The sequence below is a fragment of the Salmo salar genome, chromosome ssa17 (assembly GCF_905237065.1).
Source record: "Salmo salar chromosome ssa17, Ssal_v3.1, whole genome shotgun sequence".
Lineage (NCBI taxonomy): Eukaryota > Metazoa > Chordata > Actinopteri > Salmoniformes > Salmonidae > Salmo > Salmo salar.
The window spans coordinates 23026055-23094847 of NC_059458.1; the positions used below are offsets into that span (position 1 = coordinate 23026055).

At 43.4% G+C, this 68793-nt stretch overlaps 2 protein-coding genes across 2 annotated transcripts; both read right to left on the reverse strand.

Annotated features, from left to right (window-relative positions):
* Positions 1 to 8681: 8681 nt before the first annotated feature.
* LOC100380633 (sodium/potassium-transporting ATPase subunit alpha-1) lies at positions 8682 to 23073 on the reverse strand. The gene is made up of 22 exons (XM_014152158.2): positions 22835 to 23073; positions 17153 to 17269; positions 16891 to 16950; positions 15773 to 15976; positions 15508 to 15621; positions 15279 to 15413; positions 15065 to 15182; positions 14501 to 14769; positions 14073 to 14381; positions 13497 to 13631; positions 13148 to 13340; positions 12823 to 12998; positions 12593 to 12729; positions 12242 to 12392; positions 11907 to 12075; positions 11662 to 11816; positions 11449 to 11572; positions 10590 to 10735; positions 10343 to 10473; positions 10145 to 10246; positions 9846 to 9937; positions 8682 to 8938 (listed from the first exon to the last, which is right to left on the reverse strand). The coding sequence occupies exons 1-22, from the start codon at positions 22844 to 22846 to the stop codon at positions 8910 to 8912; spliced, it is 3078 nt and encodes a 1025-aa protein (XP_014007633.1). The 5' UTR covers positions 22847 to 23073; the 3' UTR covers positions 8682 to 8909.
* A 9460-nt stretch (positions 23074 to 32533) lies between these two features.
* LOC106575572 (sodium/potassium-transporting ATPase subunit alpha-1) lies at positions 32534 to 43173 on the reverse strand. Its single transcript, XM_014152156.2, has 21 exons — positions 42888 to 43173; positions 42504 to 42629; positions 41390 to 41449; positions 40242 to 40445; positions 39990 to 40103; positions 39766 to 39900; positions 39057 to 39174; positions 38681 to 38949; positions 38141 to 38584; positions 37694 to 37886; positions 36785 to 36960; positions 36558 to 36694; positions 36252 to 36402; positions 35978 to 36146; positions 35723 to 35877; positions 35441 to 35564; positions 35143 to 35288; positions 34382 to 34512; positions 33358 to 33459; positions 32962 to 33053; positions 32534 to 32752 (listed from the first exon to the last, which is right to left on the reverse strand). Exons 1-21 carry the CDS (start codon positions 42897 to 42899, stop codon positions 32724 to 32726), a joined length of 3087 nt encoding a protein of 1028 aa, XP_014007631.1. The 5' UTR covers positions 42900 to 43173; the 3' UTR covers positions 32534 to 32723.
* Between the last annotated feature and the right edge of the window lie 25620 nt (positions 43174 to 68793).

A 68793-nucleotide genomic window follows, 5' to 3' on the forward strand; every position in this document is an offset into this window, starting at 1 on the left:
CTACCAAAATGGAATGGATTTGTGGAAATGGCAGTTGGTTGCGAAAGTAGAGCGTTTTATTTTAGAGTAGCCTACTCGCGAGTGCGACGTGCTACCGCCATTCTCCCATCAGCGGCTGTGAGTGAGACTATTAAGTGTAGCCCAGAACTGCCAAATCAGCGTACGCGCAATTATATACATTTTTTTCTTTCTTTTAAATGTAACCTTTATTTAGCTAGGCAAGTCAGTTAAGAACAAATTCACAATTACGGCCTACCGGGGAACTGTCACAAGTCAGTTGTGTGGAGGTGAGGATGGAGTCGGGCGCAGGACACAGAACGGAGTAAAAAAAAGTTATTTACTCTGAAGAATGAATATATCAAAAATCCACGCAGGGAATAACACCACTAACACAACCGACTAACACAAAACATGAAACAATCACGCACAAGACCTAATGAGAACCAGAGGGTTAAATAGGGAAATAATCATAACATAATGGGAACCAGGTGTGAACAATCAAGACAAAACAAATGGAAAAAGAAACGTGGATTGGTGGCAGCTAGAAAGCCGGTGACGACGAACGCCGAACGCCGCCTGAACAAGGAGAGGCACCAACTTCGGCGGAAGTCGTGACAGGAACAGTGGGTTAACTGCCTTGTTCAGAACGACAGATTTTACCTTGTCGACTCGGGGATTCGATCCAGCAATCTATTGGTTACTGGCCCAACGCTCTAACCACGAGGATACCTGCCGCCCCCAACGTACCATCAATAACAACCCGGCACGTGAACCCACCAAAACTCATACATTTTCACCTCTGCTCTGTTAAATGTTAGTGTCTGACTTCGAAGGTGTCTGACTTTTTGAGCTTCTGACTTCATGATGGATGAGTCAAGAAAATAATGCCCCGGCATGACATGAATTATGTGAAGTGAGTCCGTTGTACATTAAACGTGACTATATTCATATTTTAACATAAGATAGAGGACTATAAAGGAGATGTCGGCAACTAGTTAGATAGCAGTATGCTAGCAACAGTGGTAGCTAGCTGACTAAACTATCAACTAGCTAACATTAGCTAGCTAGATACTTTCCCAGAATAGCTAGGTGGCTAGACAGAGCTAATGAATTTAATTTGACACCCTCGTTTTATAAATGGTCAAAACAATAGTTAAACAACAATTTCTCAACTTTTCCTAATAATACTAGTAAGCCGGCATGTCTAATTCCATTTGATAACTTATCCAAATTGTTCTGCTTATCAAAATGTTAGAAATGTGGGTTTTGTATTCATAGACTTTAGAAGTCTGCCCAAAAAATAATGGCAGTATCTCACACAGAATACACCCCTTTTCTTTGAAACCCATTTCTATCAAATCAGTTGCTACCTTTCAGATGGGTCCCTTGCCAATAGATCTGTTATCCCCTGGCAAAATCCAGAAATCTAATTTCATCTCCCCTCATACAATCTAATGAAGGTTACTACCAGGAACCACAGTGATAGTTCCAAGAAACTCAGGAAGCAAAAGATGATAATGTGAACAGAAGACCCACTTTCAAAACCGTCTAATCCTTTGATAGGTTTGTGCTGCTAACAATCACAAGCCTTGTCAAATCAGTTATAATGGCTGTAATAACATATTGCATGTCTATTACCATATCAATTACATGAAATACGTCAGACATGTTTGTTAATAGCCACTCAGGGTGAATACATTGTCCGTGATGATCCACAATGGTGCACAATCTGCTGAGCAACTACAGAAGATTGCCTTGTTGTTTGCTCAGCTCATTGCTAGTCACAGAGAGAAGCCCCGCTCACATGCAAGGCCTCTTGGTGGGAGAACGAGACCAGCACTGCAATAATGAACAGCTCCAGAAAGACAAACGCTTCCAGTCCGGGAGAAGTGAACCCTGTTCCCCCTACTGCCACTGGTCAGAACTCCACAAGAGCTCCATTGTTTTGGTGCAGCTCCCCTTTGCCATGGTTCCGCTGCCATTGCCAGCCGGCTAAAGCTACGTTTAGCCAGGAAACAACCAACAGAATCTCGCCTTCCACCTTTGGAAGCAGAGCTGTGCTGTGGCTCAGTTTTTTTTTGATGAAAGGCCTGCTTGACCAAGAGCTTTGGCGAGCATATTGGAAAATGTTTGGGCCAGCAGGGATGACGTCTGTGTAGTTAAGATGAACAACTCGTACCGAGATCCTATTCATCGCTCCCACCAGTGTCTCTCCAGATAGACGCTACACGCTACTAGAGGATCTTTAAGATACAGCTGATGTTTTTTCTCCATGGAGGTAACCATGGAGAACAAAGTCTAAAAGCTTGTTTATTCTGCCTGTGTTACGATTTCCAATCCATTTCAAATGTGACGCTCATTATAGGAAATTAGAAATTCAAATGGACTGTGCAGGCCAGGTAATTAGCGGCAGCGGGGAAAAAACCAAGCTAGCGTTAATTTAATCATTTCTCCAAACCTCTCAGCTGCAGGAAATGTAAGACCCTCCAGCTTTTGGGGCTGGCATCCTCCTCTCCTTTCCATCTCCCCTTCTCTCTTCTGGGCCTATTTCTTTCCTTCCTGACATTTTTCACATCCTATTGAATACGGTCTGGAGGACCGCGATCATCTACTTCTTAGTTCCTGTGCGGACTGGTTCTGTCCCTCTAGGGAGGAACGCCTGCTATGTTGCAATGGGATGGATGTGGATTAATTCTGTCTCTCTGTCTTACAGTCTGATCCAGGGAGATAGCTAAAACCCTGCTCTGATAGAGGCTATGTCCGAGGCAGGACAGTCCAGAGCCTGACAGGGATTGTGTTGATTCAGTGAGGCATACTATAGCAAGAAATCTGGTCGCTCCAGTTTACATATTGTAAACATGTCCCATTGGAATAGGCCTACTTTAAAATTCATCCTTCCTTCCCCTTTCTTTGAATTAATGATTGATCTTACATGACTGGAAGGATGAAAGCTATGTAGTGGAACGCTTGCTTTCACCTGTTCAGTTAGTCATTGCTTTCACCTATCCAATTAGCTATAACTTCAAGGAAGGAAGTTGGGAACGAAGGATGAGTTTTTAAAGTATTCAAACAGGGCCCTTGAACACTTTCTATGTTGGAGCTTATTTGGGGCACAATAACATTTACCATCCATTTCCCTTTGTACTGTGTACTTAAAACACCGTTAGAGAGATTGTCTATGGTGCTCGTTTGGCACAGAAACGGTCAGTTTCTCTTTAAGGTTTTAGCGCAATTTTTTTTCCCGAGTGTAGAGATGAGAGCAGTAAGCCCTATCTCCTCCCTGAAGACGCACTACAGCCCATTAGCACCACTGTCTCCACAGTAAAGAGAGCTCTGAAGAATGGAGGGAGAAAGAGAGAGAAACACATCCACAAACACACTGCCTGTAAGATTGAGATCTCTTTATTGGTCAATTGCACACATGGTCTAATCGAAATTTGGCTTCCGCTTTTATCTCAATCCCGCCGAAAGACACATGTACACATACAGGTTTTGGAGATAGCCCCTGGGTAACCACAGAACAGGGACCAGTGCTCATCAGTGCTCCCTCATCATTTTCTGCCTCATTTGAGCCTTTTAGAAAAAACAGTGGACACTCAGTCTGTAGGTCGACTGCAATAGGAGACAGTGTTATTAGCTACAGCCACTTCTTGTCTCACTACACTTTCATCTATAGTTACCTTATGGCTCAGAGCTGTTACACCTAAAAACCTGAGCGCTGGCTTCTTGCACTTGTCAAATAAAAAGCTTTGTACGTTACAGGAGGCTGCTGAGGGGAGAACGGCTCATAATAATGGCCAGAACAGAGCAAATGGAATGGCGTCAAACACCTGGAAACCTGGAAATGTGTTTGATGTATTTGATACCATTCCACTGATTCTGGTCCATTTATTACCACGAGCCGGTCCTCCCCAATGAATGTGCCACCAGACTCCTGTGTTGTACATTGTATGTAGCCACGTAGTATCTGTTTGAAGACCACTTACAGCTGTAACAATAACAAACAGCGCAGCACGGTCACCGCAAAACCGTAAAGAAAAGCTACTAGCGTGCCTCAGGAAACAAATGGGTGTTGAACTTCAGATTGTTGACTCATGGCTGCATTAGCCCATTGAGTTAAAGCTTAGGCATTAGCTTTGGGAGCTATAACTAATCTTAATTTTCCAAGCAAGGCGACTCATCACACAAACTGAACCTGCTCCACTATACATGGAATAAGGGTGGCTGTCTGTGCAGCATGGCAGCAGGCTATATAAGGACAGTAGACAGTTTATCTTATCCACAGCGAGGCCCAGCACCAGACAGAGCTCTTTAACAGAGCCAGCTGAGGGGTCTGGATGAACATAATCAGATGGGCCAGGCTACAGAGGGACAGCCAGACCATGCAGTTTTTGGATTGGGTTCTTACAGATTTCAGTAACACTTTTAGTCTGGATTGACTTCATATCAAATCAAATGTATTTATACAGCCCTTCTTACATCAGCTGATATCTCAAAGTGCTGTACAGAAACCCAGCCTAAAACCCCAAACAGCAAGCAATGCAGGTGTAGAAGCACGGTGGCTAGGAAAAACTCCCTGGAAAGGCCAAAACCTAGGAAGAAACCTAGAGAGGAACCAGGCTATGAGGGGTGGCCAGTCCTCTTCTGGCTGTGCTGGGTGGAGATTATAACAGAACATGGCCAAGATGTTCAAATGTTCATAAATGACCAGCATGGTCAAATAATAATAATCACAGTAGTTGTCGAGGGTGTAACAAGTCAGCACCTCAAGAGTAAATGTCAGTTGGCTTTTCATAGCCGATCATTGAAAGTATCTCTACCGCTCCTGCGGTCTCAAGAGAGTTGAAAATAGCAGGTCTGGGACAGGTAGCACGTCCGGTGAACAGGTCAGGGTTCCATAGCCGCAATCATATCATAGTCCAAATCATCTCATAGTCATAATCATATCATAGTCATATCATATCATAGTCAATCATGTCATAATCATATCATAGTCATAATCATATCACAATCATGTCATAGTCAAAATCATGTCATAGTCATAATCATATCATAGTCAATCATGTCATAATCATATCATAGTCACAATCATATCATAGTCATAATCATATCATAGTCATAATCATATCTTAATCATGCCATAATCATATCATAGTCATTTCATATCATAGTCAATCATGTCATAATCATATCATAGTCACAATCATGTCATAATCGTATAATAGTATAATCATATCATAGTCATAATAGTATCATAATCTTATCATAGTCATGGTGGTATTAGACAGGCAGACTAGAGATAGAGGCATGTAAAGGATATTTATATCAGAAGAGGTTTATTTGAATCCTCTTTCTGCTGCCCAGAAGTCAAACAGTGATTAGAGAGGCTAAAGCCGCCTTTCTCCTCCAGTAGCCAAGTATTGATTATCACCTGTTGCCTCGACATGCAAACTCCAGGATACGGCTGCATATTTCAACAGGGGCATCGACGGAATCTCTGACTGGGGGGTTCTGGAGAACCGGATCCCCTGTAGATGATGGAAGAGCAGGCAGGCAGGGCTGTGATTTAGAATGTGATGCAGAAGGGTCAGAAAGAGATTAGGCCCAGTACTCATGGGAAGCCAACTGTTCCAGCTGTACCAATGTGCAATTCCATTGACTGACTGAGTTCCATTTGGCTGCTCAGTCTAAGGAGAAATGTAGGCCTAGCACAGAGGAGGAAGTAGCAGTCCCTCTCCAGACTGTCTATTGCTTTTTTTAAAGCCTAAATGAGGCAGAAAATACTGAGGGAGCTCTGATGAGCACTGGTCCCTTTTCTGTGGTTGCTCAGAGAGCTACATCATGTTTGTGAATGTGTTTCACTCTTTCGCCCGCCACTCTCCAGAGGTCTTTACTGTGGAGCCAGCGTCGTTAATGGGCTGTAGGGAGGAGATATGGCCCACTGCTCCGATCTGCACTCATTAAAATGAAGCTGAAACGTTAAAGAGAACCAGACAGACACCATTTTTTAACAGCACACACCTTAGTGCAGTAAACTAAGCACACCGCATAGTGAGATGTTGGTGCTTGGATCAAAGCGATGCCAAAAGAGATACCATATGATTGCTTATGACCTCATGACCTGACCTGACTTGTCTAGCGATATGTACGTTTTTGCTTGAATGTAAAAGGCGCTCCTATCTGGCCTTTCCTGACCTTAAAAGTTTTCAAACACAAGATGTCATCAAGCAGCATACGCTCTGTTCCCGATAGAGGTGAAGTTATAGAATCTGAATCCCTTGAGTGTTATGGAACGCTGAGTGCCTTAAAATGTACACATGAAGTTCCAATGAAAATCAGGAAGCGATAGGAACTACCAACGACATGCTATTGATGACAGAAAAGTTTCAGAAAATTCCAACTATGACCTTCAGTGACTATGTAACCACTAGACTACACTATTTAACAATGTCTTTTTTAAACTATTGTACACATTCTAATATTTTTCATGATGACATTTGCAGATTAAGATATGAATGAAACTACATTCCTTCTCTCACAGTGTTGTTTAAACATTCTACCCTTCGATAGGCCTACACCATGAATGGAAATCATCTTGAATGGGGCTGTATTCAGCCAAATCACTATAGAAACCTCAAATTCCACACAGTGCAGGAAGTCGGTTTGTTTCCATGCCTACTGTACATACGATCCTTAACTACCATAGAACTGAAATGGGGCTGATCTAGAATGGTCATTCTCATTCATTGAATGCAGAGTTCCGTATGGAAGTTTAGAATTCAGTATGTTTTTCAGTGCAAAAATGTAGTTGGCTGACATTTTGGTAGGTCTGTGTTAAATCAAGTGGAACTTCTAGCCATGTCTGTTTTACCTATTTCTAGCCTCACTCTTCTCACCCCTCTCCTTTTTGGCCTCTTTCCAGACCTGCTAAAGACCTGCCAGAAGCACCCCTGGGAGATAGAACTTCTTTCTGTAAGTATAACGTGTTTTCACTTTACATTAAAGGATAGTTCACCTCAGTGGTGCCAATCATTCCTATTCATTTGAATCCTGAGACATTTACACAACAGATTCTGTGGGATATGGAGCTCAACTATAGGCCACATTTGAGGCATGACAAACTTTGGCTTTGGAGAATGAACTATCCCTTTAACTGGAAGCCACATAGGCCGTGCTATGAGAGTAAGGGAGGTGTGGAGATTACGCAGCTCTGTCAACCCACACGCTGTCACGCAGCCTGACCAGAGACGGAAGAGAGACATCCCACTCCCAAATTGTTTCTAGTTCATAAACAGTCAATAAACTAAGTAGACCCAGCTGCTACCATATTGTTGTCTATCGGAGAGTTACCCCTTAAGACTGGACTGTGACGAACAAAAAAATATCCATCTTTTCCCAGACATGAAGTCCGGTAGGGACTGACAAAACTGGACTGGACTGTGCACTGACACCCCAAGCTTGGGGATTGTGAGCTTGTGACAGGTTTCTTTCCTTGTGGACAGGATGTTGTGTGTGCACTGTCGTCTCAAGCATCTTCCACTCCACAGACAGACGGGATGTGAAATGCCTACTTTAGCAAGCTAGGTTCAATTGTAGTGTGCTCAGTCTGAGTGGGGAGTTATCAATGAAATGTTTTGTGAACAGTAGGTAGTTTATCTTCTTTCAATAAGTCTGGTTGCAGCTGTCGACAAACAGCCCTGTAGATAATGTAGCCTGCAGTAGATCTACATGTTCTTAGTTGACAATGCTGCAGAAGTGGTTGTTCCTTCCACCATTTCTATGGCAGGAACTTGAACTAATGGTTAATTCTTATTTATTTAACTAGGCAAGTCAGTTAAGAACAAATTCTTATTTACAATGACGGCCTAGGAACAGTGGGTTAACTGCCTTGTTCAGGGGCAGAAGGACAGATTTTTACCTTGTCAGCTTGGGGATTCAATCTTGCAACCTTTCGGTTACTAGTCCAACGCTCTAACCACTAGGCTACCTGCAGCCTGCAGTGTTTACGTAGGATGGATGTTCACAGAGAAATCTGGAGGTTTCTCCTTATATTGGCCATGCCGTTAAATGGGACTAGGGGTTCACCACTAGTGGGTGGATTAAAAAAAATGTTTAGCTTCATTCCCAAACCTCAAGCGTAGGATATTGGATTAGGCATTCCATAGCAACTTTAAAAACTTTTATTTTTATTTTTTTATAACACCCACCCACAGGAGAGCATTGCTACTGTAAGCGTTATACAGTGGGTTTGAATGAAATATACATATTAAGCCACAATGTTATCAGCAGGGTTTTATACTCAAGTGCTGCCAGTTGATAAGTCTTGCCTTGTGCTTCTGATAGAAGGTTGCTCTGACACAGGCTTGCTAGTGTGTGTAGATAGTGTTTAATGTCGGGCAGTAGATGGATTACAAAGTGTGATGTGAATGGGTCAAAAGGTGACATGAAATACAGTCTACATTCTGTACTACAATGACAGTGAACAACTAGCTGGTGTTAGTTGACTGCACACTGAAAGCAGTGCTCATGGTTAAAATGGAGTGAGAGAGTAGAGAGAATCTCCAGGAAAGATAGGAAAATAATGACCTGAAGATCTGTTGATGCTGTGTTTATTCTGGAAAGTCTCCAAGTTGCAATGAGGAAACGTACAAGCACACATGCACAAACCATAGACACCAAAGTGGGAGCTGACTGAAAGTTTATTTATATTACTGTTAAAAACATGTATAAAATTGGTCCTGGTCCAGAAACAAGGCACACAATGTCAATGTCTTGGTTCATCATCTCGATCTCAGTGTTTTAGTATCAAGCATTCCCTATATAAAAACACATCCACATTTTACAGAACTTAAAATTCCGAGCAGCAAGACAACCATGCAAGAACTTGAGCGATGCAAACTGGATGCTTTCTAGTAGTACGTCTCCCTCTCCACCCAACCTAAAACAGAGAAGATAGAAAACAGGATTTAGAGATCAATTACCTCTGGTAAACAGGTGGACTCAGGAAGGCTGTAGCATACATAAACAATGATCATGTTAACTATCAGTGTGTAGTTCAGACGATCACTGAGGAAGACAGACAAGTGACCGACATCTTTAACATCAACTTAGTCTCTGATAGCATACCGGTTTACTCACATCAAAAGCATTTTATAAAGCCATTTTTACATAAGCAGTTGTCGATGGAGTGGACTAAATCAAATTTCAAATCAAATGTATTTATATAGCCCTTCTTACATCAGCTGATATCTCAAAGTGCTGTAAAGAAACCCAGCCTAAAACCCCAAACAGCAAGCAATGTAGGTGTAGAAGCACAGTGGCTAGGAAAAACTCCCTAGAAAGGCCAAAACCTAGGAAGAAACCTAGAGAGGAACCAGGCTATGAGGGGTGGCCAGTCCTTTTTTGGCTGTGCCGGGTGGAGATTATAACAGAACATGGCCAAGATGTTCAAATGTTCATAAATGACCAGCATGGTCAAATAATAATAATCACAGTTGTCGAGGGTGTAACAAGTCAGCACCTCAAGAGTAAATGTCAGTTGGCTTTTCATAGCCGATCATTGAGTGCATCTCTACCGCTCCTGCTGTCTCAAGAGAGTTGACTAGACTCCCAAACTTGTCTGTGTCCACTGTCTTGCACTGACTAGTGCATCTGAAAGATTTGCTGCTGCTTAAAGATTTACAGACTTCGCTTGTTTGCCAGATAGTAAGGCTACCTAAATATGCAGACTTACTATCTTCCTGAGAACGAGGGATAATCTTGTGGTTTTGAGAGCCAAACTGAGGACTTGTATGAACAAGTACGGCAGATAGTCACAGTAATAACTAAAAGGGATTTAGCCTCACCTCCTGGGCTGCGTCGGATGATCAGTTTTCGGATTTCATCATAAATAAAGATGAGGAGAGAGTATGGGAAGGCGCAGAACCACCAGCTGGGTCTAAGGAGAAAAGAAAAACAAAACAAAAATAACAGATCTGAAATGACTCCAGACCAGAATACACCAAGAACAGATCTTAACACTTTAAGCAACACATAGCTAAGACTAATACAAGTCCTCCTAGAGTTAAGTATTTTTGGTACTACATTTAAAAATACAAATACATTTAAGAGATGAAGTGTACCTAACTGAAGGGTCTTTACTTACTTGAGTGGGTACATTCTGAGGGCGATGCCCATTCCAGGACAGTAGGACAGGAAGGCGGCCAGGGCGGTCTCCTCAAACAGGCCGAAGATGAGAATCTTGTTCCTGAGGAGGACAGAAGCCGCATTTAAAATCATGTCATTTCTTTCACAACAAAAACTAACAACAGCCGATGCTCTTCAAAATGGCCACTGAACTCACCTCATTCCTTGTTGGAAGACTGAGTTCCTCCTGGTCTTACAGATAATCAAATCAGCCCACTGTACAACCACGATACTGGCGAAGAATGCTGTGTGGCAGGTGAACTCCACAATCTTTCTCTGTTCATAAGTCTGAGGGAAACAGTCAGCAACAGAGGGAGAAACAGTCAAAACACAGTCAGCTAATCATCTAGAATCAGACCAATCAACAAGGCTTGTGAAAACCACATTGGTGTCTGCATACTCACCCACTGCTGGCCATAGCTATCCTCCAGGTCGTTGCAAAATTTGTTGTCCCAGTCCACACGAATACCTAGCAGTCTGGAGGGTAAGAACCCGTTCTCAGCAAGGATCACAAAGTATGTGAAGAACCCAGCCAAAGCCTGGATCATACCTGTGGAGAGATGGAGAGACAGGATCAGATGGGTGCATTTGTATCAGATTCTATCCATGTCATTCTGTCTGTTGGTTTTTCTATGTTGCATCAATCTCCATAAAAAAAATGAAGTTCGATTGTCACATCACCGGATAGGTGCAGGAGAATGTGTTGTTTTACAGGGTCAGCCATAGTAGTAGGGTGCTCCTGGAGCTTATTAAGGATAACTGCCTTGCTCAAGGGTACGGCGCAAGATTTTTCACCCTGTCGGCTCAGGTATTCGAACCAGCGACCTTTCAGTTACTGGGCCAACACTAACCGCTAGGCTACCTGCCGCCCTACAGTGATTCCCAAGGAGTACCACGTTGGTGGGAGAGGTTCGCGACCCATGATATGATGCAATCGCAGTATGTGAATGCTGTCTATATCAGTGTTTCCGCTTAAGGAAAGTCCCGCTCACGTGGAAACCTCTGGTTTAAACCTATTTTTGGCTCCATCACCAAAGGGTGAAACTCTTGAGCCAGAGACATCCCATAATCACTCAGAGACCCCTTCTCTTATCACCAGGGAGGCTATTTCTGGCACATACCCCACTTCCAGCTGATCCCAAAACCACCCAGTCAACTTAAGAGTCTAGAATCCAGTTTGAGGTGTATGAGATGTTAATCTTTCATCTAAGAATGAAAATACTTTGTTTTGCGCAAGTCAGGCTTTGTGAAAAGGGGTCTTACCGATTTGACCGTAGGCTATGCTGATAAGTCTTTCGTTCACTAGTTTGTCTGTTTTGGAGTTTCTGGGCTGTCTCTTCATGATGTCACTCTCGGCAGCTTCGTAGGCCAGTGAGATGGCGGGGACCTGGAAAGTTGAGGACGATTTGAACAATTAGAATAAAACTGAACAGTAAACAAAGATTTCGAAAATAAAAATCTTAAATATACAAATACCATATCAGTTCCCAAGTCGATACAGAGGATGGTGACAGTTCCTAGGGGCAGTGGAATGTTGGCGATGATGAAGAAGAGGAAGGGTGTGATTTCTGGAATGTTACTGGTCAGGGTGTAGGCGATGGACTTCTTCAAGTTGTCAAAGATCAGACGGCCTAGGAAAGGTACATACATAACGTTAGTGAAAATAATGCAAAATAGACGGAACTCCAAAAATTCAAAATCCACTGAAATGCTGCTTCTACCTTCTTCGACACCAGTCACGATGGAGGCAAAGTTGTCATCCAGGAGGATCATGTCTGCAGCCTGCTTGGAGACGTCAGATCCTGAGATACCCATAGCAACACCGATGTCAGCCTTCTTCAGAGCAGGAGAATCGTTCACACCATCACCTGTCACAGCTACAATAGCACCCTGTGGATAAGGAGGAGAGGTGTTTGAGTCTATGGAGAGACAGAAGTCTAGAGAGAGAAAACTGGTAAACACATTTTTAATTTGAAAGGAATTTATCTACACTACGTTCACTCTGTTTACATCTCGTGAGATAGGCCTAGTGTCTTTAAGTTGAGCTGAATATTACCTGGCGCTGGCAGCCCTCCACGATAATAAGCTTCTGCTGAGGAGAGGTTCTGGCAAACACAATCTCTGTGTGATATTTCAGGATGTCGTCCAACTGTTCAGCGCTCAGGTCCTTGAGGTCACCGCCATGGACCACACAGGCCTTGGCATCCCTGGGAAAAATGTACCCTTTATTTATGGGAAATCCCATTGATATGAAGACATTTCTATAATGTCTATAAGCGCTCATGAGAAGGACCTGACATTCAAGCTTGAATGAAATCTTAGGAAAAAGGCCTTCAAAAATGAAAAAAAATGTATGAGTTTAACTGTTGTTTCCAACAACAGAACTTAAATATTTTTTTTGTATTACCTAGGGTCAACTTCATTGACTGGAATGTTCAGACGAGCAGCAATGTCCTCAACAGTCTCGTTTCCTTCAGAAATGATGCCCACACCCTTGGCAATGGCTTTGGCAGTGATGGGATGATCACCAGTGACCATGATAACCTAAGGGAAGGAAGGGAAGAGGAGTGGTCTGGTCACAGTGGCTGCGATGTGGATTGAATGAAGAGTCTTGTGTTTAGAATGATATTGCCATACCTTGATTCCAGCACTCCTGCACTTGCCCACAGCGTCAGGCACAGCAGCACGGGGAGGGTCAATCATGGACATTAGGCCAACGAAGCACAGATTCTCAGTTGGGAAGTTCACCTCTTCACAGTCAAACTGGAAGCCCTCAGCGAACTGGTCATCAGGGAGCTGGAAATGACAGAACCCTAGACGGATACAAAATGGTGAAAATGTGAATTGAAAAAAGGAGCAAAAGCACAATTTTACACCTCACATTGGATCATTTGACAACACAGATGGAATAACAAAAATACAGTAGTATTGGCTAGTGATGACTGAAATAAATTACTATTACCCAGCACTCGCTCTCCCAGACCACCCAGTTCCATGTAGGCGTTCTGGAAAGAGTCCTTCATCTCGTCATCTAGAGGCTGTTCTTTGCCCTGGATCAAAATGGTGGAGCAGCGGTCCAGGATCCTCTCAGGGGCTCCCTTCATCACCAGCAGATGCTTGGACTCACCCTCATTCTTGTTTAGGTGAACGGAGAGCTAAGGGATAAAATTATAGGAGCAGCCATTTTGAAAACAGATTACCAGAATAGGAATAACCATGTTGATCTCTGTGCCAAAGGGAAGGGTTTTCAAAGACAGTGAAACATATGCCCTTATTTCGTGTGGCAGGGTGCTACCGTGCCATTGACCTACCTGGTATTTGTTGGTGGAGTTGAATGGGATTTCAGCGACCTTGGTGTACTGGTCTCTCATGCCTTGCACAGATCCACAGCACAGCTCAATACACTTCAGCAGGGCAGACTCTGAGGCATCACCAGCCACATCCCTCTGTGAGACGGAAACGAGTAGGCAGATGAAGTGGACGTGGTATGCCGCTGGCGCACACTCTCTTTCACACACTAGCACTTCCAAGTGGCCCAAGACATTAAAATGCCCTCCATCAATTTAAACTGAATGAAAAGGAAATCTTTGTAGATTGAGCCTGGTAGAAGACAAAGACCGTGACAAAGAGAAACTGAAAATAAGGGGTGAAATTAAGTGTGGTAATCACAGCTAGTCCAAGGTAAGATGATTAACGGAGTGAGAGGTTATATTCCAGGGGATTGCAAGGGCTAAGGCAATATGAGGCATTCAGGCGACAGGGGAGGAATTACATAAGGTGAAAGACAACCCTGTTGAGCCTTTTCACCAGCTTTACATGCTGAACTCCTGTCGATAGCTCCATGTGTATACTGTTGTCAATTCACTCTGGGGAAATGAGACACTTACTTTAAGGATAGGAATACCGCTCTGTTCTGCCAGGAAGACGGCACGGTTACACAGGCCAGCGACTCTAGCCAGGGCAGCCCAGGTGGCAGAGCTCCTGTCAAAGGAGGTACCACTCTGGTTCTCTGTGGTGTCAGCCTCATGGATCTGGTTGTCGAACCACATGTGAGCCACGGTCATTCTGTTCTGAGTCAGGGTTCCGGTCTTGTCAGAGCAAATGGTGGAAGTGGAACCCAAGGTCTCAACAGCTTCGAGATTCTTCACCAGGCAGTTCTTCTTGGCCATACGCTTGGCAGTCAGAGTTAAACACACCTACGGAGAAAGCCGAAAGTCACTCAACATGTCTGTCGAATAAAATTGCCAATGTACTGGTTTTTGGAGCCATATGTGAAGTGTTTGAAAAAAAAGCACTCCCGAAAGACAGTACTCACAGTTACAGTGGCCAGGAGACCCTCAGGCACATTAGCGACAATGATTCCGATGAGGAAGATGACAGCCTCCAGCCAAGAGTATCCGAGGATGAGGGACAGGACAAAGAAAGACATGCCCAGGAAGACAGCCACACCGGTGATGATGTGAATGAAGTGCTCAATTTCAATGGAGATGGGGGTACGTCCGACTTCCAGGCCAGAGGCGAGGGTAGCAATACGACCCATAACAGTGCGGTCACCAGTGTTGATGACAATACCTCTGGCAGTTCCTGCAGGAAATAACGTGCAGATTTAATGTAACAATCATGCCATCATATTGACTACTGTTTAACAGCACAGTTGACAGTGATTCAACCTCAGAAATGGTGGACATACTTTATACAGCAACAGGACTTCATCAAAGCTAGCCCAGTCATGGTTTGTTTTCTTTTATTTATTTGCCAGGGACCATGTACAACATGCCCTTGCACCAGATTTAGCTAGATTGCTAATTTGCATCTGTGGTCCCTGGGCATCATTTATTGGTTTGTTTCTCATCTGAGCAACTCTGCTCTGTTAAAGTACCTTCAACACAGTTGGTAGAGAAGAAGGCAATGTTCCTTGTCTCCAGGGGGTTGTCATTGGAGTAGTCCGGAGTACGTGTCTGGGGCTCAGATTCACCAGTGAGGGAGGAGTTGTCCACCTGAGTGGGGAGGGAATTAGATTAATACAATAATGAATGGCACGGACATGGGCGGAACGTGACATATTTGGAGCAAGGGGATTTTAAAGTACCCACTTTGCAACCGCTGGCAGAGATGATTCGCAAATCGGCAGGAATCCTGTCTCCACCTTTTACCTCCACCAGATCTCCAACCACCACTTGTTGAGCATTGATGTTCATCTTCTCACCGTCACGGACAACCAGGGCTTGCTACAAGGCAGAGGACAACAAGATTAAACTTTAAATGTAACAATATAGGGGGAAAAAACACCTTAAAAATAATTCATTTCTAAACAGCCAGTACCTGTGGGACCAGGTTCTTGAAGGAGTCCATGATCTTTGAGCTCTTGGCCTCTTGGTAGTAGGAGAAACAGCCAGTAACAATGACAACAGCAGAGAGTACAACACCCAGGTACAACTGTGAGGGACAAAGATGCAAAACGTGTTAGAATTAAGTTAACTCCCCCACACAAACACCAATACAAAAGAACTACAAAACCCAAGCATCATCTGCTTTCAATTCCATCACAATGTCAATAAAATCAACATTCTTCATCTTGTAATCTTACGTTATCATTGGCCGGCTCATCCTCCATGGCTGCCTGGATTCCGTAGGCCAGGAAGCAGAGAAGAGCGCCAGTCCACAGCAGCATGGAGAACCCGCCAAACATCTGCTTGCAGAACTTTACCCACTCAGGGGTAGTGGGAGGAGGGGTCAGGGAATTGGGGCCATCACGGGCAAGGTTCTCGGCAGCCTTAGCACTGGATAACCCCTAAGGAAATACAAAATTGGTTGTGTTACTTTACATGTCGAGACCTCAAATTAAGATGCAGTAGGATACTTCAATTTAAAAGAATGGGTGCTTCCCTCCCACCCAATCTTTTAAGGGTATACCTTTATTGACCCTTGCTTTTTAAAATCAAGTATATTGCTATATTCGGGCATATCTAGGTACCCCACCCTTCCCCCCCGTTCTTGAGATTCTCTCTCACAGCACGTGATAAGGAGGAAGCAAATTGTCAACACAATAATATCTCTCTGCGAGGTCTGTCATTGGCAGACAGAGACACTGCAGGGCCAAGTCATAACTCTAATTTCACATGAGGCAGAGAACAGAGAAACAAGTCAATGGGGCTCTGGAGAGAGTCGAGGTGCTGACAGTTGCCAGGCAACTCGCTGCAAACAATGAAAACAGGGCCATCTCCTCTGCTGGGATTGAGCGCATCCTAAATCTGGGCTGAGGTGCTATGAGCCTGCTGCTTGTGAATTATTCAAAAGGACCACTCGGCTGCGCTGCTAGGTTTGGAGGCGGTAATCTACTATTCCCCTTGATCTCCCAATCATGATCAAGAATCCATTTGCATGGATGTAAAAGAGGGATAAAGCATCTCTCGTATTGCCTTGGATATTTGTCACATCCAAGTCTATGATGACCCCCTTCTTCGACGGTTTAATAATTGGAAGAGATCCCAAGAGTCCGAAACCCATAACTTGAGCCGAACTTTGAAGTCCATCACTTGACTTAATTTTTCTATTAAATAATTGAAACTATTCGAATTGAGGAGAACCGAGCTGAATTGCCCTCCAGCTGTGGTCGATAAGCAACTAATTTGTTAACAGAAAACAGTGCAGGGGAGATGAATGAATCGCCAACTGAAATGAAAATGAGCGAAGCTCCAAACTTACCCTACTAAGGTCGGTGCCGTATTTGCGGTTGAGCTCATCCAGGGTCAGTTTATGGTCATCCTATGGGACAGAGATTAGGAACATGTCACTGACAAGCATACTGCATTGCACTTCTGCACCAACAAGATAAACATACAGTGCATTACATGCAGCGCCAAGCTTGACACCAAGTCAGTGACACCAACACACGAGTGACCAAGACTTGTGATTTAAAGATGAACGTGAGATTGAAAGTGAATGAAAGTGAGAGAAGCCAACTCACCAGATCAACTTCCTTTTTCAACTCATCCATGTCCCTCTCCTTCTTCATGGCCTTGGCATTCTTCTTCTTGCCTCCCTGCTCAGAGGTCGCCGCCAGCTCATACTGTTCCCGTCCTTCCTACAGAGGGCAAGAAGAGATTGTTAGGAGAGATAAGAAAAAAATAAAAATATACAAACACATAATAAAATAGGTAGAAAGAGGCCCTTTAGAGCTCTGCCCGAGAAAATATAATCTTCACCCAACTCAAGCCAAAGCCCCTGATGCAGAATCTGCTTATAGTATAGTTTCCCATAGTGTTTCCAAGGCATGAATAAAACCCAAGTCTGGGGGCCCAACTCTTGAAAGGTAATTCGTTGAGTCAATTAGAGACTCACTCATTTGAACAAAGGATAAAAATGCTACTTTTCAGTTACAAATGACTTACCAGAAGTCACCCAACAACTTGTGGGTTATTGATGTAGCATTGTTCTACTGAACATAAGCCCAGTTATCATTTATAAAACAAACGTGACCTATACAGGTATGGTGCAACAAGTACAAAGATAGTTGTGGCCGTCCCTTTTGGACCATCACCCGGTAGGCTTTCACCTTTTAGCGTCTACGACCTGTTCTAGATAGCCCAATTACTTTCACTACTCAGCAGAAGAAACTCAGATGTTTGAAAATGGCATCTGTCTGAAGTTCATGAGGAATGCTTAATGAAGAATCATGTCACAGACCGTCACTTTGCACAACTGCGTCAATAAGGAGAGCTGTGGGGCTGAGGGTCATTGCAACATACTCCACTGCAATCCAGGAATGTCAGACTATTAGGCCCTATGTCACAATACTTTGTCCAGAATAGGGGCAAAATGAACTCTCCAGAGGGGAAAAGATGCACACCATTGGCTTGGTTCTCGAGTACACACAGAACTTTCTTCCTCTCATTGTGAAAGTCCAAAATAACCCTGGCACCTCACCTTCTGCAAACACATTGTTCATTCACTCTTCCCTTTCTCCATTATCAATCAGTCACTTTTGGGAAGAGGACAAAGACCTGTTGAAGAATGCGCATCAGCTAGACGGCTGAAAAGGGGAGGGTGTTGGGACACTGCGGCAACAGGATAATGGACAGTACCAGATAAACATCGGTAAGGCAGTTAGCGATCAGAAATTATTCAGGTTCTACTGGTGTTCAGAAGTGTTTTGGCTGTGGGGGAGAGAGCTCTACATGCTTCTCTGATTTGACCCTATGGGGTTACACAAAAGCTGCTTGACTCTAAGCAAGACAGTTCCTGGTTCAGAATGTGATCCCCAAGTCACAGACGCGTGACTGATAATTAAGCTTTTTGTTTGGTTACAACTGAATCCAACATAAGGTGTCCTACCAGTTTTGTTTTTGCTGTTGGAACAGTAAAGGGTAGAGGTGGAACGACAAGTCCTGCTGGAGTCTTCCGGGCCCCCTCAAGGAATCTGTTGTCGCAGTCCCCTGTGGTCTTTTTATTAGTTGACAGGCACACCCGACTTGCCCTTCTTGGAAATGCACCCTCCCCCCCCACTAATACTATTTAGAAATATCCCTTTTACTTTCCCAATTGTGTACACATCCGTTATTACCACAATGAAGCAAGGAAGGGAGGATGCTGTTTTGGAAGTATTACTCAGCTGTCTCTCAAAGGTAACAGAAAGCTACTGCACTGAAAACAGGAAAAAAAAAGTGTGGATGTCAGCAATTGTGTGGAATCTCTCACAAGACCAATCACGCAAAAACAACAGTTGTCCCACTGCAAGCCTGAGAACAATGAGGCTTTGTACCTCTATAGAGAACCACGTAAAAACAAGAATGAAAAATGGGGCAGAGAAATATATCTTTAGAGTGACTTTATTTTGGACAAACTGTACAGTCACGGAATTTATCCAGACCCTCTTAGCAAAACACTTAAGATACCAGGCTTACCGCATTCTTATACGGGATTACTGTAATGGTTTGATCTGGGAGTGGGAGCAACACCACTGTGGTAAACATGGCTTGGGTCTGCATACCATTTCTCCCATAGTTCAAAGTAGTATATTCAACTGCGTAATCGTTGTTCTCATGAACGTTGCATATGGGAGTGAGTGTAATTAGTCAGGGACAGAAAGAGAAACAACTATGTGTGAAAGAGAGTGCAAGAACGCAGGGTGGGTGGAGAAGGGGGTGAAGCCGGCAAGACATCCTTTCCAAGAGGACAGGAAGTTTGAAAGAACAACTGTCAAAAACAACAGCGATAGACAGAACAGAGCCTCAGTGAGACGAGGGGCCTCTCACTTTTACGCTAAAACAACACCACTGCCAGATCAACAAAAGTTCATAAGAGACGGTCGAGCGGGTGCATATTTTACAGCCAGGGTCGAATTCCTGTGAACACCATTCCTGGTTCTGTTCCTGTACGTGTGCCAAATACAAAAGCTGCTCACTCAAGCATATTGGCTCCTCCTCGCCCTGGGACTTTGCCCTGTTGCTACAGGCGACATAACCACACCTCTCAGATATCTGAATGGACCGAGTCACGTGTTACTCTCCTCCCCCTTTTCTCTCCCTCTTCAGTTTAGAAAAAAGTTCATTTATTCACAAGAAACGCATTTAAAACTCCCACCACGTCCGCTGGAAGAGTCGGTTTTCCCACAGAACAAAAGATGGTGAATGCCAGTGTTTCTCCTTAAGACCCCAGGAACCACAGTTAAATGCAGAAAACGAATCAATGGGATGCAACTTCCTTCATTGCACTAGTCTGAAACGTAGGTTAGAACAGAACGCACGTGGCTGTTGCGATATGCCGATTGTAAGTAGGCCTATGGGACAAAGTTTTTTTTTTTACAATTCCCTCGGCAGTTGGAACAATAGAAATGACAGTGGAGGAAACAGAAGGTGTAATAATGTGTGGTACTCTCCATAATGTTTAGGCAGCTAAGCCAAACGAGATGGGGTGACGTGACAAAAAGGATGCCTAATACATAGTGACTGTCGAGCAGAAAGAATGTAAAATCCTCAGGCAAGAGAGAGAGCAATTTTTTTTTAAAGAGCGCTAGAGAGCAGGTCTCTTGGTTCCACAGTGGACCCCTGGGGGGAAAGAATGGTCAGCTGAGGCCACAACCTGATAGTAGCTCAGAGGTGGAACACTGGAGAGAAATAAAGAATTCCCCAATTACTTCACCATATAAAAAAAGGCCTTGTTTTGGACATATTCTAGGCCTCGTTTGTTTACAGTGGAGATTTTCCACAAGCCACTTTCCATCACATTCAGTGGTGGGATCTTTAAAACAATGACCCCCCCTTGATGAAAGATGGCGAGAAAAGAAGTGGAAAAACAAAGAAAGAATGCGCCCTAATAACGTTACAGGAAATCGGCCTTGTTTTCAGATCATCAGTTTATTTTGAGAGATGGAAACAATAGCCATAGTATTCCATTTCGGGAAGGAACTTTTGGGCGTTTCAATTTGTTGACAGTGAGCAGTTGTATACTATCATACCTCTTGATTTTCCATTTCATTACAGAAAAACTGAATTTTTCCTCCATCTGCCATTCAATCAAATTCTGCCAGCTCCCTCTGAACAGGAGCCTATGAACAATGATGACAATGCAGCAACTGGTGCCTCTCATCTTCACAGCGGTCTCCCTTCCATATACCTCACCACTCTAACCAACCCTTTGCTCCCTCCAGCCCTATGCCACCCTCATTCTCTCCCTGTACCGCTCACTCCCCCCTCTCTCATCCCTCTCTGTGGTCTCCTGGAAATCATTAGTCCGGCTGTCCAAGCATCTGCGCCTATTGCGCGTGTGATGGACCGGAGCGCTGAGAAGAGGACAGAAGGGGCGGGGGCAGAGCAGTGTTCACCACCATACAGGGAAAAAATCCAAAACACTTGGAGGTTTGCTGCTCTGCATTCACATCATACAACCAATCTGTCTCTCTAATCACCCCTCTCTTACTGTAGCTGTGAATGCATAATTTATCACTGTGCCAGTGTGATCCGTTGCCCAGCAGGGAGTGGCGAGCCTTTTATATGATGCTATTAACCTCCCTGATATCCCACCAGTCTGCCATACAGTAGTCAATACAGTGCCCAAATACAGGAGTAACAGGTAGGTAGCTGTAAAATATAAAACATCAAATAAAAATCACCCCAATAATTGATGCATTTTCCATCACCATAAAATTGCAGGTAGTTATTTAGACAGGTGTATTGCCCATAAAAAAAAAAAAAAACTTAATTCTACAAGTCTAGAACAATATGCCTTGAAGTGAGAGGAATATACAACAAATCTAGTGTATTGAACGTCATTGGAGCAACTAGGAGATTTCATTTGTCTTGGACCGATTTGTATCACATTTAATAAAAACTATAGTTTTTTTTTGGAAAAGCGATGACTTTCATTAATACATGAGGGGGCTGTAGTTGATGTAGGTCTTCCCAAAGACACGTTGTAGGCCTATCTGAACATTCGCAGAATGTAGGCTACACAAGCACATGCCAAATCCGTGTACAACAATTAAGCCTTCAGTGGAATACATTTATTTTTTAAAGAGATTTTGCAGGTGCTCAAACGTTATTAATGAACAGTTCGGTATTTTCCCCAGAGTCAGATGACCTCGTGGATACCATTGTTGGGTCTCTGCGTCCAGTATTACGAAAGTTAGAGGTATTTTCGTGAGCCAATGCTAACTAGTGTTAGCGTGTTCCCATATACTTCAAGTCATTGCGCTAACGCTTGTTAGCAATTCCCTTCAAACTGAACGCAGACATAAAAATGGTATCCACGAGTTGGTCTAACTCTGAGGAAGTAGATAAGGGCATCCTGCTAAAATCCAGAACTATCCTTTTAAGCGGCCAACGTGAATTATTCAAATATAGTCCATCTACATAACTACATTCTTTCAACGAGCATGACAAAAAAAATAAACACCGACGACTTTGGCGCATGGTTGATATTGTGAATGGGGTGGACTACGGTTATTATTCAATTTACGAAGAACAGACTTTCGCAATAGCCTACAGTCGCAACTACATTTAACCAATTGATTAAGAATCTGAATATGACCTGTATTTCCCATTGATTAACAAAATTCAGTCAAGAGGGTTACAAGTCACCATGAAAGACTCATTGAAACAAAGACCATCACTTCTATTCAGAAGTGGGCTACAGGCTCTGTATGGCCGTGTATCTCAAAGTAACACGAGTCACAAGATAGCATGTCTGCCCGCACTTCCCGCAACATTTGTAGCCACCTTGACCGCAGTTTACTTGGATGAAAATAAACATTGTATCAATCTTCAAACTTGTCTTACACCGCCAATTCTATCATCGTAGGGCTTACAAGCTTTTCTCCTTGGCGACTAGATCCAAGCTAACCAACCTGTGGATCTTCAGTATCAATGTAAAAACGACACATTTCTAACCCTAATTGACACTCGATCAAGACACTTTATGAAAGCAACGTTTGTTCAGCCTACAAAATGCGGAAGTCACTCTCCCATCGCAGGCATTTTGAAAAAAAATGCGTCCATCTACGTACATGTGATCATTTGAAAACAACTTCGACTGTATTATAAATTTTTTTTGAATCCATACCACTTTTGACAAGTAGCCTACAATTAAGAATTGCGTAAATTAGGCTACAGTAGCATTTCATGGTGAAGATGGAAAGAAAAAGCGCACTTACTCCACGTCCCATGTTTGCAGTTTTGTGGAGGAAAAAAAACTTATTGAACAATCAAATCCCAATTTACTTAAAAACTAATTGAAAAATGTATTGCCCCTGGATGTGCCCTTATCCACACGTGTCACTCCTACCGGACACGCATCCAAGCTCCCGGTCTCATTAAAAGGTCCAATACTTATATACAGTGTTCCTTTCGATCGTGACGTCTGCACTTTTTGCCATGGTAACATAGAATGGAGGGGCGGAGTCCCCATTATTGAATGTTTTACGATTATCGGCCTTCATAAAGTAGATTGAATCCATTGCGTGACAATGGACTTTAGTCTCTGTAACTTCAAATATTTATGAAGGAAATTCACTTGGTCTCTACTGTGCAGGCTTATTCTTATTAGGATAAAATCTCTGTCAATATCTCTCACCACTCATATTCATAATGGATACTAACCTATCCTCATCCTCTTTAAACCTATCCTCAAACCTCTTTAAGAATACTCTACATGTTTTGTTTGTCCCTTTTCTCTTAATTTCCACATAGATTTAAGAATAAACATGATTTAAACAAACACACTCTTTCTCTCTCTCAATCACTCTCTCTCTCTCTTCATTCCTTATTTTAACCTCATTTCTGGAAAGCGATAATTTTTGTGTAAACTCCATCACTGGTCTTTAGGAAGTTTAAACTTGAACGAACCAGGCCGTTAAACCCTGTAGGATGTAAACTTTGCCTCCTGACCCTGGCATGAACACTTCGTGGACAATGTGACCTTGTCAGAAGAATAATGGAAGCCTGGAAGATGGCAGGTTGTTGCATCTACAAATGATTAACTCTTTAACTTTGGGATCCTAACCATTAACCCCATCTCCTGTTTTATGTCTTAACTTCACCCTTCAGTTTGGACTCCAGTAGGAGTGCTTATCTAGGATCAGTTTGTCTTTTAGATCATAGTGAATAATATTATATGGACAGATCCTAGATCAGCACTCCTACTCTGAGGTGCTTTGTGGATACGGGACCAGGTATTTCACTGCAGAACCAGACAGAGGCAGATTCAACCACATGTCTAGGATTCAACCACATGTCTATAGGTCACTGTAATTAGTGTAGCATTCTACCTGTGTGAGGTAGAATAGAATAGTATAGAACAACACATCTTTATTGTCCACCCAAATATCAACTTTTCCCTTTGGCTTCACTCTACAATAAGACAATCTAAAATGGTGTTAATAATGAGCATTACATACAAACTCTAATGAAAACACATTCACTCAGACACTGACTTTTCCCCCACCACCGACAGGTCAACTAAAGTCAAAGAAAACTATTTGAAATGCTAATTATATTGAATTGAATATTTTTATACACAAGACTTTGCTTCATGATTCATGCCGATGTACAATATCATCTAGGACTTGTTGTACCCAAGAAGCTGCTTGAAAGCGTTTGCATGAATTTTACTTGGAGAGACTTGATGGACAGATGGACAGACAACGGCACACTCAGGCACAGTGTGTGTGTGTGTGTGTGTGTGTGTGTGTGTGTGTGTGTGTGTGTGTGTATGTGTGTGTGTGTGTGTGTGTGTGCATGTTCAAAGACGGAACTAAAAATATCTCAAATTGTATATACAAGCTGTGAATCTGATCCAATAAATGAGTTACCATGGAAACTATTACGTTCCTGTCCCCACAGAGCGAGCGAGAGGAAGCGCTTCTCTCTTTATCTGCATAATGCCCCCTAGTGGGGAAGAAATACCAGTCAACAAGTTGGTCTCAGAGTTGGATGAAGCTGTCCCTAGTAGGCCTAAAGACTGATCTAAGGTCAGCTTTGCATTTGACCCATACGCAAATCCAGACCAAAAAATACAGGCTCTCTTTCATATAACACCGCCATTGTTTTTGGTTGAAGTTGCTCCCTTTTCACTGTATGCATCAAACAGCAGGTGATAATATGTTTCTTTTCAGTCGGTACCTTTGGTAAAACAACTATGGGGAGTCGCACTCTTGCTACTTTGATTGAAGAACTAAAATCATGGCTAACAAGGCCAATGAAATCCGCGCCTCGCTGGAAGCCTTGGCTTCCACAGGTGATAAGCCCGAGGCTCGGATTCATTCCTACAATTCTTCCGCACTTCACCTCGATGTGAGCAGGAACAATTCACGCTACTTAAAAACTAACATTTTTGGAACACAAGACTATCTGACTTTGTGCCAACTAAACTGTCCCTTTGTAGTACAGTGTGCTCATACCCGGGACATTGTGTGCTGGAGTTTGTATTTGTTCTCCTAGTTTCCTGTAGCAATGAGATGAAGATGGCTAACAAGCTGGGTTTGCGACAATGCCCGAATGAATAAAAAGATAGTAATGTTTGTTGTCTTGTATGTCTCGGCTCGGTGCATGCTCGGACGGTGTCAGTTACAGTTGCTTTCCCGCGGCTGGCACTGTTCCCCTAGTCCACGGTGCAGGTTCTCTTGACAGTTGTATAGCATTCTTGAAAGAGCTTGGTCTTTCCAATGGTGACTTCCTCTCCCAGGTGCCCGTACCTCGACTGAGTCTCAGTTGCAGGATGCGGAAATGGATTGGGTCTTTGGTCGAAGCAAACATTATGTCTGTATGTCAGTGGTGGCATACATGAAGCGATGGGGAGAAACTCGATGTCTCTTCCTCTTAATTTTGTGTCTCGCTCCCTATTGCTGGGGAGCAGTTTGCGCACATGCTCTCGCTTTGGGCGACGCATGTCCCCAGTTACCTCAACTCAGGTGCAGATCTTCTATCCAGGTGGGGCCCTCTCTCTCAGGAGTGGAGGCTACACACCTGACTGGTCTCCCAGATATGGGAAATCTTTGCGTATCATGAGAAAATGTGCATTGTCATCTGTGTATGCATTTAAGTGGCAGGTGTTGGGGCTTCGGTACCAAAATAAAGGAATTGTTTGTTTTCAGAGTGCACATGGGGACATTTTAATGAGCAGGGTTGTTCATTCTCCACTTTGAAAGTGTTCATGGCGGCTATTTCAGCGTGTCAAGTGGGAATTGATGGCGCCACTAGCCCTTGCGGTGCGGTTCCTAAAAGGTGTGTGCCATCTCAGACGGGTTTCTAAACCTATTTCGCTCACTTGGGATTTAGCTTTGGTTGTGGATGCTATGTTTGAGGCCCCCTTTTGAATCACTGGAGTCTGTGGATCTGAAGATCCTCTCCTACAAATCCTCCTTGCTTGTGGCTCCTGGTGACTCTAAAGTGACGTTGCATCCTAATGGCGCCTTCGCCCCAAAGGTCATGACTATGCCCTACAGGTCTCTAGCTTTGAGCTATTTCCCTTTTTGCTTCCTCCATTTGTTCTGAGAAGCAACTGCAGTTACATGCCCTGTGTCCAGTACGATCTTTATGCAAGTACATTGAGCGGATCTGGGATATCCGGTTATGTGACCAGCTTTTGTATGTTTTGCTAATCCAGCTCAAGGCAGGGCACTCTCTTAGCAGCGTCTCTCCCACTAGATTGTGGAGGCATATGGCAGCAAGGGGCAAGGGTTACATAGCGGTGTACACGTCCACTCCGCTATGGGTCTGGCAGCATCTTAGGCATTATTTAAAGGGTTGGCTGTGGGGGATATTTGTGCTGCGGTGAGTTGGGCATCACCAGACACTTGGTGGTTACAGCTGGGACAGGAAAGGGTGATTAGGCAGCTCGCTGTGTGCGCAATAGATGTGGTAGAGAGGTCAATGGAACTCGACCAAAACAATGGAAAGTCATGGAAACGCGTGGGGGAAAGATGCCGTGAGGGAAAGATCCTGAATCTCCTCATTGCAACCTGGAAAATTTGGCCTACATTTGGGCTATTGTTTATATGTGTATTTCACACTATGTTGAGGTAAAAATCTGAGTATAATGCTGTATAGATGTCAACCCCAATACATGTTCATTTCATTGTCACCAATCCACTGCATTACAGTTAAAAACGACTTTGGTAACCTCCACTGCTTTCTCTATGTAGCTATGCTACCAGATTATATGAACGGAGTTAGGACTTAGCAGTCACTTCTTCTAAACCTGAAAATTTACTACTTCTAAATGTTATGCAGCGAAAACAGCCAAATATATCCAAACTCAACCAGTAACCACATTGTGGGCCTGTTTGGTTCGAATCCCCAAAATGTCTAGAAAAAAAGAGTGTCTGCTAAATGACTAAAATGTAACGTAAATGTAGATTTGTTGAATGTGTGCCAATCCCCCACGGTCTGCGTTCCATTGTCCTCTTTACCAGTGGCGGTAATAGACCATTTCAACTGGGGGGGCCAAGCTGGGGCCAGTTGTACTGTTAGAGGGGCCAGTTACATTAGACGTTATTGTTGTCATATCGTTTTCTTCACTGCATTGCAGGCATTAGCAGGCAAAAGACCATGTTCATAATCATCATTGTTGCCACTGTCTAATAACAGATGTAAAAAAAGAACGATAGCAAAAATTAGTTATGCAAAAATGATTTCATAATCCACATTTAGGGGGACCACAAGGGGGTCCAAAATTGTTGTCACAGGGGCACTGGCCCCCCTGCCCCCCCCACCCCCAGAACCGCTAGTGCTCTTTACCGGATCTATACCCAGACTACTGCATCTGGGTGGTCTGCCATGGGCCATTTCATTTGGTATCCGTTGGTATAAAAGTTCTACCCGAATACATCATGAATAGTTGGTTTTCAAACACTATGAGATTTACAGTGATGTGGGGAGCAAGAACATATCCTCCCTCTGTCTAGAAACTTGTTGCAGGTTAAACTTTTAATCGTTGGTTGGAAACGGTTCAGGGCACAGAACAGAAAACCGTAAAACAAATAAATCATTTGAGGAACATATATACTGTTTTGGAACAGAACCATTATTTTAAAAGTATGGAAACCAGTTAATAGTGTTATTTTAAGTTCCAGGCATTTTGAGTCCTACAAAAAAATGTAACAAAGCGCCTCTGCAAAGCCCTCACTCTGTCACTCAGAAACTTATTCCAGTGTCTGCCTGCCAGCTGAAAATCTTTGCCAGTGTGTGTGTGTGTGTGTGTGTGTGTGTGTGTGTGTGTGTGTGTGTGTGTGTGTGTGTGTGTGTGTGTGTGTGTAGGATACCTTCCCCTCCCCCTCCGAAGCATAGGCCATTGTAGCCTACTGACATTACAAGCGTGATTCAGAAATTAGGAAGAGAGATTTTTAATTAGAGAAGAATGGATTAACTTTTTCAATGCTAGTTAAGGATAGTATAGTTATTAGCTTTCACATGTTTTTATTTTAATTCTGGTTCCACTCTGCACACACAAGCTTGTTGGCTAGCTAGCTAGCTCTGGTCCAACGTTAAGCTAACCCTCAGAAGTTCAAAGACATTCAACGTTCCTTCATAGAATCTGCTCCTCCGTAGGTATAAACGCTTCAAGCTAAGCCTCCTCCTCCACCGTCTCTCGCTCTCTCCCAACCTGCAAAATTTCAGTCACATCTCGTGCCCTACACTTGTCTGTCCAATGCATGTAAATAACTTGTCACGCTCTGACCTAGGAGAGCTGTGTTTTCTCTGTTTAGTTAGGTCAGGGTGTGATAGGTGGGTGGGCATTCTATGTTTTGTTTTCTATGTTTTGGCCGGGTATGGTTTCCAATCAGAGGCAGCTGTCTATCGTTGTCTCTGATTGGAAGCCATACTTAGGCAGCCTGTTTTTCCCTGTGTTTTTGTGGGATCTTGTTTTTGTGCAGCTGTGTGTGAGCAGCCCCAGAACGTCACGTTTGTTTCAGTTTCAACTGTTTATTGTTTTGTTCAAGTTCACAAATAAAATATGTGGAACTACCGGCACGCTGCACCTTGGCTAATTTATGACAGGGAATTAGACGACAGCACTCGTGACATAACTATAGCTTGCCCCCACCATAGCAAGCTGCTCTATCCGCACTGATTGGTGAAGTAATTTAATGTTGAGCTAAATGTAAAAAAAAATCAATTGTAAACCGTTACTTTTTTGGGGTTTGAACCGGTTCAAAACTTTATTTTGTTGGTCGGAACAGTGGAACAGAACAGATTTTTTTTTTTTTCAGAACCAAACGATTGGAAAATAATTTTTGTTCCAACCACTACTTTTAATCCTACACTGTGATGTCACAGAGCATTTTCTAGGACCTTTCTTCTTATCTTTTTAACCGCAGATCATATAAACGTGCCGTTTTCACATACAGTATGTAGACTCTGGTATGGTGCTGGAGATAATGAATATGATGTTGAAAAGGGGCGGAATTTCCCTTTAAGAAAGCACTAAACTTTCCATGAACTCATGTCTCATTCATAACTGGATAATAAAGCCTGTATCCAGTTTGGAGTTTTTAGTGAATACCATTCAGTCAGACAGGCCCTTAAGATAATTGAGGATAGGGGCTCAAGCAGAGGAGAGAGGGTAATCAAATACAGCCAGATGGAACCCTTGACTAATAGCTTTGGCATACCAATACCTTTTCACCATTGTGTGCATGTGTTCCGTATGACTCATTGTTTTGAAGCCATATTTGGCTTGATTTCAATGGATTTCACATGTTTGTTTCAAGTGTTTTCATATTTCCATTCTCTCATTGTTTGTCTGGCCTAGTAATCATATATAGTCATAAACCTAGATCTACCTCACATACCCTCACTCAACCTTGCTGTTGTCAGCATCAAAACAAAACAACTGATCCATCTGAATCTGTGTCACAAGCCTTGTGTTTTCTATCTATAACCATAGGGAGGGAGTTTTAGAATGCTATTCTAGGTGTTCTATTTTGGAATCCGACAGCTCAGTAACGATAACAGTGTTCAGAATTTCAACAGAGAATAACATGTGCAATCCTAAATTCTCAAGTGCTTAAACGTCCAGTGCAGTCAAAAACTAGATATTCCTTTGTTTTATATATTTGTACACACTATGAGGTTGGAATAATACTGTGAATTTATGAAAATTATGATAATGCCATTTAAGTCTAAGAGCTGTTTGAAAAGACTGCCTGAAATTTCAGCCTGTTTTGGTGGTATGGAGTTTTGGCCTGCCTGGTGACAGTTAATAGACCAATAACAAGAGGGTTGCAAACCTCTCGGCCAATAACAGCTAGTTTTCAGTTTTCCCCTCACCACTCAGATCACTCACAGACAGTCCTAGCAAAATTCTTGGTTGAGAAATTTGTCTTTGCTAAGAATCAAATCAAATCAAATGTTATTAGTCACATGCGCCGAATACAACAGGTGTAGTAGACCTTACAGTGAAATGCTTACTTACGGCCCCTAACCAACAATGCAGTTAAAAAAAATACAGATAAGAATAAGAGATAAAAGTAACACGTAATTAAAGAGTAGCAGTAAAATAACAATAGCGAGACTATATAGAGGGGGGGTACCGATACAGAGTCAATGTGCGGGGGCACCGGTTATTTGAGGTAGTATGTACATGTAGGTAGAGTTATTAAAGTGACTATGCATAGATGACAACAGAGAGTAGCAGTGGTGTAAAGAGGGGGAGAGGGGGGAGCACTGCAAATAGTCTGGGTAGCCATTTGTCTAGATGTTCAGGAGTCTTATGGCTTGGGGGTAGAAGCTGTTTAGAAGCCTCTTGGACCTAGACTTGGTGCTCCGGTACCGCTTGCCGTGCGGTAGCAGAGAGAACAGTCTATTACTAGGGTGGCTGGAGTCTTTGACAATTTTAGGGCCTTCCTCTGACACCGCCTGGTATAGAGGTGCTGGATGGCAGGAAGCTTGGCCCCAGTGATGTACTGGGCCGTTTGCACTACCCTCTGTAGTGCCTTGCGGTTGCAGGCCGAGCAGTTGCCATACCAGGCAGTGATGCATCCAGTCAGGATGCTCTCGATGGTGCAGCTGTAGAACCTTTTGAGGATCTGAGGACCCATGCCAAATGTTTTCAGTCTCCTGAGGGGGAATAGGTTTTGTCGTGCCCTCTTCACGACTGTCTTGGTGTGCTTGGAGCATGTTAGTTTGTTGGTGATGTGAACACCAAGGAACTGAAGCTCTCAACCTGCTCCACTGCAGCCCCGTCGATGAGAATGGGGGCGTGCTCGGTCCTCTTTTTCCTGTAGTCCACAATCATTTAATTTGTCTTGATCACGTTGAGGGAGAGGTTGTTGTCCTGGAACTACACGGCCAGGTCTCTGACCTCCTCCCTATAGGCTGTCTCGTCGTTGTCGGTGATCAGGCCTACCACTGTTGTGTCATCGGCAAATGTAATGATGGTGTTGGAGTTGTGCCTGGCCGTGCAGTCATGAGTGAACAGGGAGTACAGGAGGGGACTGAGCACGCACCCCTGAGGGGCCCCTGTGTTGAGGATCAGTGTGGCGGCTGTGTTGTTACCTACCCTTACCACCTGGGGGCGGCCCGTCAGGAAGTCCAGGATCCAGTTGCAGAGGGAGGTGTTTAGTCCCAGGGTCCTTAGCTTATTGATGAGTTTTGAGGGCACTGCGGTGTTGAATGAGCTCTAGTCAATGAATAGCATTCTCACATAGGTGTTCCTTTTGTCCAGGTGGGAAAGGGCAGTGTGGAGTGCAATAGAGATTGCGTCATCTGTGGATCTGTTGGAGCGGTATGCAAATTGGAGTGGGTCTAGGGTTTCTGGGATGATGGTGTTGATGTGAGCCATGACCAGCCTTTCAAAGCACTTCATGCTACAGAGTGCTACGGGTCTACGGGTAGTTGTTTAGGCAGGTTACCTTAGTGTTCTTGGGCATAGGCACTATGGTGGTCTGCTTAAAACATGTTGGTATTAAAGACTCGGACAGGGAGAGGTTGAAAATGTCAATGAAGACACTTGCCAGTTGGTCAGCGCATGCTCGCAGTACACGTCCTGGTAATCCATCTGGCCTTGCAGCCTTGTGAATGTTGACCAGTTTAAATGTCTTAATCACATCGGCTCACACAGTCTTCCGGAACAGCTGGTGCTCTCGTGTATGTTTCAGTGTTATTTGCCTTGAAGCGAGCACAGAAGTAGTTTAGCTCGTCTGGTAGGCTTGTGTCACTGGGTAGCTCTCGGCCGTGCAATTTTAATTTTTAAGAAGATATTTTTGTTTCTTTTTGACCATTTTAATTGAAAACAATCACAGTAAGGTACTTAATTGTTAACCAGAAATGATTTGATATTGAGATAAAAACATTTGACCTTAAAAGTAACTATAAAGTTAAAATCTCACTTTTAAAAGTTAATATTCTATTAACTCACACCCAAATAATGTTGTTGACTCATTGTATACTCACTCATATTTCTGGCCAAAGCATAAATTAGAGAAAAAAAGCCCCACCTCAAAAAGACTGTTTAAAAAATGTTAGCTATTTCCTCATATACCATGACATCACGTTGACATATTGGCAGAGCTGGCCAATCAGCTGTTGAATATTTTAAATGACCGATATACGACCACACCATTCTGTTGTTGGAGTACGCCCACACCATTCAAACGCAGAAAAGCTGTTTTTTAACATACTTCAATATCATTTTTTGGAAGTAAAAACTATTTCACTCATATTGTAATTCATTATATGTCATATTTCATAGAACTATGCAAACACTGGATATTTACTTTAAACAAATAAGACGCAACTATACTAGGTTATTTCTCCCATAGATGCAACACAATTTAAGCCTACATGTCTTATATTAAATCCAAACCAATAAATCAAAATAATTCAGACAAAAAAAATGAATACAGTCTTAAGCATTAGTGTTGAAGTGATGTTTATTTCAATTTGCATTATCACAATCAAGAACTCCTCAATGCAGCTGAGTGCACCATCACAGTGTTCATTGGATGTAATGGTAATGTAGCAGATTGAAATGTAGTGTAATGTTGTTGGTTGAGATGTAGCAGCAGAGTGACATTGAGTGATCCTGGGGATAGCCTCTTTTTGTCAGTAGTAGGTCTCCTGTTCCACCCAACCTTAAAGGAGAGAAAATTCAGAGAGAAGAACACAATTAGTTACATTTCATCTCATCACAGAAAATCTACATGAGACAAATTAAATAATTCATCCTTCCCAATCCTGCATGCCATTGTCATGTTATAACACAATAAATAATTCACTTTGATGTAAAATTGTCGACGCAATCTTAACAGCTTGTTTTCGTCCATAGTCCCTGAGCACTTACCTCCTGGGTTTCGTCGCAGTATGTATCTCCTACCCTCATCATAGAGGAAGATGAGCAGAGAGTAGGGTAAGGCACAAAACCACCAGCAAGGCCTGAGGAAAGAGAGAAGAAAAGAGAGAAGGAAAGAGAGAAGAAAAGAATAAGGAGATTAAGTTGAGCATAAAACAGCGAGGTAATGCTCTTACAGGGCCCCTAAATGTCAAATGGCGTTTTCTCTCTTGGTTGGGCAGTAAACCCCGTTACACTTCAGCTAACTAGTGAACCCCAACTGATCCTGAGGCCACAGTAGTCTACTCCACCCATTGTAATATCCATCCATTTTACCACTCATCTTTTAAAATGGGGGAGTTTTATTCCAAGCTGATATAGAGAAGAGAATCAGAAGGGTCTACTCACTTGAGTGGGTACATTCTGAGGGCGACATCCATTCCAGGACAGTAGGACAGGAAGACAGCCAAGGCAGTTTCCTCAAACAGTCCGAAGATGAGAATACGGTTCCTGAGATGGGAGAAGAAAAATATATAAAAAATCATGGATTTGATTCCAACAGGGTGGATATTGATTTAGAAGTCAGTTGCAGGGCTGTATGCACATTAACTCCCATCTGGCAAACAGTTCAGCTTCATCATGACCAAAACCACCCAGCACCTGAACAGTTTCTTTCCCTGTGCTGTGGCCCTCACCAACTGGCCAATAGTGACCAAGGCACTATGCAATCTGTGATGCACACTGCATCAAGTATCCAACACTTAGCGACCTTGTCTAGAGGTTCCGGCCTCTTGGTGTAATGGTATAGGTGTTGACTTGACAGTCATTGGACCTGGTTTCGAGTTCCGTTTGGGGCTACCCCCTGAATTTGCTACATTGGTGTCAGAAATGGGATGGTGGCCATGAGGTCACTGGAGAGGTTGGAACATGTCAGGGACATGGTATAGAGAAACGTGGGGACACACTCTCCCAAAGGAAGGGGGTAATGTAGCGACCTTATCCCAACACCTAGCAACCTCATCGAGAGGTTTGGTGTAATTATTAAGGTGTTGGCTTGACAGTTGCTGGACCTGGGTTCAAGTCCCGGTCGGGGCTACCCCTGAATTCTCTACAATATATTTATACTGTAAATGTATATATCCTCTCTTACTCTTCAGTTCTTTGCACATTTTATCAATTTTGTATATAATGTATTTAAACTTTGTGTCAATTACTCTGTCTGTATTCTGGCCTTTAATGTTGTCTGTTGCTAGCAGCACCATATTGCACCAAGTACAATTGTGAGTATGTGTAAATGTACTTGGTGAATAAAGGTGATTCTGATTCTGGGGATGTGTAAGTCAAGACCAGAGCAGTGAAGATCAAGCTTCAGAAAAAACCTCTTAAGACCCAAACCTAGACCAAGACCACAAAGATCGATGTGTGTACTCACTTCATTCCCTGCTGAAGGATGGAGTTCCTCCTGGTCTTACAGATGATCAAATCGGCCCACTGTACAACTACAATACTGGCGAAGAATGCTGTGTGGCAGGTGAACTCCACAATCTTTCTGCGCTCATATGTCTGAAGGATGGATCATAGACCATAGAAAGTGAGCGCGTGTGTAGAGAGACATATGGATAAAAATAAGAATGTTTATTACATTGGTACATTACAGCAGTGAAGATTACTGACTACTCTGTTACCAAATGTGTGGTGAACCTGTGTGCCAGTGGCAGCAGTGGCATTCACAAATGGTAGTTCTGGAGGAATAGTAGCAAGCTATCTACGAAGCCCAAAATAACAGAGAGGACTGTTGGGGCCGGTGAGGTGCACTGCTGAGGCTACGGACCTGTCTGTCTGAATCTCTGGCTGTGACTGAGATGCTCCGTCTTCCTCAAGACCATCAATATTTCCGCTGCTGACTATCCGAAATGCAAGCTGTGCAACAACCCTGATCCATGATCCCATCCATGACTTCTCAACTTTCTTGATACTGTATCACATTTATTGATTTATTGATTTATTTTGTTATCTTGAATTTCCAGATATATACGCAATTCAGCGTTTAGCTGCCATGTATTCTGGAATAAACTAAACAAAAAAATTGGGAGAGAGATTGAAAAAGCTCTTATCGAGAACTTATCAGATCAAAACAAGGCCAATGCTAATCCGTTAGTACAGCAAAAAGCAGAGCAGTGTTTGTGTACTTACCCACTGCTGGCCGTAGCTGTCCTCCATGTCGTTCATTATCTTGTTGTCCCAGTCCACACGCATACCTAGCAAATCCATGGGCAAGAACCCGTTCTCAGCCAAGATCACAAAGTATGTGAAGAAACCGGCTGTGGCCTGCATCATACCTGTGAAGAGTAAAAATGAGGAGTGTATTTTTGTCAGTGAAGTGACATTGATCAGATTGTTAATGTGCTATGAAACTGACTGGCCAACATACAACGCAACAAGACCCGGTAAAGGCAGGCAAAACAGAAGAAGGGCCCAATGAACTCCTTACCAATTTGACCGTAGGCTATGCTAATGAGCCTCTCGTTCACCAGTTTGTCAGTTTTGGGGTTTCTGGGCTGTCGCTTCATGATGTCGTTCTCAGCTTCTTCATAGGCCAGGGAGATAGCTGGGACCTGGAAGGTAATGATGGGAAAGATCATCCAAATTAGAAATGTTTTATTGGTAACTTTGATGTTAGTTCAAGGACCTTCCAAACAACCTCTTCATAACGCACCAGAACACATGATCAGATTGTTCACAAAGGAGGAGTATCCACATCTGAAAGACCCACCATATCAGTTCCCAGGTCGATACAGAGGATGGTGACTGTTCCTAGGGGCAGTGGAATGTTGGCGATGATGAAGAGGAGGAAGGGTGAGATTTCTGGAATATTACTGGTCAGGGTGTAGGCGATGGACTTCTTCAAGTTGTCAAAGATCAGACGACCTGAGAGGAAATAGAGGATAGGGGGAAGGAATAGTCAGGGTGATGAGAGAAGGATGGAAAAACCCAGCAGATTGATGGTCATTGCCAGAGCTTCTCTTACCCTCTTCAACACCAGTCACGATGGAGGCAAAGTTGTCATCCAGGAGGATCATGTCTGCAGCCTGCTTGGAGACGTCAGATCCAGAGATACCCATAGCAACACCGATGTCAGCCTTCTTCAGAGCAGGAGAATCGTTCACACCATCACCTGTCACAGCTACAATAGCACCCTGTGGATAAGTAAGAGAGGTGTTTACAGATGTTAGAAACTCCAAAAGTAAGATGCAATCATTCTGACTGACTCATGAGCATGAATTAATTCAATAAAATAGTACCTGACGCTGGCAACCCTCCACAATGATCAGCTTCTGCTGAGGAGAAGTTCTGGCAAACACAATCTCAGTGTGATGGGACAAAATGTCATCCAACTGTTCGGCTGACAGGTCCTTCAGCTCTCCACCGTGGACAACACAGGCCTTGGCATCTCTGGAGGGTACAAATATAAGCTAAATATAGGGGCTGGTATTGGTCTGTTCTGATGATGCCCCAAAAAGGCTAAATCAATGCTTCTGTCACTCCTCTTTAAGTGTAGACAGTATGGTGACATACACTGAAATGACCCCAAGCAAATTGCAACATACCTTGGATTGACCTCAGAAACTGGGATTTTCAGACGAGCAGCAATGTCCTCAACAGTCTCGTTTCCTTCAGAAATAATGCCCACACCCTTGGCAATGGCCTTAGCAGTGATGGGATGATCACCAGTGACCATGATAACCTAAGGGAAGGAAGGGAATGGGAGTGGTCTGGTCAAAGTGTGGATGTGGATTGACTGAAGAGTCTTGTGTTTAGTATGATATTGCCATACCTTGATTCCAGCACTCCTGCACTTTCCCACAGCATCAGGCACAGCAGCACGGGGAGGGTCAATCATGGACATTAGGCCAACGAAGCACAGATTCTCGGTTGGGAAGTTTACCTCTTCGCAGTCAAAGTTAAAGCATTCGGCAAACTGGTCATCAGGGAGCTGGAAATGGCAGAAACCTGAAAAAGCCACAGAGTCAGAGACACGCCACAACAAACTCTTCATGGACCAGTCTGGGTCGAACTGGATTGCGGTTACAAAGAAATAAATTAAGAGTACAGATTATGATGGGACAATATACAAACGGTTTTGAGAAAGATAATGTTGTTATTGGTTTCTTTTAATTTTGAAAATGTAATGGATTGAAGGTTATTTGTTGATGTTAAAATTTAAAGCGGCAATCAGCAGTTGAAATAATAACAAAGCGGGCTCCCCACAACTGGTTCGGTAAAAAGCTGAGGGATGGGGCTGGAGAAATGATACTCCTCATAGACAGAGCAATGGATGCAAGGATTGACCATCCATGATATCAAAATGATAGTTTAACCATGTTTTGAGGCTATTTAGTGTTGTTTTACATTTACTTTGTTTACAAACATTGGAGTAAAAAAAAGCTTATATTTTGGGTTATGATGGTTTACGACAGTTGAACTAATTAGGCATTTATTCAGTTATATTCTTCAAGAATCAATAGGTACTTATCAATAAGTCAAAAAATTGAGGAAAAAAATGTAGCAACTCCAAATTGCCTCTTTAAGGTTATGTCATTAAATTTGGGGCGGGGTCGCAAGAAATTCTGGTTGAAAAAATGGGGTCCCCGCTGAAAAAGTTTCAATACCACTGTTCTAGACTGTTCATTCAGTCCAAAACCTTTGAATGCATATTTTCCCATATTGGTGTGTGGCCTCTTACCCAGCACTCTCTCTCCCAGCCCTCCCAGCTCTTCGTAGGCGTTCTGGAAGGCTTCCTTCAACTCGTCATCCAGAGGCTGTTCTTTGCCATGGATCAAAATGGTGGAGCAGCGGTCCAGAATCCTCTCAGGGGCTCCCTTCATCACCAGCAGGTGCTTGGACTCTCCGGCCGCGATGTTCTTATGAATGGAGAGCTAGGGGCGAAATGAGTTGGTTTTTGATCAGATGACACCATGAAGAGAGTTTAAATTAGCAGGCAATGACCAGTAAGTAGCCTACAGTGCCTGGTAAACTAAAGTTCTGGCAACTTATTGGATGTCGATACAAAGTGGCATTTCCAAGCTGATTGAGAAAAGCCATCCATCCATCCTGATTTTGAGTCTATCACACCACCTTCAGTTTAACCCGTTGTTAACCCACAGATACCACAAAGAGTGCATGTGGTTACCTGATATTTGTTGGTGGAGTTGAAGGGAATCTCAGCGATCTTGCTGTACTTTTCTCTCATAGCTTTGACAGACCCGCAGCACAGCTCGATACACTTCAGCAGGGCAGACTCTGAAGCATCACCAGCCACATCTCTCTTGAGGATAGGTACGTTGTTCTGTTCTGCCAGGAAGACGGCGCGGTTGCACAGGCCTGCGACTCTAGCCAGGGAAGCCCAGGTGGCAGAGCTTTTGTCGAAGCAGGTACCACTCTGGTTCTCTGTGGTGTCAGCCTCATGGATCTGGTTGTCGAACCACATGTGAGCCACGGTCATTCTGTTCTGAGTCAGGGTTCCGGTCTTGTCAGAGCAAATGGTGGAGGTGGAGCCAAGGGTCTCAACAGCTTCAAGATTCTTCACCAGGCAGTTCTTCTTGGCCATACGCTTGGCAGTCAGAGTTAAACACACCTACGATAGAAAGCCATATTAGACAGTTAAGTAATCAACAAGTTTTGTTGTTAGGAGTGAAGTTTTTGTTAAACATGACTTTTCATCGGTACTCACAGTTACAGTAGCCAGGAGACCCTCTGGCACATTAGCAACGATGATTCCAATGAGGAAGATGACAGCTTCCAGCCAACCATATCCCAGAATGAGGGAGAGGACGAAGAAAGACACGCCCAGGAAGACGGCCACACCGGTGATGATGTGGATAAAGTGCTCAATCTCTTTGGCTATAGGCGTCTTCCCACCCTCCAGACTCGTGGCCAAGGTGGCGATACGACCCATGACAGTGTGGTCACCAGTGTTGATGACAATACCTCTGGCAGTTCCTGACAAAACATGGAGAATATGGTTAAGAATCACAAAATGGCTAAGTGATACATTTCAAGTTATTTTAACTATTCAATCACTACGGCTAGTTACAGAAGTTATTTACCTTCAACACAGTTGGTAGAGAAGAAGGCAATGTTCCTTGTCTCCAGGGGGTTGTCATTGGAGAAATCTGGAGTACGTGTCTGGGGCTCAGATTCACCAGTGAGGGAGGAGTTGTCCACCTGAGTGGGAAAAGAGAATTGCATTAATACAACATTGAATGACACTAAAAGTGTCCGCATGCTTCCCATCCGAAACAGTTCAGAATAGTTTGTCATATAATATGGTGACATTTTGTGCTGTTTTTATTCGTTTTGGTCTCCGGCAAGTTTTTTTGGGGCTGTTGGTGCACGCACAAAAAAATTCTCGAGGCCAGCCGAAGTTCAGGAGCCAAAGTCTATGCCCCTTCGCCGGTCATTGGTCAACAGTAGTGATCAATGAAGTGTTTGTTGTCATTCAACGATAGACGATTTGTTTTCATTCACATTTTTTCACTTGAGAAATACTGCACCAAAAATCTTATTTAGATTGAGCAACTAAGATCTCCTTAGCAAAAACATCAACATTTATGACATATTTCTTGAATTATCTTAGATTCATTCTGACTATTTTGAGAAAGTGTATACTGGCTACGGCATCTCAAAATGGACAAACCGTACTATTGACACTTTTTCAAGCAAAGGTCATTTAAGGTAGTATGCGAGCTAAACCGAAGTATGCGGAAGCCTTAGGCTACATATGTGACCCATGATCTTGGATTGTAAAGTACCCACCTTGCAGCCGCTGGCAGAGACGATACGCAAATCAGCTGGGATCCTATCTCCTCCTTTCACCTCCACCAGATCTCCAACCACCACTTCTTCAGCATTGATGTTCTTCTTCTCACCGTCACGGACAACCAGGGCTTGCTACAAGGCAAGTGACAGGATTACAATCCGTAGACATGACAATACAATCAAGTTCTTCTCAGAGGTGTTTGAAAAGGCAGAAGTCTAACCTGTGGGACTAGGTTCTTGAAGGAGTCCATGATCTTTGAGCTCTTGGCCTCTTGGTAGTAGGAGAAACAGCCAGTGACAATGACGACAACAGAGAGCACAACACCCAGGTACAACTGTGAGGGACAGAAACGAAGAGGGAGAAAGACTATGAGACTATTACGTTACTGTTAAGTGAGAAAACCCTTTCAGGCACTAGAGGCATTGTAGTATTTGTTAAGTCTCAAATGATCTCAGAATTCTATAATTCTCACATTATCATTAGCCGGCTCATCCTCGGAGGCGGCCTGGATTCCGTAGGCCAGGAAGCAGAGCATAGCACCAATCCATAGGAGCATAGAGAACCCACCAAAGAGCTGCCTGCAGAACTTCACCCACTCAGGGGTAGTGGGAGGAGGGGTCAGGGTGTTGGGGCCATCACGAAGAAGGATCTCCTTAGCCCGAGCTGAGGATAGACCCTGGATGGGGGAGGGATGAGAGAGAAGGAGAGAGGGAAAAGGTAGAGTGAAGAGAAAGGAGGAGGGAGGAAAGCAGGAAGAGGGAAGAGCAAGAGGCAGAGTAAGAGGCAGTAGAGTGATTACCTATGGAACTCAAAACTTTCCCCTCCCCTTTTGTCAGCAAGAAAATCTGTCAAACGACGTCCCTCCCCATACCTCGCCTCGCCCCTCATCACTACATAGTGCTTTCAATGTTCCCGTGTGAATGTGGCCCCTGTAGTGGAAATTCTGCTTAATCCCTGGAGCAAATATCAACAGATCATTATCTGTGAGCCATCACCAAAATAGTGTTTAACTGTTATCCTTTCCACACAAAACAATGTTTAGGCCTGTCCTAATTGTTCTCCACACAAAGCTGAAGATATTGCAGATATTGTGTCCCCTGCATTAGACCTACCCTGTGGCTTGTTAAAAATTGTTAATGTGTATCTGACTTGCTGTCACACAAATGGAAAAAGTCTCATCCATATGTTTTATGCACCGTTTTAACTTCCACTCACTGTCATGTTTAATGTTGCCGCTTTTCCGGCCAGGGCTCACTTGTAAAAGAGATGTACATCTCAATGTGACCTCTCTGGTTAAATAAAGGATTCAAAAAATAAAATGAAAATAATGTAATGGGAGTCACACATACAGAAAATATATATTTCACTCCAAACTCTGTCTAAACTTTAGGAAGATATAGATATGTTTCATGTTCAAAGATTCAGTGGTAGATAGTGATGTCATCATGACTTAGAAGGCAGATGAAGTTCTACCTACGATATGACCTCGTGCCGTAACCTCCACGACCTCAATGCGCTTCAAATTACAGTCAGAAACAATCCGTAGGAGCAGCTGATACAACTGGTTGTCAGTTTTAAAAAAGCGGAGGCACACATGCACACACATATTCACTCACTCACCCTGGCTAAGTCTGTGCCGTATTTCCTATGAAGTTCATCCAAGGTCAACTTGTGGTCATCCTAAATCAGAGAGAGTGAGAGAGAGAGAGAGGGAGAGAGAGAGAGAGAGAGAGAGATAGAGAGGGAGAGAGAGAGAGAGAGAGAGAGAGAGAGAGAGAGAGAGAGAGAGAGGGAGAGAGAGAGAGAGAGAGAGAGAGAGAGAGAGAGAGAGAGAGAGAGAGAGAGAGAGAGAGAGAGAGAGAGAGAGAGAGAGGGGGAGAGAGAGAGAGAGAGAGAGAGAGAGAGAGAGGGGAGAGAGAGAGAGAGGGAGGGGGAGAGAGAGAGAGAGAGGGGAGAGAGAGGAAGAGAGAGTGAGAGAGAGGGAGAGAGAGAGAGAGGGGAGAGAGAGAGAGAAAGAGAGAGAGAGAGATTGAGAAAGAAAGAAACAGTTGCTTGTTGAACTAGGGAGTTCTCTCAACTTTTCCCCATGGCGAAAGTATATGCAGAACATGCATAGTTATGAAACACATTCCTCAAACAATTTGAAATGATCCTAGGTATAATGAGGTTATGCTGCATTGATTTCAATATAAACCAAAGATAAGTCATGCGTTTCTTTATGATGGATGGAATTGTCTGGTTCACATTTCTGCCCTAAAAAAGTACTGCACAGTGCACACACGTTTTTATTCTGCTCCATGTAAAAAAAAAGCAGGTTCCAAAGATATGCTACTGTTCCTCTGGAGTTTAAACGCAGTCTATTGGGGTTTTGAAACTGCTCCCAAGCCTCACTGCAGAGTAATAGTAAGTCAATCAAAATGCTAATGAGTACCCAAATTCGAGTGTAGAAACTACAGAGCTTGATGCACATTTGAAAGGTTGTGTGTTGTACCTTTTCTGATCCACAGAGACTAATATGCTTACTGTTTAACTTAGTCTTTTCTTGCTGAAAATACTGACAGTTTTGATGCCATATCACACTATTTAAATAATCTCTGGGACTACGGATTAAAATGTTTGCAGCCAACTCCAGTGCGTTGATGTGTAAATTGCGTATGGATAAATGTGCATTGTTCATGTCAACTAAATTAGATTAATATAATTAGTAAATTAATAAATAATCCGTTTTCCTCACCAGGTCAACTTCCTTTTTCAGATCGTCCATGTCCTTCTTCTCCTTTGCTTTCTTCAACTCCTTTTTACTCTTTTTATTTCCATCGTCCTCTGAGGTCGCCGCCAGCTTATAATCATCTTTCCCCTTCTGTATATCAAAAGGTACGTTAATGATGAGAAAGTGGGAACTATCGATGTGCCTCTTTCCTAATGAGGGCTTAGATAAGGAGGGCATTCAGAACTTTATCAAATATAGAACTTTATTAAAAAAACTAAGAAGCAGCCATGAACCGAGGGATAAACTTTTAATATGAACTGCAAAAAAAGTGACAGATTGTTTGAAGTTGAAAGGACACAATATAAGTAAATCCAAATCCTGATACTCAAAAGTGAAATCCAGACTTACTCCGAGCCCCATCCTTGCACTGCTGTCTTAGAACTCTCAATCCCAGTGGTTTGTAAAGAGAATATGCTTCCTCCTTATCCTGAGAATCTCCACCTGTTACACGTTTACACTTCTCTCTCTCACTCTCTCGACGTCTCGAGTCACCCCAGAGCTCCCTGGATAGCTAACTCAGGTTTGAATATATTTATATACCCGACTGGTTTACCTGCCCAAGGGGAGGTACACAGGAGGAATGAGGCAGGTGAGTGGAGAGGGGGCTGAGGATGGGAGGGGTTGGGGAGAAGGAGGGGGATCTGTGAAATGTAATTTATTTATTTATTCAACCTTCACCTATACAGCATGGTCATTTTGACTCTTAAGGCCCCTGAAAGAAAGAATCCGTCTGGAGTTGACGGTAATAACAGTGTGTAGTGCAATGGAAAAGAAGTTGACAGTAATAACAGCGTGGAGTGGAATGGAAAAGAACGAGGACAACGAATGAATAAAGATCATTTTCTTTATTTCTGCTGTACTTACTTTCTCACGTGTTGGTTGATTTGAAAGAAATCCTGCACCTTTGAAGCTAAATATTATCACGAAAAGCTGTTGAAGCGAGCATAAATAACTGTGTTTGTACATTCATTCTCACACTTGAAACATAAGTTGCCAGTATAGAAACCAAGGCCATGAGCCTTTGTCCGGTGGCGTGTTGGGTTGTTGCAATTATAACAAACAATACTGACTTTGACCCAGAGGCCATCTTATCTGCCTTCCAACTGGACAACGTCACAGCACATTCATTCCTTGACCTTTGCTGTCACATGTAAATCCACAGGTTAAGATGGAGGCTGTGGGGAAGAGTGCGTAACCTTGACACACTCAGGGAGAGGTTGTACTTCGGGAGGCAGGGTGGAGTGCCGCAGGTGTCTGTTTAGTAAACGTCTGGCTGTTTGTGGTTGTCAGTCTGTGGGGAGAGGCGGGCGGTAAGAGAGATAGAGGGGGGGTGTAGATGTCTAACACCAGTTTATTTAAATAATAGCAACATCAAAACGTTTATACTTTATTAAAAACCCAACATAATCAAATAGACTTACAGAAAAGTGCACACCTTTAACGTTGGTAAGCCATACTCTCTCCTAGCTATACATTAAATCGGCGATATGTGAATTCTTCCATAGCAGCTGTTATACCTTGTGAAGTGTCGATGGAGATTTAGAGAGGGAAATAATGGCATGATAGATGGATAGATAGAAAAGAGAGATGGGTAGACAGAAAAGGTGAGAGGGTTTCTGAAAGAGAGTGTGGGTTTTTAGAGAAATGTAAACTGTACTGCGCCACCTTTTTTATACACGAGGGGAGGTCCTCGGGACAAGTTAAGCACAGGTCTGTCAAATGATTGAGATGAACAATAGTTAACCAAAGTGCCAAGGTTTATTAACATAGAGGGCACAAACAATGGATTAGCAGCAGGGCAAGAAATACTACAAAGTCTCCAAGACTCAAACCTTGCATGTAAAACACTTCAAGGAGAATATCATGCAAACTTAGATAAAAGATAATACACTTGTGATTAAAAAATATTTGTAAGACAGCATACCTGATGAAACATTCTTTGTTAGATAGCATACTCAATATGAAACATTCTTTGAAAGATAACACACTTGTGATAATTGGCATACTAAAGAACACACATTAATCCTTAAGACTTACCACTGCTCTCTAACCAAAATAACCCCCCAAAAGACAACAAGCCCTGGAAGGCTCTGGGGAAGTGGTAACATAATAAGACAAATATACAAACAAAACATATAACAAAGAAAATTCAACTAGTTCGACTGCCAAAGCAACACCAAATGTTTTGCCTGAATACCAGCTCATTTGCTTAGTGCAGACTCAACAATCTAAAAAACATCCTACCTACCTAATGTAAGGGACACAAACTAACATTAAGTAACGTTTTGCTAATACTTTCTTTATTCTTGATTCGGAAGTAAAGTCTATCTTATAAATGTCTGTGTTCAGTTGCACGTGGTTCTCCCAAAACCAGAGAATATTTTTAAAAGTTTGTCAAATCCACGTTTTGCACCAAGTGAGGAGTTCCCTCGCCATATTAGCTGCCAGACATCTAGCATTTCCCAGCATCTTTGCAGGTACTAGTCATTTCTATGCGACGCGTCCATGGCCACGTTTAAAAATAGATGACAGCGCATCACACAGTGCGACCAAAACAAAGATCCAAACACATGCATGAGGCATTTCTCTCTCGATACAAAACTTAGATTTTTACTATATTTCTGAATATTCTCTGGTTTTTGGAGAACCAAATGCAACTGAACATGGACATTGATAAGATACACCTTTCTTCTGAACGAAGAAAGTATGGGCAAGAACAGGTCCTCGTTTCCCAGTTGTGATGTAACTTAAGCATTACGATGATCGTACCAGATGCATCGTTATTTACGTTACTTATGAGCCAACTTTTTAAGTGTTTCCCCAAACAAGCACATAGCGAACGGTCACTAAGTGCGACGTTAGACCATGTGTTGTTACTGATAGGATCAAAAGAAGGCAGTGCTGCTCTCGGGTCAGCTTTGTCCATTCAAATCTTACCTTAACATTAGAATTATTCCACAATAGTGATGACGGATCAGCTCCTAGAGAGAGATTACCACTTATGTCTGCAAAAAGGCTATTGAGGTAGTTCATTATGCTTCCCTAATAATAATGTGCAAAATCACAGATTGGGCACGTCATTGCACACATGTTGTCACACATCATGAAACACATTGAGGCAAAAAAAATTGTTTACGGACTGTAGCCTAGTCGCAAAATAGAACTCCATTGATTGAACATGAAATAGATTTCAGTATAACTGAAATAGCCTATATTGGCCCATGCAGCCTATATATCTTTTAATGTAGTCATCTCAGTTTTCATTTGAAGCATTCATTTATCTTTCACTTGTTTGTAACAATTGCAAATACTTTGGATATTTTGTATTTGTAGTCAACTTCGTTCTAAAGTTATTGGCAGTCACAGTCAGACAGATAGCCTAAACATGTTGATTCTATGTTTAGCGGAGATCCTCTATGAATATAGTGATGCGGAACGGCAAAAAAAGCATGTAACGGTGCACCTTGGCTGCTCTACGAGTGGTCTGGATCACTCAGAGATGTGAAAAGGTTTTTCAGAGCCGCTTTACGAACAAAGGCTATGGGAAACACCTGGGCTACTAAAGCTACATCGTAAGAAGGTTCTAACGATGATATTAACGCTACAAAGGCTCTGGGAAACGAGGCCCTGGTTAATTGAAAAATTGCTTCCAACCCTTTCTACTAGCCAAGATATATTGGCAACTATGGACGAATTCACATATCGCTAACTCTCTCCAGGCCTACACATCCAACAAAACGGTTTCAATGCTGCGTCTCGCAGACAGCGTTGGTCCCGTTTCAAACTTGCGCCGAACACGTCACTGAAACACAAATCATTGTTTTACATGGCTGTCGTATACTTTAACAAGCAGTAAAACATTCACAGACCAACAAACAAAAGTTAGCTTACCCAAAGTTCGACTAACTTTGACAAACACAGCCAGCATGGGTGAACAGTGAAGTGCACCGTCCCTTGTCCTCCGGGGTGGAAACAAAGATCACAAACAAAGGTATTTATGGCATCGCTCACCTCATCTCATACCAGCCCATAGGTGCAACTGGCTACAGAGACAAGGGAGGGGATAAATATGGAGATAAACTGTGTGTGTCTATGTGTGGGGGGTGTGTCTGTGTGTCAAATAGAGAACTGTTCCTTATTTAGAGCAAACATGACCAGTGTTTACACTTCTTAGAGGTGACCACTCCTTGCATTAAAAAAACGATTGTGGACAAACAAACACAAAATGGAACTGGCACCTGTATTTGAAATGCTTGAGCCCCATCCGCTCTCACCGTTTCATTTGTTGCTACCCAGATAACTGCAAAAGAGGTAAGTTCTTGGAAAACTGACAATCAAAGCGGAAGTCTATGATTCTGGGGCATTAGCACAGGGGCCTGTTGTCATATGTTTCATATTCCAATGGTGAATAGGTTTTGTTTTGAGAGGGAACTCACTGCTGTTGCCCTAAATTGGCCACTGTGCCAATTGAATCTCAACAAGGAAACTGTAATAATCCCTCAACACCTGTGGAATTCCAACACTCACTGACTAGAGGGGGGGGAAAGGAAACGCACACAACTGCACATAACTACACATCACTGTGGATGAGAACAGTGGTCCCTGGATGGTCCTGCTCTTCTCCATCTTACTTTGACATGGCTTTGTCCTCTACTCAGACCAGGACACAGAGAGAGTTGGGGAGAGGAGGGGGGGGATACAGGACAGAGAGAGCAGGGGAGAGAGGAAAAGGAGAAATAGAATTGTAGAAGGAAGGAACGAGGACGAGGTGTTAAGAGCTCATTACAGTGCAATAAAACCTTATTGCTCTGAGGCTTACACACGCAAATGCATGCACACGCACACGCCCTAAACAGCCTCTTTGATTACGTGGAATTAATGTGGATTACACAAGGTTTAACCACCATGCATTTGTACCAGTGTGAACGACCTAAACCAGGGGCATTCATATCCTGGACTAGAGGTCTGAGCAATCATCCCATCGGCCATTCACAATCTTTCCATTCCTAATCCTACAGGGATACACGTCTGATCAATCTAGATACAGTTGACTGTCTTGATTAGAAGCGAGTGAGGGAGAGGAGGGGGAATTAAAGGACGTGGATAGAGTAGAGAGACGTTCGTTAGGGAAGAGAGGTGAGAGAGAGACTCAGGTGTGAGAGAAAGAGAGTGAGACTGAAGAAAGAGATGAAGACAGAGAAATAGCGGTGGAGAAAACGAGAGAACGAGGGAGAATGCAAAAAAATAGAGAATGCGAGAAAGAGAGAATGCAAGAAAGAGAGCGAGAATGCGAGGAAGAGAGAATGCGAGAAAGAGAGCGAGAATGCGAGAAAGAAATAGAGAATGTGAGAAAGAGAGAAAGAATGAGAGAAAGAAAGAGAGATACTACAGGTTTCAATGAATCATGTCTACTGGTCTCTGGTGGGTGTCCCTGTCTCCTGGTGAAGCTGTCATGTGACCAAGCTCAGTTCCTCTCATGTTTCTCTACCGCAGAATCACATCCATCATCACAAAGGGGCAGGAAAGGGAGGGAAATAACTAAAGAAAGTTTAAAAGAAAGAACGGAAGAAGCGAAAAGTCGAAAAAAAATAAAGAAGGGAAGTAAACAGGAAAGAGCAAGAGAGAAAGACCGAAAGTTTAGTACTGAAAGTAAAAAAAACACAATAATTAAATAAAGGAGAGAGTGCAACAGGGCTCTGCCAGTGCCAGCCTCCTCGCCTGAGCTGAGACTTGGCACCACAAACAAAGAGACTCTGTCCAAATCCAGAGAGGGCACACAGACAAACACACACAGTCACATACACAGTCACACACACACACACACACACACATAGTCACACACACTTTACACACTTGGTGGCCTGCTGAGTGTATGGAACAGCAGGGGAACACTCTGGGGATGTCATGGGGATTCAGACACCAGAAGTCTTTCTCTTCACTCATCACTGAGTCCTGAGTAACACTGAGACCTCACACACACACACACACACACACACACACACACACACACACACCTGCTTTTGAAAAACTAGATGATTACTTCTTGGATTACTTTTAAATTCAGAAACAACTGTAGCAAAAATTTCTGGTACATCTTTCAATTAGGCTCACGCGATTTAGAACACATTGGTTATTGTGCATGGTTAGTAAAATAGAGATATTCAAAGTGTAACGTTTGACCGATTGTGAAGAAATATATCATTGTGTCATTTTTTTTTTAAATTATTAAAACAACAATACAATACAATACAAAAACAATATGAATGGCTGCTACCATCAGAGAGTGTTCTGGTCAAAAGGTGCTCCCGTCCCCACTCTCCCCGAAACGCCGTCAGGCCGAAGCCCCCGCCCCCGGCCCAAAAGGGATTTTCCAAGGGCGGGATGGACCGAGCCCCGCCCGATGACCGGGTGAGCGCACGCATAACCACCAGGACCAGCACACACACTGTTCACACACACACCGCTCACAGTGTGAAACCAAAACACCAAACATACATAACTAAACACAAAACATCCCCACCCTCACTTTTGATTGGAGGACCTAAACTTGATGCTGTGCATGTGTGTATGTATTTACAACCCTCATTAATTCCAACCTTCAGATCAACCCATCTTTCCCAGTAAATCATCATTCTACCATTTCCTCTTGCAATACATCCCTCCATTCTACCATGGTGTCTCACTAGTGACTTGAACCTCCCCATCTCCAAAATGTAAATTTTTACCCAAGAGCACAATGATATTTCCTATTGACCCCCAACAACACAGTTTGCAGGTTCAACCGCGCCTTGATATTATGACATAACCATTCCTGGACCGGACTCCAAAAACAAGCCAGCGATGGACAGTACCAGAAGAGATGTTCTACTGACTTTGTTTCCACGTGGCAGTCTGCACCGGTCTGACTGTTCAATGCCCCATAAACTGAGCATTGTTTTTGTAGCGTGAATTTTTGTATAATAGCTCAAATTGAAAAGAATGGATTGATGCATCAATTGTTGTTTTGTATATCAGTTCATAAACCCGATGCCTTGGTATTGAGACTAGGAAAATCTGTTCCCAACTATCTTTCATTTTATGCTGCGTAGTTGTCAAACCTCTTGACTGTAAGTGAAACTGATACATTTTACGATTTATGTTGGTCATTTTAAGACATTTTTAATTGGTGGCAGACAAACTAATTCATTCCTTTCTCTTTTAAGTAATTGCATCTTCCATTTTTGTGGCAGAGCTCAGCTGAGTTGGTTATCATGTTGTATTGAGCATACATCTCCATACACCTTGATTAATTGCTTGTATGACATCATTTGACCATCGTTGTAAACAATGTCATTCATAAACATGATACTCATATACATTCTCTCTGGTTTATCCTCCATCAGTACATTAGCAGTTTAGCCATATTATTACATTAATATTAGGGGCGGCAGGTAGCCTAGTGGGCCAGTAAGTGAAAGGTTGCTAGATCGAATCCCCGAGCTGACAAGGTAAAAATCTGTCCTTCTGCCCCTGAACAAGGCAGTTAACCCACTGTTCCTTGGCCGTCATTGTAAATAGGAATTTGTTCTTAACTGACTTGCCTATTTAAATAAAGGTTCAATTAAAAAAAACATTTGCTGTAATATATATTCTGCCTCTTCTGGAGGATAAAATTGGAATTGTAGCCAACATGGCTTCCTCCTTTAAGAAGGAGGATTATTTAAAGAGGGTTCCATTGTCAATCCACCGGAAATTGATGGTTTTAATCTGTATAAGAGCAAAGAGCCTCTGTTTAAACATCGGATGTACCTCTCTTAGTAGCCTACTGGAAAACCAGTTTGCATTTAGATACAGTTTCAGTATAATAGAAGCTTTACGAGAGAGTTGTAATGCTTTGATATTTAATAGTTTTAGCCCTCCAAACTCATATTCATTATATAAATATACTTGTTTAACTTTTACAAAAGTGTCCTCTGCAGTGGTGTGCCTTTTTTTGTTTTCTGAAATCCCTACTTTTCCAATAAACGTTAATCAAATACAACCACTCACTGTTTCCTTTTTGAGATTAAATTGGCACAGCTGCCTTCTTAGAGCAACAGCAATGCGCAAACAGTCTGTGGTTGTATTTGATTAATGTTCATTGAAAAAGTATGGCTTTCAGCAATCAAAGAAAGGCAAGCTCCTGACGAACAATTCTTGTGCTGACGTTGCTTCCAGAGGCAGTTTGGAACTCCAAAATGAGTGTTGCAACCGAGGACAGAAACATTTTACGGGCTACGCGCTTCAGCACTCGGCGGTCCCATTCTGTGAGCTTGTGTGGCCTATCACTTCGTGGTTGAGCTGTTGTTGCTTCTAGACATTTCCACTTCACAATAACACGGGGTAGCTCTAGCAGGGCAGAAATTTGACTAAGTGACTTGTTAGAAAGGTGGTATCCTCTATGACGGTGCCACGTTGAAGGTCACTGAGCTCTTCATTAAGGCTATTTTACTGCCAATGTTTGTCTATGGAGATTGCAAGGCTGTGTGCTTGTCAGCAATGGGTGTTGCTGAAATAGCCGAATCCACTAACTTGAAGGGGTGTCCACATACTTTTGTATATATATAAATATAGTGAACATAGCTTGCTAATTAAACAGTAAGCTCCATTAATTTAATCATAGTCATTATTTGTTGTTTTGAACATTCCCCTTATCCATAGCTACTGTAGCTACCTAGCTACCCTAGTCTGACCTCAGGTTAGCTGACATAGCTTGCGAGCAGAAAATTCATTTGTAGAATTTTTGCATTGTAATTTCAGAAAATGTCCATAATATATCTGCAGTAATACTGGAATGATAGTGTTTCACAGTATCACTTCAGTGTTGTGATTGGCTGTGATATTGGCCTACTGATTTCTCCCATCGGCCGGAAAAATAAGCTGTTCTGGCTTTGTGGATGTTTTATCTAATGGAAACCGGGGCGTGGCCATTGTAGGGCAAACGGCCAATGTAGAAATAAATCACTTTCATTTCCTGGTTGGTAAAATTCGACACTGTTCGCTCACTTTCTGTTTATATAAGAAAACAAGCACTGAGTAGTGTAGGGAATCATTGTACCATCTGTGAAATATATTTTCAATAACAATATGGTTTTTATAGCTGTTTGAAGCTGGTGGACCAAAACCGAAAGTTTCTGCCATGTTACGGGGAGGAGGAGATTTGTTTTGAATGCAACCTAGTGCTGTTGCAATTCAACTGGCTTCCACATACTGTAGGGGAGAAATTATGAGAAATGATATGTATAAAACCTTTAACGTAATCAGTGATGCACATGCTGCCTATGTCATTTATCTCTGGATACATTGCTGCTCGTGTGTTTCCGTGTGTACACTTTACTCACTCCTGTCTATCGGTCTGTCTTCCCGTTCGTCTTTCAGGAACAGGAATCAGAGGGAGGCAGAACCCCACTGATGAATGCAGCCAGAGTACTGTAGAGTACTGTACAGTTTCTAATCAGCAAAGGTGTGCCTCTGCTCCCTCCCTATATAACACAGAACCACACAGGAGACACTGCTACTCCTACTGCTCTCTCCTCGTCTGACCACGTGTTCTCGCAAACCCCGAGAGCATCTGGTCAGCGGGGTGGTGGCACTGGAATCCTCATCTCTCCCAAGTGGACATTCTCTCTTTCTCCCCTGACCCATCTGTATATCTCCTCATTTGAATTCCATGCTGTCACAGTCACTAGCCCATTCAAGCTTAACATCCTTATCATTTATCGCCCTCCAGGTTCCCTTGGAGAGTTCATGAATGAGCTTGACGCCTTGATAAGTTCCTTTCCTGTGGATGGCTCACCCCTCACAGTTCTGGGTGACTTTAACCTCCCTACGTCTACCTTTGACTCATTTTTCTCTGCCTCCTTCTTTCCACTCCTCTCCTCTTTTGACCTCACCCTCTCACCGTCCCCCCCTACTCACAAGGCAGGCAATACGCTTGACCTCATCTTTACTAGATGCTGTTCTTCTACTAATCTCACTGCAACTCCCCTCCAAGTCTCCGACCACTACCTTGTATACTTTTCCCTCTCGCTCTCCTCCAACACTACTCACTCTGCCCCTACTCAGATGGTATTGCGCCGTTGCAACCTTCGCTCTCTCTCTCCTGCTACTCTCTCCTCTTCCATCCTATCATCTCTTCCCTCTGCTCAATCCTTCTCCAACCAATCTCCTGATTCTGCCTCCTCAACCCTCCTCTCCTCCCTTTCTGCATCCTTTGACTCTCTATGTCCCCTATCCTCCCGGCCGGCTCGGTCCTCCCCTCCTACTCCGTGGCTTGACGACTCATTGCGAGTTCACAGAACAGGGCTCCGGGCAGCCGAGCGGAAATGGAGGAAAACTAGCCTCCCTGCAGACCTGGCATCTTTTCACTCCCTCCTCTCTACATTTTCTTCCTCTGTTTCTGCTGCTAAAGCTGCTTTCTACCACTCTAAATTCCAAGCATCTGCCTCTAACCCTAGGAAGCTCTTTGCCACCTTCTCCTCCGTCCTGAATCTTCCTCCTCCCCACCCCCCCTCCCTCTCTGCGGATGATGACTTCGTCAACCATTTTGAAAAGAAGGTTGACGACATCCGATCCTCATTTGTTAAGTCAAACGACACCGCTGGTCCTGCTCACATTGCCCTACCCTATGCTTTGACCTCTTTCTCCTCTCTCTCTCCAGATGAAATCTTGCGACTTGTGACGGCCGGCCGCCCGCCCAACAACCTGCCCGCTTGACCCTATCCCCTCCTCTCTTCTCCAGACCATTTCCGGAGACCTTCTCCCTTACCTTACCTCACTCATCAACTCATCCTTGACCGCTGGCTACGTCCCTTCCGTCTTCAAGAGAGCGAGAGTTGCACCCCTTCTCAAAAAACCTACACTCAATCCCTCCGATGTCAACAACTACAGACCAGTATCCCTTCTTTCTTTCCTCTCCGAAACTCTTGAGCGTGCCGTCCTTGGCCAGCTCTCTTGCTATCTCTCTCAGAATGACCTTCTTGATCCAAATCAGTCAGGTTTCAAGACTGGTCATTCAACTGAGACGGCTCTTCTCTGTGTCACGGAGGCTCTCCACACTGCTAAAGCTAACTCTCTCTCCTCTGCTCTCATCCTTCTAGACCAATCTGCTGCCTTTGATACTGTGAACCATCAGATCCTCCTCTCCACCCTCTCCGAGTTGGGCATCTCCGGTGCGGCTCACTCTTGGATTGCGTCCTACCTGACAGGTCGCTCCTACCAGGTGGCATGGCGAGAATCCGTCTCCACACCACGTGCTCTCACCACTGGTGTCCCCCAGGGCTCAGTTCTAGGCCCTCTCCTATTCTCGCTATACACCAAGTCACTTGGCTCTGTCATATCCTCACATGGTCTCTCCTATCATTGCTACGCAGACGACACACAATTAATCTTCTCCTTTCCCCCCTCTGATAACCAGGTGGCGAATCGCATCTCTGCATGTCTGGCAGACATATCAGTGTGGATGATGGATCACCACCTCAAGCTGTACCTCGGCAAGACGGAGCTGCTCTTCCTCCCGGGGAAGGACTGCCCGTTCCATGATCTCGCCATCACGGTTGACAACTCCATTGTGTCCTCCTCCCAGAGTGCTATGAGCCTTGGCGTGACAACACCCTGGACAACACCCTGTCGTTCTCCGCTAACATCAAGGCTGTGACCCGGTCCTGTAGGTTCATGCTCTACAACATTCGCAGAGTACGACCCTGCCTTACACAGGAAGCGGCGCAGGTCCTAATCCAGGCACTTGTCATCTCCCGTCTGGATTACTGCGACTCGCTGTTGGCAGGGCTCCCTGCCTGTGCCATTAAACCCCTACAACTCATCCAGAACGCCGCAGCCTGTCTGGTGTTCAACTTTCCCAAGTTCTCTCACGTCACCCTGCACCTCCGCACACTCCACTGGCTTCCAGTTGAAGCTCGCATCTGCTACAAGACCATGGTGCTTGCCTACGGAGCTGTGAGGGGAACGGCACCTCCGTACCTTCAGGCTCTGATCAGTCCCTACACCCAAACAAGGGCACTGCGTTCATCCACCTCTGGCCTGCTGGCCCCCCTACCTCTGAGGAAGCACAGTTCCCGCTCAGCCCAGTCAAAACTGTTCGCTGCTCTGGCACCCCAGTGGTGGAACAAGCTCCCTCACGACGCCAGGACAGCGGAGTCAGTCACCACCTTCCGGAGACACCTGAAACCCCACCTCTTTAAGGAATACCTGGGATAGGATAAAGTAATCCTTCTAACCCACCCCCCACCCCCTCCCCCCAAAAAAGATATAGATGTACTATTGTAAAGTGGTTGTTCCACTGGATATCATAAGGTGAATGCACCAATTTGTAAGTCGCTCTGGATAAGAGCGTCTGCTAAATGACGTAAATGTAAATGTAAATGAGACATCTGACACATTGCATTAGTGATCTAATGTTGTCACTTCTGTTGACAACGAGTGAATGTTAAACAGGAAATGTCATTGTAGGGAAGAAGCACCCAGAGAATTGTTTATCATTGTTCCTCTTGTCCACACACACAGGGCACCTGGACATGGTACACTGCCTGTTTGTTAGAAGCTGGAGTTGATTAGATGCACACAGCACTCATGGAGGCGTGTATGGTGAGTACACACACAGACACACTGGCTGCTGTTGGACAGCGGGGCACAGGTCAACACACCTGCTGACTCTTCTGTGTCTCCGCTGACGCTGGCGGCCTGTAGGGGACATGCAGAGCTGGCTACCCTGCTGATGGAGAGGTGATACGATGAGGGATACACTCCACACATGGAGGTTACACAAGAGGACCAAGAGGAGATGGTGGCGCTGCTTTTGGCAAGAGGTATGGGCTTCTCCTTCTCTCTGGGTTTGAATTAAACCAGTCCCAGTGCTTTTCTTTAGAGATGGTACCTACCATATTGACCATCTAAGCTCAGTGCTGAGGCAAAATATGAAACCCTGCATATGCGTTATAAAGATTTGGTATAATTTCAGCCAGTAGTTCTGAAGGTAGCGCTCACGAGCCAAAAGGGGTCCCCGAAAATGTTGCACAATTGTGTACAACGTCATCCATTTTCTGTAATATGTTACTTCCTGTATAAAACGTGTTTATGCTTAATATCCCGTTCAATCTATCATTTGATGTCTCATTGTAGAGCCGTTAGAAGCATAACTCGAGGAGAAAGGGCTTTTTGAACTGTTCTTGTTTTTCACATCAATACATCTAGCTACAGCACTCTCACATTTTATAGAACTTGGTCTTATGTACAGAGTGGCGGTCACTCTCTCCTCAAGTCGTGTCATTACAGACTGAAAACGTTCCAAGATTTTAACGTCTGCAATTGGGAGGAAAAGAAAAGTTGAACACAAGGGTAACTGAACTTTCAAACAGCCAATTTGGTCGGCAGCATGTCAAGCCCAAATTTGGGCATTTTACAATTCATTTCCTGAACAACGTATAATTCTGAGGGTCTGGTTTGAGCATGCCAATCATTTCCAGATTGGCTCATGACATTAAAAGCTTGTAGAACAGAAGGTGCCATAACATTTAAGGCCTCAGGTTGCTCATGTGCAATGGAATACAGTTGAGTATAGTACAAGTAGTTTACAACGAATGTGTGTGTTTCTATGCGTGTGTCTGTGTGTCAGTGTTCATTTCGTCAACAATAACTATGACAAAAAAATATGTGTCAATGACCTATTTTTCCTGACAAAAACGAATGATGATAATAAAAAAATGACATGAAAAAAAAAACGATAACTGCGACAAATTAGTTTTCATTTTAGTCAACGAAAATGTGATGACAAGAATTCCACATGAGAGACTAACGGACATTCAATTTCACATGAAGCTCCTTTTCATCTCTTTTGTCCAATCATAAGCAAGCATGCAGAATATGTCATGCAATCCTCTCATTGGCAGAATGAACTTCTTTCAGTTGGTTGTCTGATTAGTCTGACACAGCTCCCGAGCGGTCACTTCAGTCGCTCGTCAATCTTTTGAACTGATGCGCAGCCAGCCAGGACACTTCACTTGTAACTAACTAAACTAGAAACAATCATGTTTACTCTTGTACTTTCATGTTGGCTATTTTTGCTCTGATCATATCAGAATCTCGATTTTCCCATGTGCGCTGCAATTCATCTATGTTGCTACTCTCGCGGTCCTCAAATGAAGTGCAGTTGTTTATTTCTGATTGGAAATATTAATTTGGTGAATATTAGAGTATAGTAATATTTCTAGCATGGTTGGAAAGCTCAGATTCTCCCCCTTTTAAGCGAATCACAGTTATTTACTCCCATCCCAAGATTATGATGGGGAGAAAAGAGCTGTATGCCTAAATGGTTTAACTTGCCTAAAATGTTGAATCAACATTGTTTCCACATAATTTGAACAACAAATGACATTTAATCAACGTGGGAAAATGACAGGATTTGCAAAAAGTCATCAATGTAAGGGAATTTCGTATTTTTCTCACACAATTACCTAAATCCAATGACATGGTGAACTCTTTGGTTAATTTTACATTTAATTCACGTTAGTTGACAGTCAACCAAATTGAAATCAGAACTTGACATTGAACTGACGTCTGTACCCAGAGGGAAGGCTTCGTAGCCTACATGGTAAATCATGCATGGCAGTGCTTACAATCTGCCACAATAGCAATGTGCCAGATATATGAAGGGATAATAAATAGGCCTAGTTGGACCAGGCTATCTGAATGTGCACATAAATATTATTTATCTAACGGAGGAAGAAAATGCACTGGCTAATACTGTATGTGACTAAAATAACTGTGACTTCAACTAGACTAACATTGCCCAGAGTTTTAGTCAACTGATAATAACTCAAACTAAGGATGAAATGACAAAAATGTGACTAAGTTTAAAATTTATTTTATTCATAAAGACTAAAACTAAATTGAAAAAAGAGCTGGTGTGTTTGTTTGTGTGAGTCTGTCTCTGTGTGTGTGTGTGTGTGTGTGTGTGTGTGTGTGTGTGTGTGTGTGTGTGTGTGTGTGTGTGTGTGTGTGTGTGTGTGTGTAGTCATACTGTACCATCAGTTTGTATTGTGTATGTGGGTGAATGTGGGCTTCCTGTGTGTTTGGAATAGGTTTGCATGAATACGTCACAGCTCCCTATACACACAAGTCTCGCTGAAGCATTTAACAAAAGTATACAGAGATGAAAGAGCACACACACACACACACACACACACACACACACACACACACACACACACACACACACACACACACACACACACACACACACACACACACACACACACACACACACACTGAATTAACTGAATGGGCAAACAGTGTGAATAGACTAGGCTGTCTGACACATACAGCCATCAATAAGGAAGTCCAGTGAGTAATGTCTGAGTGTTGGGAGGCATGTTAGTATTGCTGCTGCAGCAGGATGTTAATGAAACCTGCGGTTTCATCATTTACAAATGAACCTCAAAGGCTCAGAGTTTACTGCAATTACAATATAGCAAACAAAATGTACAGAATCAAAGATTTATCTCTGAAGAGAGAACCTAATTGATATATACCCCTGTGGAAAACAAAGCTAAGCATGAGAGATGTGAAGTTTGTCTGCTGTCCTGGATGTCAGGATAGTTGAGAAATTGTTGGGCATTGTTTTGTTTGAGGTAAAATAAGCGCCAAATCAGTGAAAATTATGTCATTAAATGTGTTTATAGACCCATTATACAGTAGACTATCTATAGACCAGTGAATTATAGACCAGTGACAAGGCTGGTCACATGAAGGAAGGAGCGAGAGAGATGAAAAGAGAGGGAGAGGTGAAAAGAGAGAGAGAGGAGAGAGAAAGAGAGTGAAAGAGAGAGTGAGAGGAGAGAGAATTGAAACGAGAGGCTGAAAAGAGAGAGGAGACTAGCAGAATAAAGGAGAGGAAAATGAATGGGGAGAAGGAGAGAGAAAAAAGAGTAGTGTAAAAGTTGGAGCTCATGAGCAGAAGGGGAGGAGGGAGGGGGCTGGCCTTCTCTGGTCACATGACCTGTCTGTCCTTGAGGAGGTCATTGCTGTCCCTTACAATCACTCTTTTTGTCTTTCTTCCCCCCCTTCCCCCCACCCCTGTCTATCTCTGTTCCTCACCAGAACAAACTGAAAGGGACCTCTGTTCTCCTTCTTCTCTCACTCTCTCTCTCTCTCTCTCTCTCTCTCTCTCTCTCTCTCTCTCTCTCTCTCTCTCTTTCTTTCTCTCTCTCCTCTCTCTTCTCTCTCGCTCTCCCTTTCTCTGGTTGTTGGCAGAACTGAATGGAGGGACTCCGGTGTTACGCAATACTGCTTCCTGTAGTGCCCCCACTCTCCTCTGTCAGTGACACTAACTAAATTTCCCAATAGGCAGGTGTATTATAAGCCTCCCCCCTCCTCTTCCCAAATTCCATTCTTTGCCTCTTCTCTCCTTCCCTCCTCTCTGTGACTGGAGGGATTGTCCTTCCCTTGGGGCCCTGGTGTTCCCTCATGGAAAAATACTAGAAAAACAGAACACTCTGAACTAAGACACGCACACACACACACACACACACACACACACACACACACACACACACACACACACACACACACACACACACACACACACACTGTGACCTCTGTCTCATTACTGGACAGGGACAGGACATCACAGAAAGGGTCGTGGTGAATAGTGAGAAGTGAGAAAGAGAGATATACAGAGAGTTTTTTTAACCTTTAACATGATGTCCCCCTGAGTCAAACATCTGTAATCACACTGTGACATCTGCTCATGTGATCACTTCATCACTCTCTGTCACGTATGTGTGTGTGTGTCTTTTTTTTGGGGGGGGTGGACACACACACATACACAGACACACACACACACACACACACACACACGCAATAGACACTTGGGTTCAATAACACTCAGGACAACAGATAATAGCAACAGTATGCTACAACATCCTGCTATACAGAATCCTTAAGAGGTTGTTGATAGAAATACACAGGGCTAAATCCTGCTGTACTTTAGAGTCATTAAGAGGTGTTGTTGATAGAAATACACAGGGCTAAATCCTGCTGTACAGTAGAGTCATTAAGAGGTGTTGTTGATAGAAATACACAGGGCTAAATCCTGCTGTACAGTAGAGTCATTAAGAGGTGTTGTTGATAGAAATACACAGGGCTAAATCCTGCTGTACAGTAGAGTCATTATGAGGTGTTGTTGATAGAAATACACAGGGCTAAATCCTGCTGTACAGTAGAGTCATTATGAGGTGTTGTTGATAGAAATACACAGGGCTAAATCCTGCTGTACAGTAGAGTCATTATGAGGTGTTGTTGATAGAAATACACAGGGCTAAATCCTGCTGTACAGTAGAGTCATTATGAGGTGTTGTTGATAGAAATACACAGGGCTAAATCCTGCTGTACAGTAGAGTCATTATGAGGTGTTGTTGATAGAAATACACAGGGCTAAATCCTGCTGTACAGTAGAGTCATTATGAGGTGTTGTTGATAGAAATACACAGGGCTAAATCCTGCTGTACAGTAGAGTCATTATGAGGTGTTGTTGATAGAAATACACAGGGCTAAATCCTGCTGTACAGTAGAGTCATTATGAGGTGTTGTTGATAGAAATACACAGGGCTAAATCCTGCTGTACAGTAGAGTCATTAAGAGGTGTTGTTGATAGAAATACACAGGGCTAAATCCTGCTGTACAGTAGAATCATTAAGAGGTGTTGTTGATAGAAATACACAGGGCTGAATCCTGCTGTACAGTAGAGTCATTATGAGGTGTTGTTGATAGAAATACACAGGGCTGAATCCTGCTGTACAGTAGAATCATTAAGAGGTGTTGTTGATAGAAATACACAGGGCTGAATCCTGCTGTACAGTAGAATCATTAAGAGGTGTTGTTGATAGAAATACACAGGGCTGAATCCTGCTGTACAGTAGAGTCATTATGAGGTGTTGTTGATAGAAATACACAGGGCTAAATCCTGCTGTACAGTAGAGTCATTAAGAGGTGTTGTTGATAGAAATACACAGGGCTAAATCCTGCTGTACAGTAGAGTCATTATGAGGTGTTGTTGATAGAAATACACAGGGCTAAATCCTGCTGTACAGTAGAGTCATTATGAGGTGTTGTTGATAGAAATACACAGGGCTAAATCCTGCTGTACAGTAGAGTCATTATGAGGTGTTGTTGATAGAAATACACAGGGCTAAATCCTGCTGTACAGTAGAGTCATTATGAGGTGTTGTTGATAGAAATACACAGGGCTAAATCCTGCTGTACAGTAGAGTCATTATGAGGTGTTGTTGATAGAAATACACAGGGCTAAATCCTGCTGTACAGTAGAGTCATTATGAGGTGTTGTTGATAGAAATACACAGGGCTAAATCCTGCTGTACAGTAGAGTCATTATGAGGTGTTGTTGATAGAAATACACAGGGCTAAATCCTGCTGTACAGTAGAGTCATTATGAGGTGTTGTTGATAGAAATACACAGGGCTAAATCCTGCTGTACAGTAGAGTCATTATGAGGTGTTGTTGATAGAAATACACAGGGCTAAATCCTGCTGTACAGTAGAGTCATTATGAGGTGTTGTTGATAGAAATACACAGGGCTAAATCCTGCTGTACAGTAGAGTCATTATGAGGTGTTGTTGATAGAAATACACAGGGCTAAATCCTGCTGTACAGTAGAGTCATTATGAGGTGTTGTTGATAGAAATACACAGGGCTAAATCCTGCTGTACAGTAGAGTCATTATGAGGTGTTGTTGATAGAAATACACAGGGCTAAATCCTGCTGTACAGTAGAGTCATTATGAGGTGTTGTTGATAGAAATACACAGGACATTGCAAACGGCCCTGACACACTTGAAAGTCTTTCTCATTCATGTCAAGCTGAAACAACACAAGGACACATCTCTCTCTGTCTCTCTCTCTGTCTCTCTCTCTCTTTGTGTGTGTATATATATATATATATATATATATCCCTCTTCATCCGTCTCTCCGTCCCTCTGCATGTTTAAGTGTGGAACCGAATGGACACATACTGTATCAAAGCTTTCTGTCATTATGGGATCATGTGAGTTTTTATTCTGGGTCGTAGAATCTATGGTCCCTTTCTGCCTCCTTCATCTCTCTGTACTGTTACCCCTGGAGAATATAAGCTTGGCCAGAAGCAAAGACCAGGCAAGGCCTTTTCCTGCAGTCAAATGAACTAGTGGCCTCATGGGTGGAATGATAATAATATTTTTCACAATTTCATAGTTAATAAACATTATTGTTTTACACCGAAAATCCAGGGTTTCCATTACAAACAGTGTTGTTATATTTCAGTCTTCTGTGATGTACATGAAGTGTAATAATGGGATGCAAACTCTAAATTGACCCTGATTTAGCCGACTGCAGTCAATGAACAAGAAGTCACTGGTGTGTGTGTGAGTGTGTTAGGTTATGTTGCCACGGTGCTCTCTCCCCAAGAGATAGAGCCCCGATGATCAATGTGTGATCTAAAGAGGCACGTCTCAAATGTCAACAACAAACACACACACACACACACACACACACACACACACACACACACACACACACACACACACACACACACACACACACACACACACACACACACACACACACACACACACACACACACACACACACATGCACAGAGCCAGTACATCCATCACCTCCTCTCCATTCTATACATAAACACACACATATACAAGCAAGAATGCACATACATACGCTCCACTTACACATGATAAGATATTTGCTACCGCTGTGCATTCCAGACCATAATCTCTAAAGCAGGGGCTTTGGGCATGGGCAGAGGTTGCCTAGCAACAGTTAACGGTTGGTCAGGGTTGGATGGGCTAGCTTAGGTTGGTTTTTGGTGGGATATAGAAATATATACACACACACACACACACACACACACACACACACACACACACACACACACACACACACACACGAATGAAGGAAAGGAGACAAGGCGAGGAGGAATCCATTATTTCAGACCACTGAGATGCTCCCTCAGTGAAGTCATCAGGGAAAGGACATATGAGATTGTAAGGTGTTGGAACATGGCTGTACTGTCTAGTCAGGAAGCCCTATAGGGACCAATTTGAGGCAGACATATAGGCAATCCTATTTAATGGGAGTTTTCCTGGCGCCTGTTTTAACACTAGTGTGCAGAGATGAGTTGAGAGGATCGGTCTGTCTTCTATATCCCTGGGGGCTGAAGGTTACTGTGTGGGACGCAACACTAGCACTGACACATCTCACTGGAAAGCAAGACGTTCATCTGTCTGCCTACTGCAGACACCTCTCCTCTCTCCCCCATCTTTTTCTCTCTCCCTGTCTCTCATCTCAATGCTCCTGCTGCCTGTCCCTAGGGTTCTCCTTCTCAAATCAAAGTTCATTTGTCACGAGCGCTTACAGTGTAGACCTTACAGTGAAATGCTTACATGCTCATCAGTCTAGCATTGCCATTTAGTCTCTCTCGCCACCATGGTCCTCCAATGCCCTCATATACAGTACTGTACCCCCTGGCCCACTGTTTATCATGTGTAGACACACACACACACACACACACACACACACACACACACACACACACACACACACACACACACTGGTCATTTCACTATACACCCTCAGGCCCACAGTTTCTGTTGTGTAGAGAATAGGTTATGAGTCTCGTACTTTACTGACTTTGTTTTAAAGCTCAAACACTCACATGTTGTTCTGCTGTTCCACTCTCCCCCCATCTTAACCCTCCATGTCTATGTGGTACCCATAGTAACCAACTACACCACATCCCTTAGGTCCCATTCCATCACTGAAACACCCCACCCACCCTACACACACACACACAGACCACACTCAACAGGCACTGCACAGGTCCACTCATCTCTGCATCATATGGATGTGCTAATCCAGCGACTCACTGAGCTGAGAGGAGATCGAGGTGATTTAAAGATCAGAGGTTTGACAGAGACACAGGTGAACAAGCTGATATGTGCTCACTTACAGCACAACACAGCAGTCGGGGTTAGGTTAGGAGGACGCCAGAGCAATCAATGTCTTCTTATTCACTGCTGCGGCTCACTGGTTCACACACACACACATCATTGCAGGCACCATGTGAATTGAACATCCTTGCAGGCACCATGTGAATTGAACATCCTTGCAGGCACCATGTGAATTGAACATCCTTGCAGGCATCATGTGAATTGAACATCCTTGCAGGCACCATGTGAATTGAACATCCTTGCAGGCACCATGTGAATTGAACATCATTGCAGGCACCATGTGAATTAAACATCCTTGCAGGCATCATGTGAATTGAATGTGTGAGGTATTGGTTACAAGCATGGAGGCAACTAACCTTTTCCTAACCGACTGAAAACCAGCAGTCTGACAGGGGTTGTATGACAGGAACAAGGAGTGGTGGGGTGAATTGTGGGTAGCCTAACCTGAGATATAAACACTTGTGTTGGCTCCCTGAGCCGTTGGCTCAATGGGATGACAGTCTGGGGTTCAAATCCTCTGGGTCCCATATACACCTACACTGTTCCTTCTCATCTGTAAGAATAGAAGAAGAAGAAGATGAGTGTGTATATTAAGAAGACGAGTGTGTGGGAGAGACACCTGGTGATAGAGATGAAAGGATCCTCACAGGGAGGAGACAGGTTTTGGCGTTTCCACGGAGATGAGAGAGGAGGGACGACAGATGTTGGGGACGAGTAGAGAGCTCAATCAACTCTCCTCCTCTCTCTTCTCTTCCATCTCTCTCTCTCTCTCTCTCTCTCTCTCTCTCTCTCTCTCTCCCCGTCTCCTCTTCTTTCTTCGTACCTCTTCACTCGTCTCCTCTGTTTTTCCATCCCTATCCTCCCTGCCCTCTGTCAGAAGCTTCTGCCTACTGTAACTAACATCGCTAGTTAGCGAGCAGTCTTCTACCTCAGCTAACGCCAACCAACGACACATCCATGTCATTATAGCACAGCTAATACACTGTGGCTAATGAAAGCTAGCATGTTGTCTCACACAGCTAACAACGCTACTAACTACTAAGATAACAAAAAGCGTCAACAGCCTTATCTCTCCCACTGGTACTCGTTGAGCTACGAGAGATGTAAGGCAGGCATATTAATAATGGAACACAAACAAGCAAGTACGAGGCAGTGTGTTTGTGTGAGCGTGAGCGTGTGTGTGAGCATGTGTGTGAGCATGTGTTTGTGAGTGTGTGTGAGAGCATCTTTCCTGTGAACAGAAATCCAGAAAGGTTATGAACATCAGTGTCAGAAACATCTGGATTACTGTTCACCAGGAGAGGTTGGAGGTTGTTTTGTCACCTTTGACCTGCTCTTTTAATATCAGAGGCTTCAGTGCCTCAGGGATGGATGTAAATAGCCCAGTGTGTGTGTGTGTGTGTGTGTGTGTGTGTGTCTGAGTCTGTGTATGGTTACTATTGACCCAACCAACATACTTGGCTCAAATCCATCAATATCACTGCTTTAGGAGAAAGAGTAAGATGTATATTATATGTACATCCACCCACATGCAGCCACTTACACAAATGCACTCAAGTACATATGTTCATATACAAGGATTCAGACCCCTTCACTTTTTCCACATTTTGTTACTTTACAGCCTTATTCTAGAATGGATGAAATCGGTTTTCCCCCTTATCAATCTACACACAATACCCCATAATGACAAAGCAACAGTTTTTAGAAATGTTTGCAAATTTAGAAAAGTAAATAAATAAATAAAATATGACATTTACCTAAGTATTCAGACCCTTTACTCAGTACTTTGTTGAAACACATTTGGCAGCGATTACAGCCTTGAGTCTTCTTGGGTATGATGCTACAAGCTTGGCACACCTGTATTTGGGGAGTTTCTCCCATTCTTCTCTGCAGATCCTGTCAAGCTCTGTCAGGTTGGATGGGGAGTGTCGCTGCACAGCTATTTTCAGGTCTCTCCAGAGATGTTCGATCTGGTTAAAGTCCAGGCTCTGGCTGGGCCACTCAAGGACATTCAGAGACTTGTCCCGAAGCCACTTCTGCGTTGTCTTGGTTGTGTGCTTAGGGTCGTTGTCCTGTTGGAAGGTGAACCTTCGCCCCAGTCTGAGGTCCTGAACGCTCTAGAGCAGGTTTTCATCAAGGATCTCTATGCACTTTGCTCCATTCATTTTTCTCTCAAGCCTGACTAGTCTCCCAGTCCCTGACGCTGAAAAACATCCCCACAGCATGATGCTGCCACCACCATGCTTTACCGTAGGGATGGTGCCAGGTTTCCTCTTCAGGGAAAAGAGTTCAATCTTGGTTTCATCAGACTGGAGAATCTTGTTTCTCATGGTCTGAGAGTCCTTTAGGTGCCTTTTGGAAAACTCCAAGCGGGCTGTCATGTGCTTTTTACTGAGGAGCGGCTTCTGTCTGACCACTCTACCATAAAGGCCTGATTGGTGGAGTGTTGCAGAGATGATTGTCCTTCTGGAAAGTTCTCCGATCTCCACAGAGAAACTCTGGAGCTCTGTCAGAGTGACCATCGGGTTCTTGGTCACCTCCTTGACCAAGGCTCTTCTCCCCCGATTGCTCAGTTTGGCTGGGCGGTCGGCTCTAGGAAGAGTCTTGGTGATTCCAAACTTCTTCCATTTAAGAATGATGGAGGCCACTGTGTTCTTGGGGACCTGCAATGCTGCAGAAATGTTTTGGTACCCTTCCCCAGATCTGTGACTCGACACAATCCTGTCTCGGAGCTCTACGGTCAATTCCTTCGACCTCATGGCTTGGTTTTAGTTCTGACATGCACTGTCAACAGTGGAACCTTATATAGACAGGTGTGTGCCTTTCCAAATGATGTCCAATCAATTGAATTTACCAGAGGTGGACTCCAAACAAGTTGTAGAAACATCTCAAGGATGATCAATGGAAACAGGTTGCACCTGAGCACAATTTTGAGTTTCATAGCAAAGGGTCTGAATACTTATGTAAATAAGGTATTTCTGTTTTTATTTAATTTCTAAAAACCTGTTTTCACTTTGTCATTATGGGGTATTGTGTGTAGATTGATGAGGAATTATTTTTATTTAATCCATTTTAGAGTAAGGCTGTAAAGTAACAAAATGTGGAAAAAGTGAAGGGGTCTGAATACTTTCCGAATGCACTGTATAAAAAAAGACCTCTGAAATGTCTATGGGAAAAGGTCTCATTGTATCCCCTTGTTCCTGTCCTTCTATGGTAAAATAGCCACGTCTCCATGCTTCCCTGTATGAACAACATCCTAACACCCTTAACCAAACACCCTGCAATAGCTGTTACCATGGAAACTAGAGCCTCAGACTCCGACCGTGGATCAAAATGAACGTCCCCCCTATAATTCTCTCTCACTCTCCCAATCTCTCTCACTTTTTCTTTTATTTCTGTCTTTCTTTCTTTTTCTCCCTATTTCTTCTCTCTCTCACTCGCTCTCTCTTGCTCTCTCTCTCATACAGAATGATTCTCCAGAGACTCTATTTGTCAAAGTACCATTGTCACACATCCATATCCTGCCCTCCTTTTATTCAAGTCTTTATTCACATATTCTCAGATGTAGCTTGCAGCATTGTCTGAGGCAGATACAGTGGTCCATATTCTCAGATGTTGCTTACAGCATTGTCTGAGGCAGATACTGTGGTCCATACAGCATTGTCTGAGGCAGATACAGTGGTCCATATTCTCAGATGTAGCTTACAGCATTGTCTGAGGCAGATACAGTGGTCCATATTCTCAGATGTAGCTTACAGCATTGTCTGAGGCAGATACTATGGTCCATATTCTCAGATGTAGCTTACAGCATTGTCTGAGGCAGATACAGTGGTCCATATTCTCAGATGTAGCTTACAGCATTGTCTGAGGCAGATACAGTGGTCCATATTCTCAGATGTAGCTTACAGCATTGTCTGAGGCAGATACTGTGGTCCATATTCTCAGATGTTGCTTACAGCATTGTCTGAGGCAGATACAGTGGTCCATATTCTCAGATGTAGCTTACAGCATTGTCTGAGGCAGATACTGTGGTCCATACAGTATTCGCCTCTGCATATAGACTCCATCCATACAGATGACAAAAACATTGAAAAGTTTAGGTGTCAAAGCTCATGTGAAGGACAGGTCAACTTTACTTGAAATGAATGCTCAATCATGCGGTGCAGACACAATAAATGGTTTTTCACCTCTCTCCAAATATGATCACTCACATATATCACATATATCATACCCCCCTAAAAATGCTAACCTCCCCTGTTATAATTTAATGGTGAGAGGTTAGCATGTCTTGGTGGTATGAAATTTGTGCGTCTGTAACTTTTTCACTCATCATTATTGACGATTCATTCAGGATTATCCGTAATCATGGTAGTCTTTAGAAACATTTTATATTCTTATTTACAATAAAAATTACTCCAAAATGACAGAATACAGGGCCAAATACTTAACTTTTTACTACTGTGTTGTTTTTCCCAGCAGGCTCTGCGCCCTGTCAGCCCATTGGGTGGTGAGGCCCGGGGAGAGATGGAAGGAGGCGGAGGAAGGGGTTAGAGGTCACAAGACTATTTCCTTTTCTTCTCACCTGTCTAGTTATTTTCAGATCAGTGCAGATGTGGAAAGGGGGTGATACATTGGCCGTGTTCAAGGGCATCAAAACCACTGCAGGCGACTGCTAACTGACTGATCTACAAGTCACCTTACATCATAAATAACACATATTATTATTTGTATATCAGTCAGTCACAATTTGCGGTTTTGATTCTCTCGAACACAGCCATTCCAAATGCACATACACACGTGTGTGTCCTCCTGCTGGTGTGTTCGAGCATTAAGCCTAACGAAGCCGACCGTAGATGAAAGTCAGAGAGTGAAGTTGGGGGTAGGTGCACCTGCGACAGCCAAAGGTAAGGGTTTTCCAACAGCAAGGCTCATATCAATATGGCAGTGTCAACATAGCTGCTATTGTTTATTATTATTCTTTTTTATAAATATCCAAATAAACTTTTCTAATCCTAACCCATATCACATTCTTATAAACGGAAAACATAACATGTCTACAATTCATTGGTTAGAGAGACTTTCATTTGTATCCCCTGTAGCTTTAGAATCCTGGAAAAGTTGGTTCCTGTTTCAGTCAGGTCTGTGGCCATGTTCGCGTGGGTCAAACAAAACCATTGATTGACCAATAGCGCTTCCCAAAATGCA

What these genes read in the sequence shown, in the direction of transcription:
- LOC100380633 (XM_014152158.2), bottom strand. An exon ending in TCAAGAACCTGGTCCCACAG is followed by an intron (nt 15,414 to 15,507) that starts GTACTGGCTGTT and finishes TCTGCCTTGTAG; the next exon opens with CAAGCCCTGGTTGTCCGTGA. An exon ending in GCGGTATTCCTATCCTTAAA is followed by an intron (nt 13,632 to 14,072) that starts GTAAGTGTCTCA and finishes TCCGTCTCACAG; the next exon opens with AGGGATGTGGCTGGTGATGC.
- LOC106575572 (XM_014152156.2), bottom strand. An exon ending in GCAGGAGTGCTGGAATCAAG is followed by an intron (nt 36,695 to 36,784) that starts GTATGGCAATAT and finishes TCCTTCCCTTAG; the next exon opens with GTTATCATGGTCACTGGTGA. An exon ending in ACTGCGACGAAACCCAGGAG is followed by an intron (nt 32,753 to 32,961) that starts GTAAGTGCTCAG and finishes CTCTCCTTTAAG; the next exon opens with GTTGGGTGGAACAGGAGACC.